The sequence below is a fragment of the Hetaerina americana genome, unplaced genomic scaffold, assembly GCF_022747635.1.
Source record: "Hetaerina americana unplaced genomic scaffold, ioHetAmer1.1.p SCAF_46, whole genome shotgun sequence".
NCBI classification, from domain to species: domain Eukaryota; kingdom Metazoa; phylum Arthropoda; class Insecta; order Odonata; family Calopterygidae; genus Hetaerina; species Hetaerina americana.
The window spans coordinates 1,661,026-1,733,114 of NW_027287052.1; the positions used below are offsets into that span (position 1 = coordinate 1,661,026).

At 41.3% G+C, this 72,089-nt stretch overlaps 1 protein-coding gene and 1 long non-coding RNA gene across 2 annotated transcripts in view; one reads left to right on the forward strand and one right to left on the reverse strand.

Annotated features, from left to right (window-relative positions):
* Positions 1-18,036: 18,036 nt before the first annotated feature.
* On the reverse strand, positions 18,037-37,953 carry LOC139693299 (uncharacterized). The gene is made up of 4 exons (XR_011702034.1): positions 37,847-37,953; positions 37,205-37,346; positions 29,898-30,051; positions 18,037-19,397 (listed from the first exon to the last, which is right to left on the reverse strand). It is a non-coding gene; the product is annotated as an uncharacterized lncRNA (long non-coding RNA).
* A 33,556-nt stretch (positions 37,954-71,509) lies between these two features.
* The window catches only part of LOC139693290 (insulin-like growth factor-binding protein complex acid labile subunit), an 11,399-nt gene continuing 10,819 nt past the window's right edge, over positions 71,510-72,089 (forward strand). The window contains exon 1 of the mRNA XM_071591402.1: positions 71,510-71,590. Coding sequence (XP_071447503.1) covers positions 71,510-71,590 — 81 coding nt within the window. The remainder of the gene's footprint in view (positions 71,591-72,089) is intronic.

The following is a 72,089-nucleotide window of genomic DNA, read 5'->3' on the forward strand; positions in this document are numbered from 1 at the left end:
AAGCTCCGAGTTTAAAAATCGGGCAACTGTAGAAAGCAACAAAAGATGTCTATACTTGACACCAAGGTCTCACTTATTCTTTCCTAGAAGCGGAGGATTATATCAGAAGTCATTGGCGAAAGTGGATATCAATCTCTGCTCAGATCATGAGAATCTCTTGATCTGCCCTAGCAATTCTCTATCCAGGGATCCTGCTGTCCAGCAGAAGTACTGCTTTTAGAAAAAAAAAAAAAAAAAAAAAAGGACCAGGCGGTCTCCCGTACTGTCCAAATTTATAACTGAATTCATAAAATCCGGTATACTCGTACCATGGCACATTAAGTGCAGTTTTAAGTGCTTCACCATCCCGAAGGCAGATGGCGGCTACAGGTTCATTCAGGACCTTAGCCCATGGACACCTTACGTCACCAAACCTAAATTCTCACTCCTTGGACCAGGAAGGGCCCTCAGCCTCATCCCACGAGACTCGTATTTAATTAAATTGGACCTGGTCAGTGCCTTCTACCAAATTTCAGTTCACCCCCGACATTGGAAATTTTATGGCATCCGATACGGGGACGAAACATTTGCCCTTACAAGGCTACCAATGGGCCATCCACTCAGCCCTGCCATCCTGCAGCGCTGGGCGGAAGACGCCATGATTATTGTGCGCACGAAATTTCCCGTTCAAACGATTGTCTATCTGGATGATTGGTTACTTTACTCAAAAACCAAAGTGTGTGGTTATGAAGTGTCCCAATTCTTGAGTGAAACCCTAGGCATCACCATCAACATGCGCAAATCCTTCTTAATACCTACGCAAAGGTTGCAGTACTTAGGTGTGCACATAGATACGTGTGAATTAAGTGTAAAGTTAACATCCAAGGCATGCCGCAGGGTGACCAACCTAATCCCCATCATGGCCCGACTCCGAACACAAGATATCCCTAAGGCAGCGGGATACTTGGCATGGGTGGCATGGATACTCCGCATCCCTCCTTGCCTCATCTCCCAGATTTACCGGAGGGAGGACGCAGCATGGAAGAAACTCCTCGAAATGGACATATTCACGAAAGAAGTGTGCCTGCCCCAGCCGTCCGAAACTATCGAAGTTTACACGGACGCCACGCCGACACAAGGCGGCGTCGTCATCCCACAATGGAACTTATCCCGCTCATTTCCAGTCCCATTGGACTGGCACATAAATGAAACCGAATTATACGCGGCCTTGTTTGGACTAACTGAGACAATCCTCTTACTCAACGACCTAAATTTATCCAACGTCAATGTTAAAATTTATTTGGACAATACCAGTGCCTTGTATACCTTACAAAAGGGAAACGGTGTCATGTTTCGCACACGCCCCTTATTATTTGAAATGTACTTTGGAATAATAAAGAATATACAGTCACAAACCGTGACCTGGTCTTGGGTATCCACGGCCGATAATCTGGCTGACGAGCCCTCACGGGCCGTACCCGCGTTTTAATGTGTCCGTCGGTCATATTGGTCGGCCGGCTATATATTAACGCGCGGGACGGGCGTGGGGGCAGTCGGCTATAGACTTCGGTCAGGGATGCCTGAGGTTATAGGCGAACGGTTTGATCGGATCTACGGCCGGGACCTCAAATTCCTCCTCGGCTTCCTGTGGTATGTACCGGCCAAAGGGCGCAAGATAAGAATCCCTGCTCGCTCGGAGTATGTTATAAAGGTACCCACTAATTCCCAAGGAGAAGGGGTGTTAGCATGGGAAAGATTAGAGGACGGTGTGTATCTGGCTAAAGTACTGACAATTGGGGTGAATGGAGAATGTTTGGCCAGTGTAATTAACACGACCGACGAGGATGTCGAATGTGATATATCTCCGAGGGCCTTGCAGGAAGTTGAGGTAGATCCCCAAATCGCTGCACCAAAACTGGGAGAGGGCATCGCCACGAGAAACGCAATATTAAGAAAAGAATTACGACTAAGCCACCTTAGTCGAGGAGAATCAGAGGAGTTTTTGGAATTTTGTCAAAGTCACAATGATGTTTTTTTCTTGCCGGGTGATAAACTTGCCACTACCACGGCTGTGGCGCATGAATTTCCGACGCCGTCACGAGGAGAAAATAATGCAATCAACACACGCCCTTATCGGATTCCCGAAGCGCACAAGAGGGAAGTGAGTAGCCAAATCCATGACATGCTGAGGGACGGTATAATTACACCTAGTAGAAGTGCTTGGAATGCACCAATCCTGGTAGTTCCCAAGAAAGCGGATGCCTCAGGGAGGCAGAAATGGAGGATTGTGGTGGATTACCGCAAATTGAATGACGTGACTGTTGGTGATGCATTCCCGTTACCCCTAATTACGGAAATACTGGATCAATTGGGTAAGGCAAGGTATTTCAGTACTTTGGATCTGGCTAGCGGCTACCACCAAATCCCTATGGCGAGTAAGGATCAAAGCAAGACCGCCTCCAGCGCTTCTAATGGTCACTTTGAGTTTAAGAGGATGCCGTTCGGGTTAAAGGGTGCCCCTGCCACCTTTCAGCGACTCATGAACACGGTTCTGAGTGGGCTCCAGGGTTCACGATGCCTTGTATATTTGGATGACATCGTGGTTTTTGGGAACGACTTTCGCTCTCATAACGAAAGGTTAAAAGAAGTATTCGGAAGACTGAGGGAATACGGACTAAAGCTGCAGCCAGATAAATGTAAATTTTTGAAGACCGAAGTAAATTACCAGGGGCACGTAATTTCCGAAGATGGCGTAAAACCCGATCCTGGTAAGGTGGAAATGGTTCGCAATTTTCCACGGCCGGAAAATACTAGGCAGTTGAAGAGTTTCCTGGAATTAGCCGGCTACTACAGGCGATTCATCCAGGATTTCAGTCGAATTGCGAAACCCTTACATGAATTATTGAAAAAGGAAATTAAGTTTGAGTGGAAAGATAACCAAGAAGAAGCGTTCCGGAAATTGAAGGAAATTTTAGTGGAGGAACCGATTTTGCAGTACCCAGATTTCTCCCGCCCTTTCGTGTTGACAACGGATGCCAGCAATAAAGCCTTAGGGGCCATTTTGTCTCAAGGCGCGCCGGGAAAAGACCTGCCGATTGCGTACGCCTCCAGAGCATTAAACAAAGCCGAGATGAATTACTCCACCACGGAGAAGGAGTTATTAGCGATAGTGTGGGGAACGCGCTACTTTCGACCCTATTTGTACGGAAGGAAGTTTACTGTAATGACGGATCATAAACCCCTGACTTGGATTTTTAATGTTAAAGATCCAAGTTCCCGAATGATGCGGTGGAGAATTAAGATGGAGGAGTACGATTATGAAATCCTATACAAGAAAGGTACTTTGAACACGAACGCCGATGCATTAAGTCGCATATGGTCGGTGGACGTTTCGGAGGATAGCCAAATGCAGGGTGAGAATCACGGAGAAATAAGCAAGGAGATGAGAAAAGAAATTCTACGAGAGGCACACGATGCCCCAGTGGGAGGCCACCAAGGGATGAATCGGACCTATGCGAGACTAAAATTGTACCACCAGTGGCCGGGCATGAAGAGTGATGTAGAGGAATACATTCGCTCGTGTGAGAGGTGTCAGAAGAATAAACTCACAAAACCAAAAACTAAGATGCCGATGGTAATTACGTCAACGCCTGAGTCCGTATTCGAAAAGTGTAGTTTAGACATAGTGGGGCCCCTTCCGGTGACGTCAGAGGAAAACAAGTATCTCCTGACGTTCCAGGATGATCTATCCAAGTTTACGGAAGCAGTCCCTTTACCAAATCAAGAGGCGTCAACTGTAGCGAAGGCTTTCGTTGAGAAGATAATTTTGAAGTACGGAGCGCCTAAATCGATACTGTGTCGTGGGGGGGTGGAGCGAGAACAGCAACGGGACTCCTTGGGACACTAGCCGTCGACCGCACTCTCAGCCCTCCTCGTGCGCCCGTTGGTCCCGGGTATTTCGGATAAATACAAGGGGGACCCAACGGGGTGGGCTAGTCAGTTCCGTCGCCGGTCCGCGCCATCGCAAGACCGCTCCTACCTTCCCTACGCCGGTCGGCACCCTCGCGAGACCCGCGACTCCCTGCCTGATTCCCTGTGACTACCCTTGGGCTCCGAGCATCTGTGTTGCATTGTTGTAAGTACCAATAAATACGTCCAACCAAAGAGTGGTGGTTCTTCCTCCCTTAATGTCCCCGACGACATTAATTGGTGTCAGGTGTGTTTGAGGAACGAACATTTCAGGGAATTTTGCATTCAATACGGATGGATCGCACCCGAACGGAATTTTAACAGTTAAACTTTCAATTAACTGATTTTTGCTGTAAGAATGCTATCCTTCTTACCAGCACGCTACCATGCCTTTCGGGCACCAGATTCAGACTACCTTAGGTTTATCACCTTATAATAAGTTATAACGTTCGTGTCATTGTGGGTTAAGCAATTGCTGTCATGGCGTCTTACAATCCTTTTCACTCGTGTCCTTCAGACCTCCCTCTTTTCCCAACTTACCCATTGCACCTAAATCCTTTTGTGGAGTTTACGCCGACCGTTAATACCATCACCGACAGTACTTCGACCTCCGGTGCACCCACACAATACGCCACGACAATCGGGAGTCAAGCATATCTTATTCCAAATTTTAGCGGGGACGACGAATCGTCCGTAAGTAATTTCTTGGAATGTTTGAAAATCACAAGTCATCTTAATGCTTGGACGAAGGCCCAAACCTTGTGCGTGGCGCGATTGCGTCTCAGTGGCTCTGCAGCGGAATACGTTACCACTAACCCACATATAGTGGACAACTTTGAAAATTTTTCCTCTTGTCTTAAGCGCAGATTTTCAGTTCGAATTTCTCCCATCTCGCTCGAGCGTATGTTTACAACTTGCGTGCAGCGCCCGCTTGAACCCGTCAGTGAGTTCTCCACCAGACTTCGGAAGATCATTCGCCAATTAAGGGAAACTTTTCCAGACCCAAATTCAGCATTCACAATAGCTATCTAGCAATCTATTCTAATATTTAGCAGAACTTGAACGAGCTCTTTCGCTCACACGGACTACCGTTATGCTAGCGGAGCTGGGTAGGTTGCAACCCACGATCCTCGCCCCGTCCCACCTAAAAAGAATCTTGAAAACTGCTAAAAGCCAATTGGCGCCTGACCATCAATTCGCACTGTACGAAGGCACTTCGGCTATGCCTATATACAGCATTGCACGAGTTCGCATTCTCAGGCATGCTGGTACTACCATGCTATTGGTTGCACTCCCGTTAAGTCGCTGAAATGGAAAATTTAGAGTGTACAAGGCTCACACGCTCCCGGTGGGGATGCCTGACGGCCAACCGGCTATGGTCTTAAAACCAGATTCCATGTACTTGGCGGTAACAGAGAACCACGAGGGGTTTATCCTACTCCCGCCTGATGGTGGCGAAGACTGTGTTACAGGCGATGTGCAAGTGTGCCTTCCCTCCTATCCTACGCAACCTATCTGACTCGGGCAACATAGCGGCATTTTTAAACAGTAGCATCTATAAAAACTCACTGCGAAGTGCACTTATGTAGCACTCCGTTTTTGGAATATGTAAGGGGAGAAATTGCAGGTCAGTGGCTGTTTAGCGTGAGCCGGGAGCTTTTTAAATATTTCTTGCCCTCATAGACGATTTCAAGTGTCCTTAAACCATTAATCAAAATGTCAAGTTAATCCATTACGCTGGAATTCCTGCATTAGCTCTTATAGCTTTTGCCCTTTTCGGTGTAGGCTATATTTGTTGCCACCGGAGAGCGGGGAAGGGGCAGAAATCCTACACAGGAACGCCGGAACACCCACCTATTCAGGTGTATAAGGTCTCCCAATCTGCATCCCCAACATTTGTCCCCCTTTTCCCAATCTGTGAAAGGTCCAGTGAACTGATGTGCTAATGTGTTTAGGCAGTTGTGAACTTGTATGTGGAACATTTTTGTGTGTGTATGCGCGTAAGGACCTTGAACGTGTGTGTGGAACATTTTTGTGTGTGTGTGCGCGTAAGGACATTGAAGAAGGAAAAAGGGGGTTGAATACCCACCTATATCAATGATTGCTCAAGAATGTACATTTCCAATGTAACTTAAATTCTTAAAAGGTTCATATTGTTATTCGGTATTTTTTTTATATGTGTATACTCTGCATACTGATACTCAGTGTTTTCTTCATGTTTATTGTTCATTTATATGAAATTTTCTCGGAGCCTAGTAATTCCACGCCAGGGGCTTAACTGCCGACGGGGTGATGTCGTGGGGGGGTGGAGCGAGAACAGCAACGGGACTCCTTGGGACACTAGCCGTCGACCGCACTCTCAGCCCTCCTCGTGCGCCCGTTGGTCCCGGGTATTTCGGATAAATACAAGGGGGACCCAACGGGGTGGGCTAGTCAGTTCCGTCGCCGGTCCGCGCCATCGCAAGACCGCTCCTACCTTCCCTACGCCGGTCGGCACCCTCGCGAGACCCGCGACTCCCTGCCTGATTCCCTGTGACTACCCTTGGGCTCCGAGCATCTGTGTTGCATTGTTGTAAGTACCAATAAATACGTCCAACCAAAGAGTGGTGGTTCTTCCTCCCTTAATGTCCCCGACGACATTAATTGGTGTCAGGTGTGTTTGAGGAACGAACATTTCAGGGAATTTTGCATTCAATACGGATGGATCGCACCCGAACGGAATTTTAACAGTTAAACTTTCAATTAACTGATTTTTGCTGTAAGAATGCTATCCTTCTTACCAGCACGCTACCATGCCTTTCGGGCACCAGATTCAGACTACCTTAGGTTTATCACCTTATAATAAGTTATAACGTTCGTGTCATTGTGGGTTAAGCAATTGCTGTCATGGCGTCTTACAATCCTTTTCACTCGTGTCCTTCAGACCTCCCTCTTTTCCCAACTTACCCATTGCACCTAAATCCTTTTGTGGAGTTTACGCCGACCGTTAATACCATCACCGACAGTACTTCGACCTCCGGTGCACCCACACAATACGCCACGACAATCGGGAGTCAAGCATATCTTATTCCAAATTTTAGCGGGGACGACGAATCGTCCGTAAGTAATTTCTTGGAATGTTTGAAAATCACAAGTCATCTTAATGCTTGGACGAAGGCCCAAACCTTGTGCGTGGCGCGATTGCGTCTCAGTGGCTCTGCAGCGGAATACGTTACCACTAACCCACATATAGTGGACAACTTTGAAAATTTTTCCTCTTGTCTTAAGCGCAGATTTTCAGTTCGAATTTCTCCCATCTCGCTCGAGCGTATGTTTACAACTTGCGTGCAGCGCCCGCTTGAACCCGTCAGTGAGTTCTCCACCAGACTTCGGAAGATCATTCGCCAATTAAGGGAAACTTTTCCAGACCCAAATTCAGCATTCACAATAGCTATCTAGCAATCTATTCTAATATTTAGCAGAACTTGAACGAGCTCTTTCGCTCACACGGACTACCGTTATGCTAGCGGAGCTGGGTAGGTTGCAACCCACGATCCTCGCCCCGTCCCACCTAAAAAGAATCTTGAAAACTGCTAAAAGCCAATTGGCGCCTGACCATCAATTCGCACTGTACGAAGGCACTTCGGCTATGCCTATATACAGCATTGCACGAGTTCGCATTCTCAGGCATGCTGGTACTACCATGCTATTGGTTGCACTCCCGTTAAGTCGCTGAAATGGAAAATTTAGAGTGTACAAGGCTCACACGCTCCCGGTGGGGATGCCTGACGGCCAACCGGCTATGGTCTTAAAACCAGATTCCATGTACTTGGCGGTAACAGAGAACCACGAGGGGTTTATCCTACTCCCGCCTGATGGTGGCGAAGACTGTGTTACAGGCGATGTGCAAGTGTGCCTTCCCTCCTATCCTACGCAACCTATCTGACTCGGGCAACATAGCGGCATTTTTAAACAGTAGCATCTATAAAAACTCACTGCGAAGTGCACTTATGTAGCACTCCGTTTTTGGAATATGTAAGGGGAGAAATTGCAGGTCAGTGGCTGTTTAGCGTGAGCCGGGAGCTTTTTAAATATTTCTTGCCCTCATAGACGATTTCAAGTGTCCTTAAACCATTAATCAAAATGTCAAGTTAATCCATTACGCTGGAATTCCTGCATTAGCTCTTATAGCTTTTGCCCTTTTCGGTGTAGGCTATATTTGTTGCCACCGGAGAGCGGGGAAGGGGCAGAAATCCTACACAGGAACGCCGGAACACCCACCTATTCAGGTGTATAAGGTCTCCCAATCTGCATCCCCAACATTTGTCCCCCTTTTCCCAATCTGTGAAAGGTCCAGTGAACTGATGTGCTAATGTGTTTAGGCAGTTGTGAACTTGTATGTGGAACATTTTTGTGTGTGTATGCGCGTAAGGACCTTGAACGTGTGTGTGGAACATTTTTGTGTGTGTGTGCGCGTAAGGACATTGAAGAAGGAAAAAGGGGGTTGAATACCCACCTATATCAATGATTGCTCAAGAATGTACATTTCCAATGTAACTTAAATTCTTAAAAGGTTCATATTGTTATTCGGTATTTTTTTTATATGTGTATACTCTGCATACTGATACTCAGTGTTTTCTTCATGTTTATTGTTCATTTATATGAAATTTTCTCGGAGCCTAGTAATTCCACGCCAGGGGCTTAACTGCCGACGGGGTGATGTCGTGGGGGGGTGGAGCGAGAACAGCAACGGGACTCCTTGGGACACTAGCCGTCGACCGCACTCTCAGCCCTCCTCGTGCGCCCGTTGGTCCCGGGTATTTCGGATAAATACAAGGGGGACCCAACGGGGTGGGCTAGTCAGTTCCGTCGCCGGTCCGCGCCATCGCAAGACCGCTCCTACCTTCCCTACGCCGGTCGGCACCCTCGCGAGACCCGCGACTCCCTGCCTGATTCCCTGTGACTACCCTTGGGCTCCGAGCATCTGTGTTGCATTGTTGTAAGTACCAATAAATACGTCCAACCAAAGAGTGGTGGTTCTTCCTCCCTTAATGTCCCCGACGACATTAATTGGTGTCAGGTGTGTTTGAGGAACGAACATTTCAGGGAATTTTGCATTCAATACGGATGGATCGCACCCGAACGGAATTTTAACAGTTAAACTTTCAATTAACTGATTTTTGCTGTAAGAATGCTATCCTTCTTACCAGCACGCTACCATGCCTTTCGGGCACCAGATTCAGACTACCTTAGGTTTATCACCTTATAATAAGTTATAACGTTCGTGTCATTGTGGGTTAAGCAATTGCTGTCATGGCGTCTTACAATCCTTTTCACTCGTGTCCTTCAGACCTCCCTCTTTTCCCAACTTACCCATTGCACCTAAATCCTTTTGTGGAGTTTACGCCGACCGTTAATACCATCACCGACAGTACTTCGACCTCCGGTGCACCCACACAATACGCCACGACAATCGGGAGTCAAGCATATCTTATTCCAAATTTTAGCGGGGACGACGAATCGTCCGTAAGTAATTTCTTGGAATGTTTGAAAATCACAAGTCATCTTAATGCTTGGACGAAGGCCCAAACCTTGTGCGTGGCGCGATTGCGTCTCAGTGGCTCTGCAGCGGAATACGTTACCACTAACCCACATATAGTGGACAACTTTGAAAATTTTTCCTCTTGTCTTAAGCGCAGATTTTCAGTTCGAATTTCTCCCATCTCGCTCGAGCGTATGTTTACAACTTGCGTGCAGCGCCCGCTTGAACCCGTCAGTGAGTTCTCCACCAGACTTCGGAAGATCATTCGCCAATTAAGGGAAACTTTTCCAGACCCAAATTCAGCATTCACAATAGCTATCTAGCAATCTATTCTAATATTTAGCAGAACTTGAACGAGCTCTTTCGCTCACACGGACTACCGTTATGCTAGCGGAGCTGGGTAGGTTGCAACCCACGATCCTCGCCCCGTCCCACCTAAAAAGAATCTTGAAAACTGCTAAAAGCCAATTGGCGCCTGACCATCAATTCGCACTGTACGAAGGCACTTCGGCTATGCCTATATACAGCATTGCACGAGTTCGCATTCTCAGGCATGCTGGTACTACCATGCTATTGGTTGCACTCCCGTTAAGTCGCTGAAATGGAAAATTTAGAGTGTACAAGGCTCACACGCTCCCGGTGGGGATGCCTGACGGCCAACCGGCTATGGTCTTAAAACCAGATTCCATGTACTTGGCGGTAACAGAGAACCACGAGGGGTTTATCCTACTCCCGCCTGATGGTGGCGAAGACTGTGTTACAGGCGATGTGCAAGTGTGCCTTCCCTCCTATCCTACGCAACCTATCTGACTCGGGCAACATAGCGGCATTTTTAAACAGTAGCATCTATAAAAACTCACTGCGAAGTGCACTTATGTAGCACTCCGTTTTTGGAATATGTAAGGGGAGAAATTGCAGGTCAGTGGCTGTTTAGCGTGAGCCGGGAGCTTTTTAAATATTTCTTGCCCTCATAGACGATTTCAAGTGTCCTTAAACCATTAATCAAAATGTCAAGTTAATCCATTACGCTGGAATTCCTGCATTAGCTCTTATAGCTTTTGCCCTTTTCGGTGTAGGCTATATTTGTTGCCACCGGAGAGCGGGGAAGGGGCAGAAATCCTACACAGGAACGCCGGAACACCCACCTATTCAGGTGTATAAGGTCTCCCAATCTGCATCCCCAACATTTGTCCCCCTTTTCCCAATCTGTGAAAGGTCCAGTGAACTGATGTGCTAATGTGTTTAGGCAGTTGTGAACTTGTATGTGGAACATTTTTGTGTGTGTATGCGCGTAAGGACCTTGAACGTGTGTGTGGAACATTTTTGTGTGTGTGTGCGCGTAAGGACATTGAAGAAGGAAAAAGGGGGTTGAATACCCACCTATATCAATGATTGCTCAAGAATGTACATTTCCAATGTAACTTAAATTCTTAAAAGGTTCATATTGTTATTCGGTATTTTTTTTATATGTGTATACTCTGCATACTGATACTCAGTGTTTTCTTCATGTTTATTGTTCATTTATATGAAATTTTCTCGGAGCCTAGTAATTCCACGCCAGGGGCTTAACTGCCGACGGGGTGATGTCGTGGGGGGGTGGAGCGAGAACAGCAACGGGACTCCTTGGGACACTAGCCGTCGACCGCACTCTCAGCCCTCCTCGTGCGCCCGTTGGTCCCGGGTATTTCGGATAAATACAAGGGGGACCCAACGGGGTGGGCTAGTCAGTTCCGTCGCCGGTCCGCGCCATCGCAAGACCGCTCCTACCTTCCCTACGCCGGTCGGCACCCTCGCGAGACCCGCGACTCCCTGCCTGATTCCCTGTGACTACCCTTGGGCTCCGAGCATCTGTGTTGCATTGTTGTAAGTACCAATAAATACGTCCAACCAAAGAGTGGTGGTTCTTCCTCCCTTAATGTCCCCGACGACAACTGACTGACCAAGGGAGCAATTTTCTGAGCGACGTCTTTAGGAATTCCTGCCGACTATTGGGGATTAAAAAGTTAAAAACCACAGCATGTCACCCACAATCCAACGGAGCTTTGGAGAGGAGCCACCGAACGCTAGTGGAGTTTTTGCGACACTTCATCGCAGAGGACCAAGAGAATTGGGATGTTTGGACACCCTATGCTGTTTTTGTCTTCAATACAACACCCCATTCGTCTACCACCTTTACTCCCTACGAGTTATTGTTTGGTAGAAAGGCTAACATACCAGGGCTGTTGCAAAAGGGAAATTCCGATACCCGTTACTGCTACGATGACTTCGTGAAGGACTTGAAATCAAGAATGCAAGAAAGTCACTCCAAGGCGAGGAAAATATTGTTGGAGCATAAGGAGAGGAATAAGACTGCCTACGATAAGACCTCCAACCCACAGTTGTTTGTTGAGGGAGACAAGGTCCTATTGTTTGACGAGACGGTGAGGAGGGGGCGGTCGAAGAAGCTTTCCTCTCAATGGGTAGGCCCTTACTCGGTGGTAAGGGTAGACGGGGTGAACGTGGTCATTAAGAAAGCGAAAGGGAAAGAAGTGAAAGTCCATTCTAACCGGCTGAAATTATTTTTCTGACTCTCCTCAGGTGGAGTGAGGATGTCCGCCCTACCCTTCCTGTTTATGTTTGGTGGCAGGAGCGATGACCGCGGATTATCTCCAGGAGGAATATAAACAAACCCCAGGACTCTTTTACGACCATATGGGAGAGGTGGAACTGTATAATAGTGAGTGGAAGGTGATCACTTATGCTAACCTCGGAGATTTGGAGAAATGCGATGACCGTTGCCAGGTATGCTGAATTGACCAGTCAGTTTTGCCGGTTATATCAGCACACGCATTGGATTCATCTAACCGGATGTTTAACCACGGTGCCGGCATTGGAAGTTAAAGTGCTAAACTTAGATAGACTAAAACGCTTGATCTCACAGTTTGCATAATAACCCTAAGTTCACACTCAAGGACGCCGCCAAGGCACTTGAAACTAATCCAGAAGGCTCCTTCCTCATTAAATTTGATCTCAAAGACGCATTCTGGCAGATCCCAATCCAATCCTTACACAGACACTTATATGGCACATTCGTGAATAACGAATATTTTCAATAGACTGCTACCGATGGGATATTCCATCGCTGCCATTATGCAGCGATGGGCAAGGGCGGTAGCAAATGAGATCTACCTAACATTCCATGTGCAGATGATCGCCTACCTTGACGACTGGGTTTTCGTCTTTAGTCTAGACGGCAGTCGGTCGAGGAACTCAAGTGTGAGGTGTATCCCAGATCTCTCTCGCCGTTAGACAGTAACTCTCCTGTTGTTTTCCACACCTCTCCACTTGGCTCGTATCTTGCCTCTCCATTGAGTCAATGACCCAACTAGTCTTGTCTCTCCCCTGCCTCTTTGTCGAGGCTGCATTACCTACAGAGTTAGATTACCCTTACCTCTTCGACCATACTATTCTCCTTTGCATCTTCATAGTGTCTATGATCAGGTAGGTTTTTCTCGCCCGCGCCTCTGACACCTGTCGGAAACTCCGCTTGATTTCACTCTCGCCTCTTCTTTTAGGCCTTTGACTTGTCCATATCGCCACTTCCTGGAATGACACCTCACAAGACTCGTCTCTCCTAGATTTTTTCGTTGAGTTTCCTGCCCCTTCTAAGTTGAATATCCCTGATCTGATTGTCGATTCTGCTGCCCCCTAAACTTGGCAATACCTACTCTTTGAGACATCTAGTCTGCAACACCAACAGACGGCCTTCTATCATCCCTTCATTCAGTCTCTGACTTCACTAGACTTGTCATTCCCTCGCAACTTTGTTGAATCTGAGCTGGCTAGGTCTTTCCTCTCTTCACCGAGTCTGCCACTCAAAAACATTTATTTTTCCCCACCTCTTTATTGAGTTATCAACACCTTCGTTGAGTCAATAACCTCTTACACCCACGAGTTTTTGTTGAATCAGCATCCCCACTAGACTTGTCTCCCTTCTACGATGAGTGCACAAGACTAGACTTCTCTCCCTCGCCTCTTAATTTAAGAGACAACACCTATAGATCTGTTTGTCCCATGCAATTTCATGGCCTGAAACATCTTTAGACTTGGCTGCTCCTTGCCTCTTTTTTATTTCTCCCACCACACTAGATGTATTTGTATTTCCACATTGAGCTTGCAAGACCCACAGAAGTTGTCTCCACCTTGACTATGTTGAGTCCTCCACACATCGTAAAAATGCCTTAGCCTCGCCTCTTCCTTGAGTCAGATTTTCCACAAGATGGCTTGCCCTCACCCAATAGTTGAACCTGTAACCCCTTAGGACATGTCTAGCCTAGCCTTTTTGTTTACTCCACAACACCTCTAGACTTGGCGGTCACTTCCTTACAATCTGCAGCTGTGCTTGAGATATATCTCCCTTGATTGTTGAGTGCTAAGCTGTTTGACTCATCTCTCGCCCAACTTTTATTGAGTCAAGACACCTCTAGCCACCCCTGCCTCATTGTTGAGTCTGCAACCTCTTTCCCTCAACTGTTCTTTGAGTCTCAATACCTGTCAAACCCTCACATTTTGTCTACTAACCTACTGGACTTGGTCTCCTGTGCCACTTTTTGTGAAACTGCTACTGCCTGTGACACCACTAGATGGCTTCCTGGTGATCCTTCAACGAGTGTACACCTGCCCATCAGTCCCACAGCACTTAAACACCCAACTGTCAATGGATTAAATCCTTTGTTCTCACAACCTGCCATCCATCTTGACAACATAGCTAAAGTAGGGTATTGACCCCTGGTCCATGCTGTGAATACGACATGCCTGGATTCAAGATGACTAGCCTACCCAGATACCCTTCTCCTTATGGCATGGAAAACACCTGGTATGGTCACTTACAGCAACATAGCTTAAGACCACTTTGAAGTTTCCATACATTATATGCAAGTTTTGGTTCTGAAAATATCCCCCTTTTTAAATGCCTCTATTAACAAAAAGAAACCCTGATGCAGAATTCTTCATCCACCTACCTCAGGAGTAATATTGGAACATTTTAGTTGTATCATGTTTAGCCTCTTCTACATCACCAGGACAGTATCAATCAGCTTGACTCCTCAAGAAGAAACTGCTACAATGGCAAAACTACCTCTGTGAGCACAATCAACTCACCAAAACTTGAGCAGTTGAGTCTGAATTATTGGCCCATATGAGAAACAACCCATCAAGTCAAACAGTAAGCCTATTCCAAGGGTTTAGAATGGCAGGCAAAGCTGGACATTGTCCATCGTTAATGATGGCTGCAGTGGAGGTTCAGAATTAGTAGCAAACTGAGTTGAGCCAGGCAAGGCTATAACTACTTTTCTAGTACTGCCCACAAATCAGGAGACAAATATCAGATGTGGCCCTGTCATTTCCAAAGGCAAATGCAGCAAGGGCCACGACTGATTTTTTAGTTGCAGCAAGTAGTATTTCTCTCAGCTAATTATACAATATTGCGTCATTGTAACAAAGGGATGCAACTTTAACCTAGTGAAGTGTTAGTGAAAGCTAGCGCACCAGGTTTTCACTTAAGTCAGGCTTTGGCAGGGAATGCTAGAGCAAGGCACTGTTTAATGCTATGCCTCAAATATTTAAAACTAAAATCCCTTAGATCCTTCCCACTTATTATACTGCCTTTACCCCTTGTTGGTTGGCAATCATATTTACATGATTTTAGGTAAATAATCTTACTTTCCATGATGATATTTATCTGCCGACAGGCTTTCCCCAAATTTGGTTAGCAGCTTTCATAATAGAACTTGAAGACTTCTTGCAATGCCTCCCTGCCAGCAAACATACAGAATTTAGTTCATTTATGAAGCTGTACCTGCAGGAGCATATCCTGCACATCGAACTGCTGCAGCACCAGGAAAAACTCCAGTAAGCCCTACATTAACGAACTGCAAACACTGTGTTTAACAAATGCAAATATTGCCTGACAACAGGATGGATGAAGCTAAGGCAATTACCAACAATAACCCATTACAATATTGCATCCATTTCTAATTATTTGTGAGCATCAAGTCCCTGCTCTACACCAGTGCAAGCTAAATGAAAGCTATGTAAAATGAAACATGACAGATTCATATTTTCTACTATATACAAGTCAACCATGAAGACTGGCCTCTCATAGGAACTGGGAAACATCTTTGGAGACCCCAAGATGAAGAACTTTGATGTCACAGTAAAGTGGCTGAAAAGTTTTAAGTCATCCCAGTTTCATTAATACTGTTTCCTTTGAAGGAGAAATTCCTTCCTACTCCAGCTATGATACATCCCTAGTGAGGAGCCTATTTCTTATATACCAGATCAGCCCTTCTGTGAGAGCACTAAATGCTTCTAACATGCTAAGTATGGAGACTGGATGAATCATTCTAGATCTCCCAGGCCATAAAAATACACCTCCATTAAGATGAACAAAATGTCAAACAAATTCGGTTATGAATTGCAAGCTACGAAGACGTTTAAGATGTGTGAGGTGAGCCAAATTGTTCAAGGCTCTACGGGACAATTGTTAGTCACGCATCCAAATTCTACATGAGAGAATCCAATTGATGCTCCTTCAAGAGCTCAATCAGTTATGCAATTAGCTAGCTCCGTTGCCTATTTAGGAGCTTTTAAATATAGAATAAATTACTTGCCAGAAAATTATTTGGTTTATAATGTTCATGATGATAATGGAGATTATGCTGTTAATGTAAATATTCCTAGAGGAATGGAGTCTCCATATTTAAATACTGGTAATTTTGGAACATCCTCTTTTGATGCTAGGGCTCGCATCAATAAGTTCTTGTTAACTGAATATGTTCCAACGTAATGGCCTTCAGCCTGACGAGAGTGGAAAGACAAAAAGAACAAAAAGTTTCAATCCTCACAATCAGGAATATAAGCCTGGTTAAGGAATTTTGGAGGTGTACCTACCCATAAATAACCGGCAATCTTTTTTCCATTAAGTAAACCTACCAGATACTGCCACTTCACTGTTTTTACATGACTGTAGGGATGAACTAAGTACTGAGCTACCAGCTTTCTCTGGGATTGACAGCATAGCAGCTCCAATGAAGAAAGCTGGGTGCATCCCTTTAAATTGATTTGACCATTCAAAGGATCCTTATATCCAGAGAAAATAACCGGTATTTGTGTAAGGATCTAGCAATAAATGGGCCTTATGGATTAGTTACAAACCCCTATAAGTGCATAGTTGTATTGCCTTTCAAGAGACTGCTTAAGAAAGACAAAGTTACTGCCTCAAGATTATATTTCCTTTTTACTATTTCCATCACCATTTCCCTACTTCGTTCAGATCACTCATCAATATTGCACCTACCAGTTTTGTCCCCTTATTTTGGTGTCTTAAAAAATCTGAACTTTGATTCAATAACTATTAGTCATTTTTGATGCAATTTTCAGTTTTTTGTTGAATCATTAACAAGATGATCAATCATAAACTTGTAGGCCAGCATCATGGAAGGAGATGCAGATGTGTGTGACATTCCCAAGCAAGCATTCAAGAGCAGATATTCTCAAAATCCAGGTCAAACACTGCATATTGTCCTCTTCCAGGGAGAATGGAAAGAAAACAACTTACCAGGGGAGCAATGCTACCCTTCCCCTAGGAAAAAGACCAATTGCCCCTTGAATTCCTTGGACATTCCAACAACCTTCATTATAATGCCGTATTTATGCTTTCAACCTCTTCATGATAGTAACAAATACATCAACCCCCTCCAAAGGTAACTATTTTAAGTCAAAAAGCAGCAGGTGACACATTTGAAGTAAACTGCATTCATTGAAGAGGTAATGAAATTTATCTGGACTATAAACACTTAGGAGTTTAGTCCTCCATGCCCTATCCCATGATTCATCACTCATTAGCATCATTTCATCTTAGACCCTTGTGATGTATACAGATACATCATGGTATTTACTATAAAGGGGCTCAATAAAAGTCTTCAAATAATTGCCAGAAGTAGATGTCCGCATGATATGTCTACAGTTCCATGGATTTCCTATACATCTCTTATTTCCTGGCAGCATAAGAGAACAGGGTGAAACAGATGTTGGAATGAGTCTTCACCACCCTAATTGGTAAAACTAATTTGCAACTACAAAGTCCAAGGCCAGCATGGTGAGCCAGCTTATTATCTGTGAAAAGTAAGACTAGAGATTTTTGCAATTTTGTCCCTGCCAAGGCAGTAGATTCTATCACTGACCTCCACAGGGATGAGGACCTTGTCCATGCTATGGATTTGGTGACAAAACCCACATGATATCAATAGTACTAACTAGAATGATTTTCAGGATCTTTCACTGAATACCATGATTTCCATCAACATTGCACTGAAGATAACTCTTCATACTGTACCAAGAGTAAGAAAATATAAACAAAGAAACTGATATTTCCCCAAAATCACTAGAGTTAAAGTATTCCCATGAACTGTCTAATGAAGCTAACATACAGAATTGGGATTTTAGACAACCTACAAATTATGAGTAATTCATAATTTCCCAATAATTTCACCAAAAAGTCAAGGAAATGGAGCAAAAAACACGGCACGGTAGATAAATATGGCAGACAATTTTCAGATTAAACAACTATAGAACAACTATAAAAGTAACATCCATAAAGGATGATTTCAGGGCTCAGTACATCCAGCTCTCTTCAGAGCATTCAATACCATTTCTCTTTCTACACACATAATAGAGTAAGTATCAGTGGAAAATTATATAATGAAACAAAAATCAAAAAAGACCTTCCCATTTTGGTAGGATATAACATTTGAATTTTTTTAAAAACATTTCTTCATCAACCAAGTTCCTCCCTATGAGAATTCACAATTTCACAGCACAATGCAGCAATATGGAGTGAATAAGCTTAAGAAAATTAGCTTGTACGAGCTATGCATACGATAATTTGTGGTAAATAAAATATGGCAATACTGTTTTCAAGCATTACATTTCAATTGCAGGAGTTGCCGCAGCAGTAATTTTTAACAGAGTCATCCGCTAATATGCATTCGAATGGAAAAATTTCAGTATCAAAGCTCTCGCCCTCAGCCAATCTACAATTGCCTGTGACATTGTATGCATAGTATTTCCTCACAACATCTTGTTCTTTCAAAGCCCCTAAAATTTCAGAGTTACTCAGTAGCTTAACTAGCTAAAGCACTTGTTTGGACATCGAGGGATCCAGATTTGAATCCAGGTCAAGGCAAATGATTTTTACACACTGAAATTATTGTAATGAAAACTAAACAGTTGATATGGTGATACTACCATCGCCCATGGCTATTTTTCAATGGTATTGCAACATACACTAAAACCATAAAGGATGATTTCAGGGCTCAGTACATCCAGCTCTCTTCAGAGCATTCCAATACCATTTCTCCTTCTACACACAAATTTACAAATATATCCCGAGTCCAAAACATAACATGCAGGCTGTTGAACTTTTTGTGTACCTATTCTGAACCCATACCAGGAATATCACTTCATTGTCTGAATTAATCACCAGACCAACCATAATACAGGGGAGAGATACAGCACATTATTCCAATGGATCATGGCTCTGATAAAATGCCCAGTGCTGGATGACTGATGGTAGTGAAGTGGAATGGAATCTACATGATCTTGAGAAGAGTTACTTGTTGGGCCGTCGGGATGCAGACACATCACCTTTAGATGAGATGACAAAAGGGATGGTTTGCAAGTTATGCCTAATTAGATGCTCGGTGGCAGCCTAAAGGGTGTTTTGAGCTTCTTTCGCAGTAGGTTTGAAGACAGGAGGCAATCACCTACTGGAAATAAACCACATTGTCTTTTTGAACTTGATTTAATAATTTCTTCCTTTCCACTCTTCCAAGGCCATGTCACCATCTTCGGCAATCAGGATGACACCATGCAACTCAAACAGGTACACCTATACAAAATATTTAAGAGTTCATGTCAGATACAAAGATAAGTGGACATATTTTTCACTAAACTAAATGTAACATGGAAGTTGCAAAATAGAGGAAACATTAGTTTATTGATAAAACAAGATGTTAACACAAAAATTAAAGTTAAATGAACTCCTCTTATGGATCAACTCAACCATGCTAGGCAACATATGTCGAAAGAATATATTTGTTGCCACAGAATATTGTCAATCATATATATACTCTCAAATTGGTCTACCACAGCATTGTTACTTAACATTTCTTAATCATACACACTATGTATTTGTCAACCCTAATTTTCTTGTAATCATTAAATGCAGCTAATTTAAATCCAGTGAATTCATTAATAAACTTAAATAATTATAATAATGCATTTATTTGTCCAGAGATTTGTTGCATATTCATGTATTCATAAATATAGGAAACGTCAGGTATAAATTGCACAATTTTTGAAGAAATAAAATGTATATACAGGATGCAGCAGTTATCTCCATACAAATTTCAATTTGCATTTCCTGCCACATCATAGTTCAACTGGAGGTCGTAATAGGCGTTCTTGAAAGCTATAGGCATCCAGTAAACAGTCATAACCTCAAAATGGCCGAGATATTACATACAAGTGCGGAGTGCAATCGAAGAACTGCTATTATCGAAAGTGTTTGCCATTGGTTTTGTATTTCGAAATAGGTAGTTCGATTCTTCTTGGTAGTAGTAGTTTTAGGGGTTTGTAGGGTGCGTCGACAGCTATGGTCATTTTGCACCACTGTCATTACGTAAAACTTATGTTCCTTTTAAACTAGGAATAAGTAAACAGATAGATACGAATAAATATATAAATAAATAAAATAAACAAAAAAAAAGGAAAATGCTAAAATCAAAAGCATTAAAATTATGCGCTCCGAAGCTAAAGCTGCCCCATTAAACCGGTTGCCCTTAAAAAAGTTAAGACTCGATTTATAGACCCAGAGTCATCCCCTAAAATATTTTTTAAGTCTCCCCTTATCTTCAACATGTCTCTGGCCCTTTGGTATGTTGTACATTCCGTCAGGATATGTTTTATCGTCAGGGGTTGGAAACACTCATTGCAGCGGGGCTGTTCTTTTACCTCCGCAAAGAGGTACGAATGAGTGAGGGCAGAGTGTCCTATTCTCAGGCGCGTAATCATGACCTCTTCCCTCCGAATGTTCCGGATGGAAGAGGACCATGGTGAAACGACCGGTTTTATTGCCCTGAGTTTATTATTTTGAAGAGACTGCCAAGTCTCCTTCCACTGATGCAGGACCGAGTTCCGCAAGGCGGCCTTCACGTCCTCCATTGGAACCAAGGTGGAGTCGGTCTCGGGTTTTCGAAGGGCATCCTTCGCTGCCTGGTCAGCTTTTTCGTTGCCTCTTATGCCGACGTGACCAGGAGTCCATATAAAGGAGACCCTGTTCCCCTTTCTCTGAAGGGACAACAGGGTATAATGGATCTCCTGGACTATCGGGTGCACAGGTGCAAAGGCCGATAAAGATTTTAGGGCGCTCAACGAGTCGGTGCAGATGAGGAAAGAGCCATTGCTTTCTTTTATTTCTCCTAGGGCCGTCCTTATGGCTGACAGCTCGGCTGTGAAAATGCTGCAAGAAGTGTGCAGTTTTTTCCTCACGACTCCATGGTAGTGGGACACGACCGCATAGGCACATGCAGATTCTGACTTTGACCCGTCGGTGTAGACTGGGACAAAGTCAGAAAGTGAGCTGAGGACGGCACTGAAGAGCTGCTGGTATTCGGAATCGGTCGTTTTGGCTTTGCGGCGTGCACTGGCAATGAGTTTAATATCCGGCATTGGTGTTAACCAAGGCGGATACTTAGCATAGGAGACGGGGCATATTTGAGGAAATGTAAAATTTACCTCATTAATAAAATCATTAAAACGAACGGCAAAGGGCCTAGTTGCCCTTCTCCGCCTGTTAAATAAGTCTAAAAACCGTTGGTTAAAAACTATGTTAAAACAAGGGTGGATTGTCTCTGATAAAATTTTACAGGCATAGTTGCCCATTAAAATCATCCTGCGGGTTTCCAACGGAGGCTCCCCTGCGTCTGCAAGTAAGCTTGGGACTGGGCTTGTTCTAAATGCCCCGGTGGCCAACCGTATCCCAGCATTGTGGACACATGTGAGTGGTCTCAAGTAAGACTCTCGTCCTGAGGAATACACTATGGAACCATAGTCCAGTTTGGATCGCACCAAGCCTCTGTACAATAAAAGCATGGTGGAGCGGTCTGCTCCCCAAGTGGAGTGAGTTAAAAACTTTAAAACGTTGAGGGTTTGGCGACACCTCTCGCGTAACACGCGGATATGCTCCCGCCAGTTCAGCTTTTGGTCCAGGATCATGCCGAGAAAGCGGACGGACTCCACAAATGGAAGAATCCTACCCAACAGGGTTAGGGTCGGGGTAACGTGGTAACCGCGAAGACGGTGAAACTGCACGCATTTCGTTTTCTCCATGGAGAAACGAAATCCGTTCTTTCGCGACCACTCTCCCAGTTTGTTTAGAGTCACCTGGGCTTGCCTGGAAGCGTTTGGCAGTCGTGTCGACCGGCAAAATATGGCTAAGTCGTCCACATAGAGCGATGCCATCACCGGGGCATTGATGCATTCCACCACGTCGTTGATGGCGATGGCAAATAACGTCACGCTCAGTACTGAACCCTGGGGTACCCCGTTCTCCTGTGTAAAAGATCGGGATAAGTGCTTCCCAGTCCTTACTTTAAAAAGGCGGTTAGTTAAAAAATTTCTGATAAATAGGGCCATGTTGCCTCTAAATCCCCACTTGTGGAGCGTGTTGAGGATTCTCCATCGCCACACACTATCATAGGCCTTCTCCAGGTCGAAAAAGACTGCTATGACGTGTTGACGGTGGAGAAAGGCTTCCTGGATGAAGTTCTCAGTGCGCACCAGATGGTCTGTCGTGGACCTGCCACGCCGAAAGCCGCACTGAGCGTCGGAGAGCAGGTGTCGACTCTCCAAGCACCACATGAGACGTCGGTTACCATCCGTTCCATCACCTTGCACAGGCAGCTGGTGAGAGATATGGGACGGTAGTTGTTCGGGTCATTTTTGTCCTTGCCCTGTTTTGGGATTGGTATCACGATGGACTCTCGCCAGGCATTTGGAAAACTGCCCTCGTTCCAAAGTTGGTTGAGGGTATTTAGGACCTCCCCAATCGCAGTTTCCGGAATGTTCCGGAGAAATGCGTTGTGGATTTCGTCCGCCCCTGGCGAGGTGTAATGGGAGTCTTCGATGGCGGATTTAAGCTCCCAGGACGTGAAAGGCTCATTGTAATATTCACTTGTAGGACCTGCACCAAAATTGAGAGGGACTCTCTCGCATCGCCTCTTCAGGTTCGCAAAGTCCGCGGCATAGCCCTCGTCACTGCTATTGGCCGCGAACTGACTGGCAAATATGTTGCTTATTTCGGCAGGTGAATTAACCACCCGGCCAGCAACAAGCAATGGCGAGATGACAAATGAGCCCTTGGACCCGGAGATTTTCTTGACTTTGTCCCATACCTGACCAAGCGGCGTGCGATGGTTGATGGTAGAGACGTATTCTATCCAGGAAGCCCTCTTGGCCTCCTTCACGGCCCTTCGAGCTCGCGCTCTCAGGCGGCGGTACGATGCCAGATTAGTTGCCGTGGGATATTTTCTAAAAATATTTAATGCTTTTTTCCTCGCCCGAATCGCCCGGTCGCATTCCCCGTTCCACCAAGGGACAGGAGCTCGATTAATGTTCCCGGACGTACGAGGGATACTTTTGGTAGCTGCCGCCAACAGCGTTGAACTTAGTTTATCGACGTTGTGCAACGCGTCGAAACTTGCGTCGTGTTTATATGTAAACGTGCGCTTGAAAAGTGGCCAGTCCGCACGGTTAATACGCCACTTTTCCGGAGGTTTTGAAATGGTGGGCGAAGAGTCTTCTTTAACGAGTAGAAGAGGAAAATGGTCACTCCCACAGAGATCGTTGTGGGTGGACATTTTCAGCTTTGGGGCTAGACTTCTCGAGCATAGACAAAGATCTATTGCTGAGAATTCCCCATTGAAGCTGTTAAAGCGGGTTTTTTCGCCGCTATTTAATAAAAACAGGTTAAAATCCTCAATAAAGTTGGATAAAATTCGACCTCTCCTATTGCTTTGGGTTTCTGGCCCTCCCCAGAGAGGATCATGGGCATTAAAATCTCCCATCAAAATGAACGGCTGAGGAAGCTGGTGGACAAGGGCTTCAAGGTTCAGGCGGGTCACCGGTGCACCCTCTGGCAGATACACGTTGCATAACGTCATCCTCTCAGGGGTGTGCACCGTGACAGCGACGGCCTGGAATGGAGAGTTCAGTTGGACTCGCGAGGTGTAAAGGGCCTCACGGGCCGCAACTGCTACTCCCCCTTGGGCTCGTTGGCCACTTAGGTCATCCGTTCTAAAAACAGTGAATCCCTTCAGAATACCCTTATCTTCAGCCTTAAAATGGGTCTCTTGGAGACAAATACAAGAGGGTTTAAAATCTTGGATTAAAATGGCCAGCTCCTCCTTGTGCCGATAAAAGCCATTGCAGTTCCACTGCAGGATGGAACACATTTAAAGTGTTAAATTAAAATAAATAAATAAATATATAAATAAATAAGATGACTAAAAAGGGAGATGACCAACTCTATTGAGGTTATCGCTTGAAGCGATGTTTCCTCTTCCACTCGTTTGCGAAGACCTCAGTATCAGAGATACTCTGGTCCTCTTCAATTACCTCCGGCCTCTTTGGCTTCACTGGAGGCGGCGGGGAAGGTGTATTCTCACGCCCTTTTGGCGTGTTCCCCTTGGTGGTTTTCTGTGGGCTCTTCTTTGAAGGGCCCACAGGAGTAGGTGGCTCCTTGTCCACCTTACTCTTCCCATCCTTCACCCTTTTGGGTTTAGGCACTTGCGTGTTTTCAACTGGGGATTCTTTCGGTATCTCCGTCTGCGTGGCGATGGTACACTTTACACATTGCGTGGTTGCAACGGAAGCAAAGGACCGGGAGAAAGTTGGAGCGATTAGCGCCCTGTATTTTCTCCTCGCTTCCGCATATGGGATTTTTTCAAGGGTTTTTATCTCCATGACTTTCCTCTCTTCTTTCATCTTCGGGCAATCACGAGAGTACACTGGGTGTGTACCCTCGCAATTGACACAAAGAGGTTCCGAAGAGCACTCTTTATCCTCGTGCGCGTCTTTGCCACAGCGCGGGCAGGTGGCCTTACCCTCGCAACGCGACGCGACATGGCCGAACCGTTGGCATTTGAAACAACGCACGGGATTTGGGATGAATGGCCTCACTGGTACCGATTCATAGCCCACAAACACCTTGTCGGGTAGTCTATCACGCGCAAACGTCAAGATCACGGAGGTGCTGTTTACGTTTTCTCCGTTGCGCCTCGTGGTGAGTCGACGACAATCAGTCACTCCCTGAGAGAACATTTCTCTCTTGATTTCTTCGATGTCCACGTATAGGAGGTCGTAGTGACTGATGACTCCCCGACAGGTGTTAAGAGTGCGGTGCACCTCCACCTTAATCGGAATGTCATGGAGCATTCCCATAGCAAGCAGTTTATCGCTTTGTGTATCGTTCAGGGTCTCTATAAGAAGTGTACCATCCCGGAGCTTCTTCACGCTCTTTGGGTCCCCAGGCACAATCTGTGACAAAACTCTGCGAATTAAGAAAGGAGAAACCTTTTTCAAGGTTTCACCTTCCTTTATGCACGACATAATTAAATAGCGCTTACATGCGCCTATGCACTTTTCTCCCCCGCCGGTGTCCGGACGGGATCTTTTTAGTGGTGGAAAGGGTTTTTCCTCCATAATAATTAATTATTCGTCCCTCGGCCTCCCCACCCGCCACGGAGCCACACATTTGGGACGCCACTCCGCCAAACCGGAGCGGTCGCCAGGGCTAACTCGAGGGATATAGCGCTTCAGGAGTGGTTGTCTGTTTCGGGGTGGATCTTCGGTGCAAGGGCCCACCAAAACCCTTACATCTCCGACCTCCCTACGCAGACCCCCACAACCTTGGCACTCGCCACCGGAGCGAAAACGCGACGGAAGCCGATTGACCGGGAGTGGCTAGCTCCCGGCCTCCCGTTTACACGAAATCCGGGGCCGAAGAGGGGTATCACTCCCCGGTCCATACAGGGCATCCGACACCCTGCTGGGAACCAGAAAGCTCACCCTCCAGGATCCCCTTTTCTCCCTTACGGGTCTCCAGGCACGGCAAACACCTGGGCGGATCGCAGGCCAGATGGTATGGCCGCTCACAGACAGTGGATCCACAGCACTGTCCGGACGCATCCCTTGCTGGCTTGGGGTTTGTTTTCGGGGTTTTCTCCCCGCCCTTTTAGTCGCCTCTTACGACAAGCAGGGATACTGCGGGAGTATTCTCTATCCCCCTACCCGCGGGGGGGTCGATTCTTCTTGTACCCCGGATCAACTGTTTATGATATTGTGGCTAAGTATAATGCCTTGGAGAAGTTTGGGTAAGGTTTTGCTAACCCAACGAGAAAACCTCATTTGAGGAAACACTCAGGCGCTGATATCAGAGGAATTTTCCAAATTTTTTTGTGAATTTGCAAATTTTGAAGAATGTCGTGAAACCGTGGATGGCCTCGGGAAGACAATATGTCTTTCAACAGGACGGTGCACCAGCTTATACGAGACATTTAGTCCAAAACTGGCTCTCAGATAACATTGATATGTTCTGGTCAAAGGAGTTCTGGCCCCCATTTTGATTAATGTTAAACACAGAGTTTATACTTTTTTGTAGCAGTGGACTTTGCACCTTTCAATTACTGGACTCTTAAATGAAAAAATGTTTGATTGTGATTTCCCCTAAAAAAAAATATGGGCAGACAGGAAAAAAACAACTAGGTCCCCAGCCTAACAGAATACTGCATACCATATCATATCTAACCTATATCTTGAAATACTTCCTATTAATGATTATCCTTTTGTCTCAATGACCTAACTTCTGACCCATACAAAACTACATTGACGTGTATGCTAGTCTTTCCTTTGGGTCTTTAATCAAAGAACCAGTCATCAGCTCCCATTTTTTTATCAACCGTCCATGACAGCTTGAATGAAAAAGAATTTAAGGCAGGAAAAATGTCATTCCCAAATAATGTTGGTCACATTAGAACCTAGACACTAAATGGCAAGAAGACATCTTTTTTCCCCAATTATCAACCCCACCCATCTGGCACCCCATCAAGGACTTCGAGTCGAGGTCACTTCCATGTAGCCACTTCGGACGAAGGCCGATGGCATCTATCCACCTCCCTCTGACCACCTGCAGCCTTTGGGTACACGTGCATTTCATGTAAATATCAACAATAGCAATTATCTCAAAAATGAACATTGCTAGGGAAAACCAACAGCACTCTTCGAAAGATAAGTAAATTTTAGTTGAAAAGTGTCCTCTCAAAATATTGCGTACATCTTATATTGTGTACTGGTTTGGAGATAAAAAAAACATCCAATTAGACAATAAACAAACACGATTATCTCAATAATGAGAAGTGCTAGAGAAAAACAAATATCGCCATTCGAAAGATAAGTAAATTTTAGTTTAAAACTGTACTCTTAATTTTTTTCGTTCAAATGATAGTACCGGAGATAGAGAACTTCTTAATATTCTTATTCCAAAAATTAATCGTTGGTTAATATTCAACTTACGATTACCATTCAAATTCCTACAGTCATCACATTAAAGCTAAAATGATTTGACCAGATCAGACTAACATTTAACTAGCAGCATATGTCTCGAATATGGCTTGAATGTAAAAATCATACGCTTGAGTGAGGGGTGAGTGAAAATGAAAGTCTACATCAGTGATGAGTGAGGACATTGTGGGGTGAGTTTCTAAGGGCTTATTTACTAAGAAACTGGAAATTATTTCCCCCACCAAGATACCTCTACAGAGCTATAAAAGAAGGAATTTTCAGGTAGTCGTTACCACAGTACTAGACCTCGATCCAGACCTGGACCCAGTTACAAGTTGCAGGATATGAACGGGAAGAATATAAAGGGTAGTTTTATGCAAGGATTAGTCAAGGTGAGTGTTTCTCACAACACAGAATACAAGATTGAGAAGATTTTGATGCGTATAGGGAGTGGTCACGAATACTTTGTCAAGTGGCCACGATACCCACAGTCCTTTAACTCTTGGATTTCGGCTTCATCCGCGCCTAAAATATGAACAAATTTTATGTAACGCTACCCAGCGCTAGCTCAAAGGCATTTTTCCCAAAAAAATACAATATTTCATTATCGAACAAAATTGAGTCATCATATCGATTTAAAAAATAATGAACAGTATGTTGGTCTGGCAGAAATTTCCATTCCAATGATTAATAACCATGAACTTAGAGAATTAATTGAAGGAACTAAAGAGGGGGAAGGAGACATCTTCTGTCTCTCACAGAAAGGACAATAGAATGCAAAATGAAGATGGATTGGTTCTTGGGGAGATAGGTGGACCTCGGGATGAACCTAGTATTACTGAAGTTAAAATTAAATTGAATGATGGGTCATAATTCGTGGTACCAACGGGGACGTATGAGAGCATAGGAAAGTTGTTCTTGAAGCCATACCATGAACTGAATGATGATATAAAAAAAGCAGTGGAAAGGGAAATTTTGAACAATTCTAAAAATCTTCCCTTGACGGAAAACTCATAGGGATTGAGCAAGCGGGGTTTTCCAGGTGTGCAAATTGCTGCTGACAATGTGACTTATACTTTGCTACTGGGTGTATATAACTCGTTCCACAATTTATTTATCAAACCTCTTTCAGGTTTCAAGACGGCAAGTAAAAATCACATTAACTAGGATACATTTAAAATAACAGTTTTACTTGCATAAGGGGATATTAAGAGTAAAAGTGGTGAAAATGCTGATTTTTCACTCCCCAAGAATATAAATGATTATATGAGAGAGGCACATGCTATAAATAAAAGCGGTTTGGTGAAAAGAAGCGTGCCTCCCTCCCTCGCAAAAATTTACCTCTATGTGGACATAATTAATCCTTAGCTTGTGGGCGATTCTCTTGAGTAGATGCTTACGCAATGTAAACACGGAGGTTGGTTGATACCACACATTCACTCCCATATATTACCATACAGTCAAAAAGAATAATATTGAGATTATTGAAATTCCATTGAGGGATAAACTCAGCAAGTCCATTGCCTTTCATAGTGGTGAACTGAGTAGTGTTACATTTTATAAAATGAAGTAATTCTGGTTTATGGTTCATTGAGTTACAAGATGGCTCCGATAACAGATCGTTACCATGCTTATTGTGCAAAACAGGTTGGAAGGGAAATAGGACCCATTTACAGAGCTTCATATCGGATACAAAAGGTCGTGGAATCGGAAGCTTTCTCGCAGGACTGTGGGGGCTGGCAGATCATTCTCATTTGAAAGAAAAATTCAAAATTTACATAGAGACAGCAAATGGGAGATTGACCTCATTTGGCAAACCTTCTAAAAATAGTTTACTCTCAAATAATAAATTTTTTCAGCAAATCTTCAACCCTTGTGAAGCAAACAGTAAATATTTGTGACCACTTGTCGCGTAAACTGGAAGGGTGACATTTCTTAGAAACTTATGAGGCTTCATATGAACAAAATATCACAACCATATCAACGAAGGACATTCTGTGATACACAGGATACAGATAATGCTTAGCAAAAAATAAGTCATTGTTTCTTATTTAGATTCCGTGACTGCAATGAAATTGAAGGATAAAAATGCAACAAAGGTTTCATGAAAATGAGCTAGTGCATATTTTATCTCCCTACAACCATATTTGGGCAATATGGTCATAGGGAGATAAAAGGACTTCACCTTGTATACTGCGTCATATTTGGCAAGGAAAAATTAAATTAGAAGATCAAGGCTAGATTAACAACCAAAGATCTACTTAAATAATACATGAAATTGTTGGGCAATTAGTGAGACTACTTTAATTTAAACATCATTTACACAGACATACTTTGGGAAAAAATGTCCATTAATTTATGGTGCAATTATTGTAAGGTGCATTAAAAAAGTGGATAAGTAGGCCTGCATAACTACTCGTCATCCAGCTTGTAATGCATTAAGTCTAAACTATCACCAAGCTTCTATTGTGGTCAGCCAATTTCATGCTTTAAAAATACAGCGTATGGCTCACTCTACCCACTAGACCATGACGTCAACAGATAGGATGCATTCAGCAAATAAAGACAGGTGCTTAGGTGAAGAAGCATGTGACCATGAATAGGTCTGCCAATCAAACAAGTGAGCAGAGAACTACATCAACCCAATCTTGGGATTGATGACTGGTCATCATAAAAGAAAATCAGTTTGAAACATAACGACTCATTTCAGCTGTTCCAATTCAAAGGCAAAGCTGGGCAAAAATAAGTGTAATAGGGCTCAATGTGTTACCTCTGGAAGATCATTAGTCAAGTGGGTCTTGCAGTTCTGATGCTAAAAATTCCTCATTGATCTCGGACCACTGCCAGGTTGAATCCTTAGATACGCCAACCGTTTTGCTGCATTTCTGGTGAATATCTCCCAAAGGCCATCAGGTCCAAGAACTCTGAAGTGACAGAAAGAAAGAAAGTGCAGGCTTAAGTATTCCTTCTACATACAAGTGCTGGATGCAGATATCCATTGAGAGAAATAATATTTTAATGCCCACTGATCACACATACCATGTAGGTATAGTAGTCAGCAAAAAAAAGAATAGTACAAAATACAGGTACATTTTGACACTATGAACATGCTTAAAAAAAGAGTATATACATTAAAGTGTGTAATGAAAACACAATGAATTTTAACTGCTGGTCATTTGAAACTTCATCCGATGAATTATAACACTTGATCAGGAGTCTCCCGCATTCCAATTTGAAATTGCATACCTTATCACTCATTTTCAATGAGAGTGGTAATTTGTTACAAATTCTTACACCCAATGCCATTGGGCTTTTAAATGAAATTGCTGATTAATGGTAATTTGTGTGGATGCTGCAATGATTTCTAGTTGAATAAGAGCAATTGATCACTATTTGCATGAAAGATAGATGGATATTATATTTGATGAAGACAGACATGGCAAATGTACACAAAAATGGAATGGTAAGAACATTAAATTTTTTTAATGAGGGCCTACATGGTGTCCTATAAGCAGCACCAAGAACACAAGTAACAACTTTTTTATAATTGAGAAAACTTTGTGCAACATGCACACAGATGATCCCCACAACTTTATTCCATAGGATGCCTTGGAGGAAAAATAAGAATAACACAAGAGTTTTAACACCTCTAGGGAACTTGTGTCATGCAGGAAGCAAATAGTGCACATCACAGTATGCAGCTGAGAGCATAGATTATTAACGCGAATATTCCACACACCATTTTGTTGACCATGTACACCTAAGAACTTAGTGTTGGATGCACAAGTAATTCTTTGATTGTTAAGATTCATTAATATCCTCTTGAAATATTGCATGACTAAAAACAAGGACCTTATTTGGACTACTTGAGATCTTTCAAAGAAATAAGATTTTAGCCATTGCAAGGCTGTATCTCTGACACCCACTCTATTAGCTTTACTCAGAAGGAGAGGTAGGAAGGAGAAAAAACTAAAAATTGAATAATATATGGAGTCAGGAAACTATTAGGGAAAGAAGTGTAGTCTATGATGCACCGGGAGGATATGGAAAGTTTAGAAAGAAGTGAAATTGGGGTGACACACAGGAACATGAAAGCACTGTCAGGAAGTATGAAGGGGAAATCCATGCAAAAAATCAAAGAGGTCAGGAAAGTGAAACGGGGGTAGAGTGTTTGACTACTGACCAGAGGGCCAGGCAAGCCTCTCTGGGCACCTGCAGCTGGATCCAAGCTGTGTGATTTTTCGGGTACCAGGTCTTCCTAGGAAACCATAACTGGCACAGTGAAAGGAACTGGCCCCCCTACCCTGATGTCTGAATTTCACACATGCTGTATGCCGTAAAGAGCTTAGTACTGGATGAACTCTACCATCACCTACCAAACCGACCTTCAGGTTGATTACTGTGTTTATGGTTTTATGTCAGGAAAATTATTAATTCAACCACCGAAGATTCAAGAGAAATGGCAGGAATATGTATATGAGTATAACCAGAATATACTGTAAAAGAACTATGGAGTAAAGGCATAAAAACCAGCAAGCTTCGACATAGGAGAAGTTATAACATAGTTGACAATAGCTTAAGCCCAGGCATACTTGATGGCGAGATAGAAAGAACATTAAAATAAAAAGTTGTTAGATTAGATAACATTCCCGCAGAACTACTGAAAGATTTAAGAAAACTTGGGAGAAAGAGTTTTTATGGAATAATTCATAGCATTTATGAGAGAGGAATTAGGCCAAGAGATTTCATCAAATCAGTGCAAGTTCTCACTTCAACAAATGGAAAGGCAGCCATATGTGAGCACAATAAAAAAATGCGTAGTTAGATTTCACACACCCCTCAAGAGGTGCTCAGGATAATCAATAAGAGGATGAAGAGAATGGAAAATGATTACTAAGGGGATGATCAGTTTTGGTTTAGGAAGGGGAGAGGCACACGTGATGCCACTGCAGTAATGAGATCACTAATTGAGAAGAAAATGGAGTATAACCTGGTTTATAGCATGTTTAACCTCTTTGAGTCTGTCACTGAATGAGAGTCTCCATTCGTGTTGACTTTTCAATGTAGCAACTCTGGCATCGTCTTCCATGCAAGAGATTATCCACTCTTGCCCAGAAGACAATGACTGATTCAAGCATCAAAGCATCAGCTGCAATGGCTATTCTCACCCACTGAAAGACCGGAGAGGAATTTCGACGAGCAATATACCGGGAAAGCACTAGATCATCAATGATGTATTTTTTCTTTCATAAATTTCCAGAATATTAATATGTTCACTAGAGTGAATAGGTACAATTAATAAATGCGTCACAGAAAATAGGATTAGCTAATGGACTTACCCATAACCTTCACACATCCATGATGCTCAAGTGAAAGTCAGGATGGGCAGTGTTAGGAAGAGGGATGAGACAGGGGTATCAATTGTCACCCACGCTTTTCTATGTATATGTGGAGGAAACGGTCGAAGAGAAATGGCGAGAACTGGAGATAGGAATGAAAGTTGGTGGGGAATTCATACAATCAGGATTCTAGATGATGATGCTCCAATAAGCCAGTCAGCCAGGAGATTGGAAGCCCTGCTGAGCGCATTGGAAAGTTAGTGCGATGGGTATGGAATGAGAATCAATGTAAACAAAACAAGATATTATGCTGTTTATGGCAAAGAGGAAAGCTAATTTTTCCTAAATATGTAAACTGGAGAAGGTTACCTAACTATAAAGTGTTTTGGGACTAAATGGTCAAAGTAGTATGGACATTAGAAGAGGAATTACATTAGGCAAAGAAGCTTTAACAAGGAGGAGGAAATTGATAACAGGGTTGTTGGGTAATGATGTCAAGAAAAGGTTCATTGAAACTTTTATATGCAGTGGAGACATGGCCAGCGAATCAGGAGGATAGACATAGGTTGGAGGCTTTCGAAATGTGGGAATAGAGAAGGATGGAAAAGGTGAAAAGGAAAGCCAATGGGAAAGAGGTAGACAGGGGTGGGGGAGTAGAGGAGGCAGCTGGGAGAAATCCAATGGAAGCAGGAAAGGTGGGATGCGGAGCCTTTTGATTAGCAATGGTATGTTGATGACTATGATAGAGGGGAGAAGAGTAGGTAAGACAGAAATGGGTAGGCAAAAAAATGGCATGATCGATGTTACAAAAGGAGGAAGAAAGTATTCTGAATTGAAGAGGGTTATTATAGTTTGCGGTGCTGGGTTCCGTCTTGTTAGACAAGGCTATGAAATGTATCGTTGTGCTTACAACTATAGGCAGTTTCTAATCAAAAGCAATAATAATTATTATTCAAACCACATGACCAAGACAAAAGCAGATTATGTCACAATGTAAAACATATATAAATTTCACATAGGAATGTCAAAAAGAAAAGAATCTTGGCAGAAGTTATCATAGCAGGGGTTCAGCTTTCCTGTCAGCTGCCTAACAAGCACAAAACCAAAACTGGCTGGGCTCTGTGTGTGACCATAAAACAAACCTTTCATTTGGCTGCGCCGCCTACAGAAGACCAGAACAAAACTGAATTTTACAATTTCAATAGGTTATCCAAAATTGATAATGACATCTCTGAATATTTGAGACTGATACTTGCTAAAATTTTAATCTAATGAGCATAATTACTTTTCACAATTTTACAGAACAAAATTGGCAATCAATAGGCGATGCATTAAGACACACACTTCATTAAATCTATTCGTACTTGATGGAAGAGCCATACTGATAATATATGATATGCACTGCATGAAAATATAATTCTTGTATCGCACTTCACTTCTGATCTGCATCTTCTCTCCCAATGAATTATGCCTAGACTTGGAAGAGATATAAATAATTGATCTAAATGTTTTCTGTAAGAACTTAATAGAAATGATATAATTGGTAAATTTTTACATTTCATCTCATGTTCTCATTTCATTAAATGACTTTCATTCACCAAATATGGCTCATGTATATCATCACTGATCCAATTATGCCCACGCCTATTTAAGGGCCAACTCAACAGAAAAGTTATAAATAACCCAAGTTTAGAATTCAAAAGTTGACCCCCATAAAATTTATACCTAATATTGACTCCAGTGAGCCATTGTTTTAACATAAAACTGTTACACGTAGCCAAAAAATACAACCATTATACTGTACTGTACAATTGTGTAAATAATTTATTGTACAAGCAGTCTGGTAAACCTTTGTCATATTTCTCATTTACTCACTGCTAAAACAATGGATCATTGTTTGAATGTAAAAATACTAAATGTGTCCAGATAACAAAAAAATTGATTTGTTTAACAAATCGAATATTTCACCACTAAAAAGTCTTTCAAAATTGCAAGTTCTTTAAATGCCCATATTTTTTTTGCGCATATTCATCAAATTATATGCTTAGCCCACCCATTAGTTTCTTCAATCTGGAAAAAGATTGAAGAAACTGTTAATTCAGTCGCATTAAATAATACCGCTTTGGAACCATTGCAAGAATATTTTTCCACCAGATATTTGTGAGTTTACATTTTTCTATTACAAGATTACCACCAGATATTTGTGAGTTTACATTTTCCTATTACAAGATAAAAAGGCATTTTAATTGTATTTGATTTCTTTTAAAATAAATTCTTTACAAAACTTTTTAAATTGCCTTTGTTCTTCTCTACTGTCTTAGACAAATGAATACATTTTATATTAATTCCCAAAAGGCATTTAATGTATTAGAGTATAACATATAAAAAAACCGAGGGCCTGGGTTCGATTCCCAGGCAAGCCTCTCTGGGCACCTGCAGCTCCGCCCCAGGTGTGTTATTTTCCATGTACCATATCTTCCTGGCAAACCGGCACAGGGAAAGGAACTGGCCCCACTACCCTGATATGTGTATGTCACACGCCGTTGGGCTTAGTACTGGGTGAACTCTACCGTCACCTACCAAACCGACCTTCGGGTTGATTACTCTGTAACCAACCAGAAGGTTGGTGAGATATGTAGCCATAAAATTCATTACCCACAAAACTTCGTATTTTATAATTAATGCCTTTTTTATTCTAATAAAATTGAATGCAACTATTTAAATATTGGTTTCTATTCATAAATAGGTACTTCATGTTTACTGTTATCAATTATTGGTAGTTATAACCTTGACAGTACCCAAGCAGACAACTCCAGATTAAGGCATACAGTATTAAGTTAAATTAAATTACGCTCTTCAATTCAGTTTACTATAGTTAGTATCATTGAGCCAATTTAGCGTTCATCATTGTTTTGAAGCCATAAAAGCACCCCTTTTATTTTAATGAATCTTTGATACAAGGGATTTTCTCATCCCAATAAAAAGAATCAAAAGTAGTGCCCATTTATAAAAACCAGAGCTGTGTCAAAGATTTGAACAACTACAGACCAATAGCCGTCCAAAAATACATTTGCTAAAACATTCGAAAATGCCATGTATATCCAAATAGCACCTTATCTCAAAAAAAACTTCCTACTTTCAAATTCTCAGCATGGATTTAGACCTGAAAGGTCTACCACAACTGCCATATGTCAGGCAATCGACAGCATACTTAATTCATTAGATGCTAAACGCAAAACTCTTGGAATGTTTTTTGACTTGTCAAAGGCTTTTGATAATGTAAACCACAATAGACTACCAATTAAACTTAATAGAATAGGAATTAGAGGAATTCCTTTAAACTGGATGAAGTCCTATATTCATAATCGCACTCAGAAAGTAGTGTTATCAGTTGATGGGTCAAAATATTCATCCGAAGCATACCAAGTTAACAAAGGTGTTCCACAAGGCTCAACCCTTGGGCCACTCCTCTTTGTGATATACATCAATGGCCTACCTAACTGCTTACCAAATAATGATGGAATAATACCAGTGTTGTACGCTGACGACACTAATGTAATAATATCAACACAAACATATCCCAGCCTTGTGGAAAAATCTAAGTCTGTCACACTTGCAATAAACAAGTGGTGTACAGACAACCTTCTAGACTTAAATGTAAATTAAAGTAAAATAGTATACTTTACACGCAATAAGAATGTGTCAGATGATCTGCTGGTAAAAATCGATGACCAATCAATTGAGCATGTGACGGAATGCAAATTTCTAGGTATTTCTCTATGCGCAAATATTTCTTGGGATACTCACGTAAAAGCCCTTCAACACAAGCTCAGTTCAACTTGCTACTTATTAAGACGCCTGTATGAAACTACAAGTAAAACTATACTACTCAGTTTATACTATGGGTAAATTTATTCAAATATAACCTACAGTATAATATTATGGGGATCAGCAGCTATTTCTCAAACCATCTTTAAAATGCAAAAGAAAGCTATTAGAATCATCACCAGGAAACCTCACAATGCTCCATCAAGGCCTATTTTCCGTGAATTAAATTTGCTACCACTCCTGTGCATCTACATTGTTTTTAATTCTGAATATAAAAAATAACATTGGCCACTATTCTCTTAAGTATCATCATCATTACACCAGAGGCAGGAATGACTTCCATCATGGGAATATAAGAACTAAAGCATTGAAATCAGGACCCAATGAAATGGGCATCAGAGTATATAACAAACTACCCAAAAGTATCAAGGATACAAAGGGAACTGCTGCATTCAAGCATAAATTAAAAAGATATATACAGCGCAATAAGTTCTACTCGGTTGACGAATATCTCAACAATATTCCCAACCAGTAAGTTCATACTTTTAGTTTCTAGCAATGGTGATGGTCTGATTCATGTTAATGATCAATGATTTTTCTGAATTTGCTATTGCATGTGCATGTTACAGCCAATGTTCATTGGTTTGTACCAAACATTTATGTAACTACGAACATCATTTCTTTTATGTATTTTAATTGAGCCTGTGTCGTTGCTCCTTTTTGACGTGCCTTATATCATGTACATACACCACACACCTGGTATTTTTGTATTGTGATCTCTGGACAAATAAAAAGTAATAATAATAATTTAGATCATCAGGACATATAAATGTACACCAATTCATAAATTAAATGCCCGTAAAATGTTCTCAACATCAAGTAACAAATTTTTAAGCTAGTAGGCACCTACCTCAAAGCAAAGGTACGCCATGGCTATATATTTTTACCACAGCTGAGGTCAAAATATATAGCAATATGGTGCAGTCATCTAGGAGTGATTACTTCGAAGAAGTCGCCAGGCGAATGGCCACGTAGAGCTCCAACATATTTATCTGAAAAATAAACAATTAAAACCAACATTATACTCCATATCATATTGTGATCGTATCCAAGCCCTTGGATAAAATCTATTAGGAAAGCTAAGTATATTATGCTACTATCATCTGAAACTATAACTTACGACACAAAATAGTATTAATTCTACAAGGGTAAAGCATGAACTACCACGGCCAAGCTGTTAGACTGTCAGCTGGTATAACAGAATGCACAATTATTCTTAATCAGCGAGAATTATGTTTCACCATATACATTCTCTACGCTTATTGCACAGCCTTAAATACAAAGGTTAGCAACAAAAAGTATACATTATGAATTATCGATTTTCTAAAAACCAAAGTGTTTGAAATTTTGTTCGAGGTCAAAGAATTATGTTTGGCCACGTCATCGAATCTGATTGCTACATTCGCAGACACTACTCAATGCAAATTTTCAGTGGTAACTTTACGATATTATTTCCTTCGACGCACAATTGCAATAAAAGTATCCTACTTACATGCCACCGCATGCATTTTCAATTCAGGCCTTCGACCTCTTTTTACGCCTTCCAAGAGGAAGATTCTTCAATGGCAGTACAGTACGTGATGTACCTCAACGCTTTAATTGCCACGTACAGATGCTAGGAAGTGGCTGTTCGCAACGATTTCAACATTCCAGCATTCCACTAAACGGCCCCGACCTCAATAAATATCAGTCACCAGTATCCGCAAGTATTAGTAGAGTATAAATATAATGAACCTTATTATAATACTTAGCATAAATTATTAATTTATCGAAAACAGATATTTAATAAACACATACAAAAGCCAAGGCGGCTGTTACAAGTGCCGTTATTTTCACCGCCAAATTTAAACTTGGTTATCTTAAGCCGTGTTTGATTCACTAGCCGCAGTAATTATACTAATAAGTTCATCCAGGACCAATATACAAGGAAGCTTATGCAAACTCAAGATAAATTGGGACATTAATGTCAAATTTGCTTATGAAATATTGGAATGACTCTTTTTCCCCACTTTCGCATAACATTTAAAGATTATTTCTATTTTCAACAACTCCCCACATCACAATTGAGCCCGACATTCGCCGAGCATTCCCGATTATTTTTTACACCACCATATAATTACATTTTCAACAGCCTAAGTGAGGAACGGTCATTGCAAAATACCTCATAGACTGCGCCGAGGTCCGAGTGAAAGGGACGGCGCACAAGTGGCGCAAGCACCACCGAGAAATACCGATGTGAAGTGAACTTTAATCGCAAAACCTTAGAGAATACTGAAAAAGATACCATGTTATGAAAATATCAAAATAATATTCTCCATCACCTTAGATTGCAAATAATAATACTCTATTTTTTTAATCTGTGCATACAGCTTAATTTATTTGCCAGAAAAATTTCTGGCCTTTTGAATGCATGCGCTATTGCCTATGTTAGACTAAAAAACTTTTCTGTTGAAAGAATATTGCTACGTCTTCTCCTATTTAACTCATCACTTCTGCCTGCTTTTATAATTGTATCAAAAGTAACTGTTACTCATGGCTTCACAAATAGGGAAATAAATAAATATACGGAGTACAATTTCACAGTATAGTGTTAAACAATCATTTGATGATGTCATTTATACGTAAAAGCACGTATCATGTTAATAAATTATTAGTGAAATTTTTAATCTTTAATTTCATTCCTTTCCACTCAAAATGGGATTTTCAAAAGGTTTAGAAGTTTACTGGCAAAATATTTTACCAAATATGTTTGTTTGTTTTCAGTACCCAGCAAACCGCCGGTAGGGTGTGTGGCAGGGAGTGATTACTCATCAGACTAATTTACACACCAAACTAATTTGTAATTGATTCTGGTAAACTATTGAAATTTTAAAGTGGTCCCTGAAGCTGAGTCCAGTTACCTTTTTTCATTACTCTTTCCAGCTTTGGACTTGGCTAAGTAATCTGTCAAATGTCTTCCATCAAAATTTAAGTGTGTGATAGCCTTGGAGATGGAATAACCTTGAATTATAAACAAAGCATCTCTTAGAAGATTGCTCAAATCAATTTAAATGAGGAACTTTATAATGATAATTACAACATTTCCATATGCTTACATCTGAAATTATTCAAGCCTTGTGATTCCAATAATCCAATCAGATAGTTTTCAATAGTCTACCAGCTTGAGGCAGGTTTTTCATAGGCCCTGGCACTACATGTTACTGTTCTCACAAGCTCTAACTTACTAACACAAACTATTCTCAAACCTCCTACTTAATATTTTAATGACTCATTCTTTAGCTCATTATGCTTCCTACTTCCCTTAATTCCATCCAAAATGCATTTTCTCACTTCTGTTCTCTACCTCATTTCCCAGGATTCTCCCTTCGATTACCACTTTCAGCATTCCATTGCCTCTCGATATTCTGAGCATCCCCTTGTCCTGCCTTCTTTGAATTCTTTCCAACAGCCGCCTTTCTTCCCCGGTCAAACCTAGGATAAAAAAGTTGGTTTTCCTTTCAATCCATTGAATAATTCTTCATTCCCACATCTAATAAACCTCTTATCTACACCTAGCCCTGTAGCCTTTATGACCAAGTTTCCGAACCATATAAAACTATGCCTCACATTTAAGTTTTCTTTAGTCTTATCTTTTCATCTGTACTGAAAGGTGCCTCTCATACCTCTTTGTAAATGCTTAGTTACCTAAAACAGTTCTTCTTTTGAAGTCACCACCATTTGGCCCACCCTCATTCAAAACAATTATCAAATAGGGGGACTGTTTTTTATGGGCACAAGTACTTTGCGCTACCATATTTGAAGGTCTTTGCAGACATGACCGGAATGCCTTAAATCCCATGTTGCAGTAAACCATTTATTAATACCCCTTATTTTCTGCTATACGTCATTACATCCAACACACCTATTCTCCCCCTTCCCCACCTTTCTTACTCACCAGTGTCCCATCAATATCTATGACTTCTACATTCCTTTCCCCACCACTCTGTCAATGAAGGAGAGACTCATTACTATCATTTTCTTATGATTCTCACCTCATACCATCACACTCATCTGGCGTGCACTCAGTAATGATTGCAACCATATTATAATTACTTAATTTACTATGGTGTAATCCCATAATATACAATTCTATGTGGCTAGAAAAAGTTTTCGCAGATAAAACCATGCAACCAGCCTTTATGCTGCTGAGGTAAGCCTGAGGTAAGTTGGTGTTAAAAGAATGGCTGCTAAGGATTAACACTCGATATTGTTTTAGCAACCTTTGCATCTGCATGGTGACTAGAGATGTCATTTCATATGGATCACGGGGTTGCTTCTTTCTAAGAGGTTCAAGTACTATTTTTAAGTAAGTAATCATTAACTTATTAGTCCCTGCTACGACATACATTTGAAAGCTAAGCTTGCGTTTTGGACTTTAATAAACTAAGTGATATTGTTAGCCATTAGCATGTAATGCTAATGAAAAGATATCTATGGTTTCATTAAAATTAATATCTAATAGCCCTCACCTCCACAATAACAAATATTTCAATCGCCATGGGAATCATAGCATAATTCAAATAACATATAGGTGTTTCAAAACGTGAGAACAAAGAAATATTTAGTGAACATATTCCAGTTTCTACAAAAAATCCATTTTGCTTTGCTTCCTGATTGATGAACTATTTCTCCATTAATAACACTCGTCTTGGTTTGGCTACAGTTTCTCCCAGTTGTGTCCGTGGTAGCAAGGCTAACTTGATAGCACTCCAGATATACACAAAATCCAAGATGGCACTTTTTCATCCGTGGCTTTTACTGTTTGTAATAAACTCTCCAAGCAGCAGAGCAAAGCATGCTCAGAGATATTTGAAAATGATAACAGGATAACAAGCTTCTATGGCAGTCTTCATTCGAGGCAATGGCTTAGTAATATTTAATTCTGAAAGGTCTTACAGTAAGCAGTTTATTGTTGATTTCATGAGCAAATATTCACTTGGGTCCTTTTCTTCTTTTAGGGGTTATCTATGTATGTGAATGTAAAAAACATTCCAGAGAATAAAGGATATTCCTCTAGTGCTGTTCCATCTGCTTGGGTTGGAGGCTCAATCCTGTCATCATTGTCTTCCTTCCAAGATATGTGGATATCACGCCAAGAGTATGAGGAGATTGGACCGTCAATTGTCCACCAGAAATGTGTTCAGGCGACTCCTGATGGGGAATATGGTAGTTAGAGATTAGTAGTCCTGCATAATGTTCAGTTGTACTCTTTTGCTCAATTCAGCATAAAGACCTTTGCAATGATGAAAGGCAAATTTTGTGGAATTTTATCAATATATGTTAAATGTAATTTTGTTTACCAAGGGACACGTGAAGCTTTGAAATTTGATTTTATGGTCTGTCCGTTCTATGGTAATAAGATCGAATATTAATAAGGTCAATTGAAGAAATTTGGATATTTCCTCTGGCCAACTTATTTTATTTATTATTTATTATTTACTTCTAACATTGTGTTTAGTAGTGATAAGAATGAAGGAATAAATGTTGAATTTTAAAGTAAATATCCTTTCCTAAACATTTGACTCACTCAACACTCAAACATCTGTTTCACTGTTATCTTTTGACAGACTTTTCCATACTTGTATGGGTGCTAATAAGAATGCATATGTAGGTATGTCATAGACAACTTCAAATCATGTGCAACTGTTAATGGGCTCACTCAGAGAGGAATAAATAAATTTGTATTACATTGGAATTTTTACCTAATGTTTCCCAATGCTCGACTAAAGTTCTCCTCAATCAAGCATATTTTTCATGTTACAAGGAGCAAATTCATTAATTATTTAGTATGCATCCCTTGTACATATCCTGCTAAATTATTGTTACAACTTTTGCAAAAATACCATGAATGTATTCTCAATCTAATTAAATAATAGCCTTTAAAGGTAATTCCTTTGAATAATGTTTTGGCATTATGTGGGATATTGAAACAGGTTCACCCATCATGGAGCAATCATTTTGTGCATGTTTAATTTTTGCTGCATTTTCCATGCACATTACCTTTCAATCTGTTAATGTTTTGGGTTCAAGTTTCATCCTGGGCATGAATTTGCATATTAATTTTTCAATCTGCTGACTAATTTAAATAGTAAAGAATTGTCAGGATTACAAGAGCACTTGGTTCAAAGAAATCCTTGTGAAAACATATGAATATAGACCATTATTAAAATATCTCACAGCTAAAATTGCTTTCTATGCATGCCTTACAAGGATGGGATGAAGTGCTTCAAAAACCTTTGCACAAAAACTCCTTCACTCATTAATATATGTAAAAATGAACTTTTTAAATACCTAAAGAATTGTTTCTACTTGGATTCAACTATGACCTTAATTAAAGGTTCTATTTTCAACACAATCCTATTAACATGTAACATATCCATGGTAAACATTTTCCAGGGTTTTTCATTCAAAGGTAAGGTTGTAAATACTATTGTTGAATCAAATCAATCATGCCATTTACCGACAGGAATAAATTTGTAATTTGACGATAATAGACAAGCAAAATGGAGAGAAGAACTAATTATTTTCATGTTAACTTCAGGCATTTTATAGTGTAATATATACATTTTACAATTTGATGAACAATTACTTTCATGAGAAAAACATCATGTTAAATATTTACTTTCATGCTCATTCATTTTCTGAATTATTTTCATAGGTAATTTGCATTTATAGAAATTTATTTCCAAAATTAATGTCTGTCATAAATCACTCAAGGCTTAATGTTTTGATATTGCTTTAATTATAAGATGTTTCCTTATCTGTTGATACATGGTTTATAAAAATTGAAATAAAGAAATAACCAGTTATTTGTTAGCCTTAAATGAAATAAAAAATTATTTTAAAAAGTGAAAACTAATGGTAACAACATTGGGTACAAATTTTCAGTTTGATTGCAGCACATTTCTTTAAATTTAGGGTACAGCTGGTGTTGAGTTTTCATAGTTTACTCAGCCAACTGGAGTAAAATTGGATTTGGAGTAAATTTGAATTTTGAAGATTCAAATCAATCAATGGTGCAAATGCAATGTTTTTCAATGAATGATTTCTGCAGGATCACTTAGTAATACCATTATTGGTTGCTTCCCCAATAAATACAAAGATGTTAGTTATGGATTCTGGTGGTAGTGAATTTTCAGCGCAATTTCTATCCCCAGTTGTGAGGTTTTGGAGTACACTACAAAAAATATGTATTTTCTACTTAGCCTTAGATGTTAAACTATGATCTCCTTTGTAAACTTAATTTAGAATAGGATTAGATGTATCAATACCCATTATATCTTAATCCTCCACTCAAAACAAAATCCTAGCACCCAGATTTATTTGTCTATACCTTAAGTGACTTCATTTGTCATACATGGTGTATCTCAAAAAATAAGTGGAAAAAATTGGGGGAAAACTTTATTGCAGATGGAAGTACAATTTACTAAAACTCTTCAAAACAGTATCCTTGGGCATTAACACTCTGATGCCAGCGATTCTGCCACGGTTTTGGTTTGCTTCCTGGAAGGCATCACTGGGAATCTCATTCAGGCACCCCATCACGGCCTCTTGGACATAATCCAGTGGTCAAAAACGGTACTCTAAGGAGTTGTACTTGGCTTGTACTCAAAGGCCCATCTCTTGTCACCAATAACCACCTATTCCAAGTAATTTTGATTACTTTCACAATGGTCCAAGAGGTCCAAGGCAAGATTGTTACACAATCAGTCTGCCGACATTGCATTGGAACCACCTTGGCGCACCTTTCTCATGGCTATATTTTATAAAAGAATGCAATGCACTGTGGTTTTCAATGTTGCACTATTCCGCTAACATTCTGACACTTGGGGGTCAATCAGAATTGAGCACGTGTCTCACTTTTTGCACATTATCATCACAATATGTTGTTGATGGATGTCCTAGGCATTCTTCATCATCAACCTCATTACCCTCCCAGACCATCCTATGCAAGCAGGAAACTATCACCTTTGACATTTATCCATCTCCATAAGCACCCTTAACCATGGTCATTGTCTCCCAAACTGATTTTCTAAGTTTAACACAAAATTTTATCCCAAGTCATTGCTCCATGGAAAGTGTCATCATGAATTTGTGATGCAACTTTGGAACAGGGGTTCAGTCTATCAGCAATCTGCAAGCTGTAATGGCCTATGGAAAACTGATGCGGGTTGTGTTGCTTTCCCAAGACCTCTCACCATTTTTCCCATCACAAATCGTCTCACTCCAGTCATCCTCTTCACCAGGAAAGTCATTTTATTTACTTTTTGGGACAGACCCCGTATACATGCAATAATTATTCTTTTACAATGATTAATTCTATCTAAAAAATTTCATAAACTAAGAAAATAGTCACAGTGTCAGGGGATGCCTAATAATTATTTTTGTCAATGTTTCTTTATTTTGAGGGTAGAGGTATTGAGGGTTTGAGTAACATGTTTGGAGAATAAATTTTAATGTATATGTTACTAATTATGTAAATAAAAAGGAGGACCAAGGCTTGATTCCGGGTGATACCTCAGGGCACCCTATTCTTCATCCAAGCTGATTTTTTTAAGTATGGGATATCTCTGAGAAATCACAAGTAGCACAGGGATAGGAACTGGGCTCCATACGTCCTTGGTTTGTGAATGTTGTATAGGCCTAATTGCAAGCATTAGCCTTTCAGATCAACCTTATGGAACTGTGGTTGCAACAACTTTTATTTTCAAAAGCCTATTACTGATCCATGAAAATTTGTGCAGCATATAGTTTAGGGGGAAAAATTTAATGATAATAATTAGTTTTAAAGTTTTCTTTAATATTCCATAAAACTGGTGGTGGCATGTCATTAGAATGAACATGAGTTTCAGAGCATTAAAAAACCACTGTCTTTCTTAAAGTTTCCACTAACTTATCTTTTCTCATAGCCCTTGATATCAACCCATTCTTTTTGGTAAAAGCTTCTTTATCTCACATTATTTTTATGACCTTACTATTTAGTATGTTTTCATTTAAACACTATCTGAATTGGTGGTTTGTTCAAACCACTAATTTCGGCTTTCTAATTATAATTTCTAACTTATTTTCCAATTCTGGAGAACCTCATTATATACTGCATACCTCATTACATTATTAAGAGTCACTCTAATCCCATTCAAATCGCTTTGGTGTTCATATGTGCTAAGTATTCATTGATGGATAAACTTATTTTTATGTTTTTATGATGACGAGATTCTTAGTATGCCTGATACTGCGACAATTCCCATACAATAATTAACAAATATAGTTTGTCTCAATGCTAAAGAATGTGGAGAAAGAAATGCATGCAATTTATTGCTGCTGATATTCTCTCACAAGTGATTTATCTTGCTGTTTTTGGCTTGATTGCCTATCGGTCTGTCTGTCCTGACTGACCAATTGCATCCCACATCCCTTGTCAATAGTTTCAATACATAATTGCTACATTCTAAAATCAGTTCATAATTTATCACATCCTCATGAAGTACACTTAACTACAATTAAAGTTATTACACCTTGGAATGTTTTTAGTTAAAGTACTTTAGTCGAAGATACTAGTTTTAACAAAGTCCAAGAAACTGTGGGAGATGCTGCAACGGTAAATTTAAACAGAGTTATCTGCTAAGTGTGCATTACAATACAACAATTTCAAAGTTTAAGAGGATGCCTTGATAGTTTGACTGGCTAAAGCACTTGGCCAGACATCAAGGGATCCAGGTTTGAATCCCGGTCAAGGAGAATGATTTTTACACTCTGAAATTGTTGCATTATAATATTAGTTTTAAGTTGAAGGTAATGATTTCAGTGGGGGAGTCTTTTAAATATGCCATAAGAGAATATGTAATGGGGAGTGATTCTTGTCGAATGATGATGCATTTGCAACATACAGTTTGTGTGCACTAAGGATTATGTTAATGGAGTGAAACAAGGTTGAGAGTGGTTGCAGTAAGCCAAAAACCATCATGCAAGTGACATTGTGTGGGCAAGTAAAGAAATAACCTGTAATTACCTGAGAGGTAATATTGTGCCCTCTGCTCCTTGCTTTTGTATCCTGTCATACATTTTTCACTCTAGATATATGTGGTCTGTGGAATAAATGCGCAAACCAGTGCAATCTGGCGGCCATGACGTGGACTTTAACCCGGGTCTTGCAGGTAATATTTGAGATCACTATCCATCCATTTGCCCTGGTATTTGGTGAGCAATAGGCAATGGTATGGTGATGGTGCTAATTGGCTTTGCACACTCACCGCCATTGAACGAGGTATTCAGATGAATGAGACCTTTTGCATTTCAGGCCAAACTTTGTTGAACGTGAATCTGTGAGGTCAGTTTTCGACACTCACTCATGTCAAAGAAAACGACATCGTTCATGTATCAAGAGCTGCCTCATCCCCCTATTGGCTAAATAATCATTTCTGTTCATATTATTCATCAAGAAAATTGGGCTTGTAGGATGCTATTTTGTCATTAACCCTTTTGTTGTTGTGAAGCTGTCTTTTCACCCTGTGTTTAACTTTAAAATTTATAAAAATTATATTTGTCAAAATGAATTAATAAAAATATTTCATTTATTAAACAATGAATGTACTTTAATTTTATTATTTAGATTATTTATTATTTCAGTGATAATAAATGTTCTATTGTTCCGGCTCATCTTGTTGGAAGTTCATGTTCATTAAATGAAGAACACAATGTTTATTTCCACTGTTCTTTATTCGCGTACAACTAGTTTCAATGCTTAGGCGTCATCATCAGGGACATATTAGTCAAGTTGCGGTCCATTTATATGCCATTCATGAGGGAGAGGAGGGGTGGGTGAGAGAGGGGGGAGAACGAGAGGAAAAAAGTGGGGTTGCGATCAGCGTTGATGGGGAGGGGGGAGAGGGGTGTTCGTCAGGAAAGGCGATTGGTGGCTTCACGGTGGGGGGGGGGTGTGTTGGGTCTTTCATTGTGTTCTGGAAGTACCCCTTTCCTTCACAGAAAGACCCAACAAACCCCCACCCCCCACTGTGAACCTACCAATCACCTTTTAGCACCCCTATCCCCCCTCTCTCACCCACCCCTCCTGTCTCTCATGAATGGTATATAAATGGACTGCAACTTGACTAATTTGTCCATGGTGATGACACTTAAGTATTGAAACTAGTTGTACGTGAATAAAGAACAGTGGAATGATAGATTGTGTTCTTCATTTAATGATAATAAATGTTATTGGTGGGTCGCCGGAGTCCAGGGATAGAGTGATGGGCTACTGGCCAGAGGACCCAGGTTCAATTCCCTGATACTCCACTCTGGGGCACCCAAGATACATGATTTTTCAGGTACCAGATCTTCCTGGAAAACCATAACCAGCACAGGTAAAGGAACTGGCCCCACTAACCTGATGTATGAATTTTCACACGCCGTATAGGGCTTAGTAGTTGGTGAACTCTACCATCAACTAACATATTGACTTTCGAGTTGATTGCTGTGGTTATGGTTTTTAATGTTATTGAGACACAATACCCTCCTTTTTTGCCATTTGTGGAGCAGGTTTCTGGAGAGTGAGCCACAGTGAAAGGGTTCAAATGAATTCTCAGGAGAATAGTGTCCTTGTACCAAAATTAGAAGTAATTCTTTCTTCCGCTTATTCTAATATAAATTTAGAATGGAGGCTGGTCAAGCATAATAACTACCATTCCCGATGCATATTGTATATTGATGTGTAAAAGTGACCAGGAGAGGGAAGTGGGACAGACAGAACATGAAATGATATTTTCATTCACTTCTTGCCAGAAGCAACACCAAATGGGTAGAAAACTGGAAATTATAATGACCATGCTTCAAATATTGACTTTGGGATTTTCATCATTTGTATTTAGGCATGGTTCAAGCAAAAAGAAGCTACATTTACTCCAATTTTAAGAAACAAAAAAATGAAGTTGCTTGGAGAGTAATATTTGAGGTTTAACACTGCACATTTTGATAACATTGCACAAATTCATATTTAAAGTGCAACAATTTCAAAGAGTCAAAATAGGTAGCTCCATTAAAAGTTACTGTATGGCATCTCCCGCAGTTTCTTTGACTTTCTTATATTTAGAAATTTGTAAGAAAGCTAAGGGTTGATTACATTTCCATCAGAGAGGAACGATTGTATGAAAGTGGGCACAATGAAGGCTAATAAAGTTATCAATGCGTAAGTTGAAAAGTTTTCAGCCTTAATTAGATTAAAATAATGGCTTGATTATCCATGTAGAATCTACTGGTAAGATGCAGAATGTCTACATTTGCAATAATTCGTCTTCTTTCATAATCTGACATAGAAATTCACCATGGTTAGATCACATAACAATAACCACCCCAGACAGGGCAGTATGGCCAAATCCCGACCTAGTTATTCAAAAATTAACTTTAACTGATGACACAAAAAGGAATCAATTAGCAGGGGCCTTTTTTAGAGTTGTTGTATTTGAAGACCTTGTTCACATTTTCTTGTTGACCACAGGTTTACTTAATTGCATCCCTATTAAAATCGTGTCCAAGGAAGAACCGCCCACTCTTCCCCAGAGTCTAGGGACTCATTCAAACTGCAAAACATATTCGTTTAATTGATTCTGTTGAGAACTCTTTGCAGAGCACAATATAGATGAACTTAAAAGAAATGATCAAGACCTGAAATGAAAAGAACATACAATTAAGCCAGATGATCACTGCAATAACAAATCATACAAATGACATGATCTCTATCTTAGAATGTGACATTTAGTGATGAATAAAATATAACTTCCTCCATTATATGAACCATACTCCAAGACAAGTGACTATAAACAAATAATCATTATTTATGTAGAAACTGCTTTAATTTTTTGATATTCTATCCATTGAATTCATTGATAACCGATTTCAAAAGATAATATCAACGATATCCACGACTGCAGAAATCATTAAGTTGATATTAACAAAGAATAAGAGTCTAGTGCAGTAAAACAAGTTTGGCTAAGTGTATTGGTCGAGGTATCGATGGCTAACTCCGTCATTGTCCCCAGCATTGGAGCACAGCCTCGCCCGGGACCCAGGGGATACCCTTAAACGACAATAAATTAATTGGCGGAGAAACTGACTGCTGATGTATTCCAAACAAAAAGATACATTTTCGATCCTTGTTTGGAGTCTCGGGGATGAAATTGATCATGTATAATAGATTCCTTCTTAAATATTTACATCATCTTTGAACCCAGGGGGAAATATACCATGGGACAACCATGACATTAGCTACCAACACAATCAAATCCGTACCATCTCATAATCGTCATCAGTATTTCAATCCTAAGATTGGTTTACTGCTGCTCTCCATTCTTCTTGATTTAATGTTAATTCCCTCACCTTGTGAAAGGTTCCCTGTTTTACTTCCGTCTTAATTTGCTGAAAAATAAACAACTTGGAGTTTACACAAAGAAAATTTTCATTTACAACCTAGGTTTCGTTATGGTATAACATCTTAAAGTAAAAATACAGGTCAAACACAGTATATATATCTCTGGGTGGAGGGGAAGAAGTGGGAGGAAGGAAAGGAAAGGTTGAGGCAGGAAAAGGGGGGGGAGGGGAGAAAGTTTATGGTTGGAGGCCGAGGATTGGTAATATTGATAAATTAGCAGGCTGGGAGGATGGATTAATACAATATTGAAAAAGGTTTGTATGGCATCGGTTAATTGGCAGAGGAGTGGGGGTATGGGTATTGTGAACAGGGAGAACAGCACTGGGTAATTAATCAGGTGATTGAGTAGCAGGCTGGGAGGGGTTACTACATTGTTGAACAGGTTTGCTTGGCGTTAGGTTAGTTGGCAGAGGGGTGAGGGGAAATACAATAATGGGGAACGTTAAGGTTAAATAAAATAGTTCGTCAAAACATCTTCTCCTTAATTCGTGTGCTGAAGTATTTCTAATTGCTCCAGTGCATCAAGGCGTTGACCATTCTTCTCAAAGTGCAGGATTTTGGGGATGAAATCGCTGCTGTGGTCACAATCTCTCAGGTGTTTGGCAAAGTGTGAAGTAGAGATGTTGTTTCTAAAGCATGCTCGGTGCTCCTTTACTCTCCTTCCTGTGTGGCCTATCTACTTGTATATCCGATTGCAGTCTTTTCAGAAGTTTATACACCCCACTCTTGTGTAGGGGTTCAACTTAGTCCTTCGCATGGCATAAAAGATTGTTTCATTTGGTTTTATTTCAGGAGGCCGGTTTCACCTTTTATTTTGGGAGGATTCTTTGCACTATAAATGAAAACTGGCCAAGGACTGGGAATCTCTGCTACTATGGCCAGTTTTCTGTAGATGTTGGAGAAACTTGGCTATATACATGACTAACTAGGCCAAACGGGATAGTTTCTTGATGTAAAATTCATCAATTAACTCTTCTCTATATCCATTGTTCACTGCAATTTGTTTTATGATGCTTAGTTCTTGAAGAGTGTTCTCTTTACACATGGGCATACTCTATGTAATATGGTGTGGAAGGCCAATAAATTTTGAAAGAAGTAGTGCCTAGAATCATGTAAAGCCATTCGTCGTGTTAAGCCGGAGTCGTGTAAAGCCATTTTGGTGGAAGGGGATCCGGGGCCAGCAACAGCTCCCATGCCAATTACCAGATCTCAGGCGGACCCTAGATCAGACGATCCTAGATCCGAAGACCTCTTCGTTACCCAGGAAGTCTCTCGGAAATCGAGGTTCCGATCGTGTTTTGTTTCGAGCGGCGGTTGACCGCCTAGTTCATCAAGAAGCGTGCAGTTTGACTCTCGACTTCTTCCGCCGGGAAGGCCGCACTTTTGTTTTGTTTACTGGATCAAGACTGACCTTGACTCCTGGTGTAGAGCTTAGGCTCCTTTTTATTTGCTACCGCCGGGTGCGTGTAACGGGGAGGGAGTGCACACTAGTGTTTTTTTTTCTGTCTTTCTTTCTTGGAGTGCTTTCAGTGCGCTCTTCTTCTTTTTTTTGGCGCTGGCGTGCTCCATTTGATTTCTTTCAAAATGGTCGTACGTCGCATAAACACGCTCGCCTTGCAAGTTGATGAGAAGGCGAAGCCCCCTACTCTGTTGGAGGTCCACCTCTTTACACTAGAGTCGCTGGGCCTCACACCCGAAGAGATTGTGGCGATCCAATTTGGATATAACCGCCATTTGGTATTCCTGAAGTTGGCAACTGAAGCTACTATGATGAGGATTCTAGATAATATCCCACGAAAACTACCGTTACCGTTACCGAGGACATAGTCTGGGGTGCGAACATCTTTCAGGCTATCGGCAATTTCGCCGAAAGTCATTCTGGCACCACCACCCTAGTCCGAAACGGCATTCCGTTCTTTCATGTTCGCCGCCACCCCTCGGGCCGAATAACGTCCGTTATCTTGAATGGTATCCATATCACAAACCTTTACGCTTCCTCCGGTGAGCGCGCGAGGGCAGAGCGCGAAACATATTTCAATGAACTTCTCCTCCCCTACCTGTATTCCTTCTCGGGGAAGGCCATATTGGGCGGAGATTTTAACACTATCTACCGCCGAGAGGATAGCGCCTCGAACAGGGTTAATGTGACATACTATCAAAGCCGGGCGCTCTCACTGATGCTCGACTCCATTGGAGCGATTGACGCAGTGCGTTCTTATTGCGCCGGTCCCACCCCCTTCACGCGATCAGGGCCTAACTCTCGGACGCAGATTGACTACCTCTTCGTCTCGACATCCCTAAAGAATGATGTCCAGACAGTGGACACCCTCCCGGTGTCCTTCTCTGATCACTGCGCAGTGATCATGAGAGTTACGTGCCCGGACACAACCCCGGGCGCGCACGTCCACCGCTGCGGCTCCGTGTGGCGCATGGACCTCAGCGTGTTGGAGGACACGACTCGTCGTGATTCTATCCGCACCCGGGTGTGTGCACTGATCGCGGCACTCCGTCCCGGTGCAAACCTCGCTCTATGGTGGGACGAGGTTTTCAAACCCCGCATTGTCACCCACATCAAAAGGCAAACTTTCGAGTGGCGTAGGGAAAAGAACTACACCATCTCCTTCTACCGCCGAGCGCTGGAAGAGCTCCTGCGTAAGGATGTGGCGCCGGAGGGTTTCCACGCCCAAGTGTCGTCCCTAAAAAAAATTATCCTGGGCCACGAGCTCCAAAAATACGCTCCCCAATAGTGGCAAAAAGAACTGGACACGGATAAAGGGGGCCCCCTAACGCTATCTGAGCTTCGGCGCTGGATGAAATCTAACTCTGGCTCCGATATACAGTGTTCGTCCGGAAAATAAGTTTACTGAGCTCAGGAAAAAAAATTTATTACACTTTTACATATCTTAAGCTAATATTCCTCAAAATAGGACCCTTGTGAGTCGATACACTTGTTCCAGCGGCGTTCCCATTCCTGGAACGCTCCCGCGAAGGCATCATCGGGAACCTCTCGAAGACACGTCCTCACGGCCTCTTTGACGGCGTCCAGTCCGGGCTGTAGGGCGGGTGCGGCAGCGTTGCCACGCCGTGCTTGGCCAAGAAGTCCGACACGACAAGCGCGGTGTGAGACGGCACATTGTCGTGATGCAGCCGCCAGATGTTTTTGATCGCTGGCCGGACGCGGGCGACTCGTTTTCGAAGCCTGTCGAGCACTTGGACGTAAAATGCAGCATTTACAGTTTGTCGTTCAGGTACAAATTCGTAGTGGACGACTCCTCTTTTGCCAAAAAAACAATGAGCATCGCCTTGATCCGAGATTTGTTCATGCGAGCTTTCTTTTAACGGGGTGATGATGGGGTGTGCCACTCCGCACTTTGTCTCTTCGACTCCGGGTCGTACTCAAAGATCCACGTCTCGTCACCCGAAACAACGTTCTCTAAAAAAAGTGGATCATTTTTGCAGTGATCCGCAAGTTGTGTCGCGATTTCCAAACGATTGAGTCTTTGATCATCACTGAGCACTTTCGGCACCAACTTTGCACAAATTTTTCGCATCTGTAATTGCTCCCTAATTATCTCGTGCACTATTGTTTTTGGCACATTACACTGCTCTGCTATCATCCGAACACTTAGACGACGATCAGAGTTCAGTACATCGCGAACTTTTCGCACATTTTCGTCGGTGAGTGTCGTTGATGGGCGTCCAGACCGTGGTTCGTCGTCGACCTCTTCTCTGCCCTCCACGAACATCTTGTGCCACCGAAAGATCATGTTTCTGGACATGGCTGACTCCCCGTAAGCCTGGTTTATCATACCGACAGTTTCGGTAGACGATTTCCCAAGCTTTACCGCAAATTTGATGGAATAACGCTGCTCCAAAAACTTCGGCATCGCGTTCCGTGACGTGGGTCGAGCGTGGAGGTTCGCGTTAACAGAGCCTCACTACACCACAGCTCAGAGGCGACTGCCTTTTTCAGAGTCGCTTGCCAACATACCCCCCTCCAATCGCAGCCAGTCAGAGCGGTGCTGGGCGCGCCTGGAGCGGTGGGAAAAAATCAGTACACTTATTTTCCGGACGAACCCTGTAGACAGAATCCCTGTCAGAGAATCTGCCGCCGGTGACACCGACCTCCTTAAGGAAGCGGGCCGGCACTTTCAAAACACCTTTAACAGGTATCCTCCATGGAATGAGGGAGACGCACCCCCTCTCCCCCCTCTCCCTACGCTTCCCACAGATCAAAAAGACGATTTTTGTCGAGACATAAGTTCAGACGAACTGGACTGCGTCTCCTCCATGTTCCCGAAGGGCAAAGCACCCGGCTTGGACGGCCTACCCTTTGAATTTTATTTAGCGTACTGGGATGTTTTAAAACCTATTTTAACCCACCTTTTTAACTGTATTTTAGCTAGCGGCTCTCTGACTGCAAGTCAGAGGACCGCCGTGATAACGCTTATACCAAAGAAGACGCGGCCAAAGTCGTTCAACGACTTCAGGCCAATCGCCCTTTTAAACGCAGACTATAAAATATTGGCGCACGTCCTACGATGTAGAATGACGGCTGCTGCCGACATCGTCCTCTCTCCATCCCAGTACGCCGTGTCGAAAACGCGAAACATTTTCGATGCAGCACTTTTAATTCGCGACATCATTTTTTCCGCCCCCTTGTATGGCGATCGTTTTTTATCACTGGTGGCTATCGATCTTGAGAAAGCATTTGACCTGGTCCGGATCGAATGGATTCTCACCGTGCTCAAGAAGATGGCCTTCCCCGAGTACTTCATTCGTGCCGTCTCAACGATGTACAACGGAATATACTCTATAATTAGGATAAACAATGCCACCTCGCCGCCCATCCCCGTCAGTAACTCCGTTCGGCAGGGCTGCCCACTGTCAATGCTGCTGTTCGCCCTTGCCTTAGACCCCATACTCAGACGACTACAGAGCAGTGGAATCGGGGTACGTCGTCACGGCGCCGTCTGCCTGGGCGTCGCATACGCTGACGACATAACGCTCTTCGTAGACGACCCGTCCCACATGGCCCTAGCCCACGACATATTAACGTCATATGAGCAGGGTGGTATATTCCTCAATAACTGGAAATCCGGGTTCTTGCTGCTGAAGGGCGACCGGCCCTCGACCTCCATCGGTTGGTCAGAAGCGCCCTCGCTCAAAATCTTGGGGTTCTAGATGGATAGGGAGTTGGCTCCCACGATTGAGCGAAACTGGGGAATTATTGACCATTATGTAAAATGGAGTGTTGGAAAGCTTTCACTCCCTTCCCTCCCGATCGTGACCCGCGTCCGCCTCCTCAACCAGATTGTCTTCCCAAGGATATGGTATGTGGCCCATCTATGGCCCTTACCCACTAAATACAACTCATACTTTATTAGAGTGTCCAACCAAATGATCTGGAATGGCTACGTAAAGAAAGTGTCCCGAAACCAGCTCTATGGCCCGTTTGAGCAGGGTGGTCTCAATTTAACCGATACAGCTCTAACGGCGAAGGTGGTCTACGCGAAGCTTAGCCTGCGCATCCTCGGCGGTGACGACGCGTGGCGCAAGGCACTCCTCAAGGACGCGTGGCAGGAACTCGCGCGCGACGTATGCCACCGGAGGGCATTTGATGAAACGAAAAAAGTCGCTTCTCTCCTGCGAGATGGAGAAGCAATTCGGGTGAAGACCCTGTATGTCAGAGCGCTTACCGAGCAGCAACAAAATCCATCAAAAAGAGCGATTTCTTGGAAAAACTGGGCGACCAGAAGGGCGAACGATGAGGCACGTAGTGGAATGTTTAACCTAATCGCGAACACAGTCTTGACGAGGGAAGTGAGGCACCACCTTCGGCTAGCCGATTCGCCCCTTTGTCCATCATGCGGTCGAATAGACAACGTCGCGCATCTCATCCTTGGATGCAACGATAAAATCAGAGAATGGGAAGCTCTAAAAAAGATCTATAAAACCTGGGACGTGTTCGGTGGTGGTGCCATTACCGACATGAATCTGATCACCTTGAACTTTCGACTCTTTCCGAGCTTCAAATCCTTCATAAGGACCACCCTAATCGTGGAATTCACACAGATGAGAACCGCGAATAAACATTCCGCTAAAGGCATGCAAGCATTGGTGGAACGGATGTGGCTGCCCCCGGTACCGGACACACTTCGTCCGTGGTTAAAAAGTTGTTTTTCTGAATAACTGTGCTTCAAAGCTATCAATAATTCCAACCAAATCTAATGTTCCGTTGCTAATCCAAATATTTCCTTCTATATTTTGTGAACCCTGCCTTTATTATTTCCTTCCACAGTATTGTTCATGGTCACAATCGTTCTATGCAATGTATATGAATTTATGTCTATGTAAGTGTGTAACCATAATAAGAAAAAAAATATTCTGTAACCATAATCTGTAAGCTGACAATGTGTACAATGTAAACACTAGCAGTGTAACATACTACACCGAATAAAACTAAATTGAACCATAGGTCAAGTGGTTAAGAGCATCCGCCCGGCAAGTGGAAAGATCCGAGGTTCGAGTCCCGGTCAAGGAAATATTTTTACTCTTGTGATCCGTTCGATTCCGCCTTCCCCACCTCTATTGTGTTCGCCCTTTATGTGTGTTCCTATCCCTTTTCCTTATATCTGTTTCTGTATATATGAGTATTTATTCGCCGTTTGGCGGGATTTCGTGTTTGAATGTATATATATAATTTAAATTTTCCTTTTTCCATTTCAATAATGTTTCCATTTTATTTACAAATTCTCATATTTAAATGAATTCCCTAGAGATTGACAACAATGCCGTTGTTTATTTTGACAACGGTCCAGTTGTGCTTAATCATTGATCATTAGAGCCTTACAGACCTTTCTGAGCGAGAGTTTATTCTTCTTTGGAGAAAATTTCTAATTTTACGATGGGTACGTTATGTTTTGACAATTAGGGGAATAAACAGTCTTGCCCGCGAACTGTTGAAACATATTTCTTGGGAAAATCTTCCCAATAAGTTCCGGGCTCCATAATCATTGATCCGAAGCAAATAACACGGATGTGGGATGAGAGCCCAATAAAATGTCATAGGATCAGGGCAAATTTTCATTGAATGAGGAAATCGGTAAAATAAATTCATTATTTACCATAAGTGTCATCTGTGCACACCAATCCATTGGTACACTGATTTCCCTTTGACTAATTTCGGGATTCTTCCTCTGCAGATAAGAGGATAATACTAAACGTGTTCGGGAAATACGGCATCACCCTTGGGGAGAGAATAATTGGTAAGTTCAAGATTGCATTGATTTTAATCGATACAATGTTTTTCTTCGTTTCTTAAACGTAAAAACTAGATATAAACCCTCATTCTCTCGTTATATGGTACCGATTAGATACGTGAAATGAAATTACTGGAATCATGGTTCAGTAATTTATTCGAAATAAATTTTGAATAAAAATAAGCGCAATACATATTTGAATAAACAACAGCCTTTCGAACCAATCGTGCAATATAAAGAGGTTTTGTGATTGAATAATACAAAATAGGATGTTAAGGTAAAATATGGGTATAATAATTGTTTATTCATGCTAAAATGAAATTGACCTCTCGGTATGCACTTGTGTTTTACTTACGTGACTTTCTCTCTCTATCATTTTTAGACATGGCGAAACCCATAACAAGATATTAATTACTAAACTGAGAGGAGGAAAAGGATCTTGGCAGATACCTTTATGGATATAATACAGTTTTATATTCCTGTATTGACTAATTATTATGCACAAGGTAAGATTACTGGATATCTTCAATTAAATTTCAACTTACTCATGCTACAACAGATTAAATTATGATCGAACACCATGAATGAACAGAATATAACATACTGTATGATTTCTAACTAGTCAATTTTTAAAATAGAAGTTAGGAATGAATACTAATATTCTCTCTTTGCCTCACGTGGCGAGAACATTGCCTACATCGTGATGCACTCATGTAATTGTAGAAATGATAATCTTGCTGTAATTATGCCTCATTTGCTACTGCATTTACAAAGACAGTAAATACGTCGATGGAGACCATGAAGAAAAGATTTTAGGAGAAACTGTGCCAAATAAGTTCCGGGCTCCGTAGCCATGGATCCGAAGCAAAAAACATGGATGTGAGATCAACGCCCAATGAAATGACTTGGGGTCAATGCAAATATTCATTCAATGAGGAATCGGTAAAATAAATTCATTATTTACCATAACTGTCATCTGCGCAAACCAATGGTACACAGATTTCCCTTTGACTAATTTTGGGATTCTTCTTCTGCAGATATGAGAAAAATACTGGCCGTCTTCGTGAAATACGGTTTCACTCTTGCGGAGAGATTGATTGGTAAGTTCAGCATTGCATTTCTTTTAATCGATTTGACGTTTTTATCTGATTATAAAGCGAGAAAACTTAAAAGAAACCCTGATGCTCTTGTTATATGATGCCGATAAGTTAATGGGTAAACTCGGCATGACGGTTAAGTACGTAATATATTCGGAATCAACGAAGACGCGTGCCACTGATAATTGAGTCCAATCTGGGTGGGATGCCAGTACGTTAGCCCCCGCACCATCTCGATCCCCCTATTTCAAGAGAGACTGAAAATATGCTGTTGCTGCGGAGAGGGGAAAGGGGTATGGGCGGGCAGGGGAGGTGTGGAGGGGATGCTGGGAGGGAAATTAAAGGTGGTTAAGGGTGGGAATTTTGAAAGAACGGAAAGCTAAAATGTAGGCGGATTCACAAGTTCTCACCTCTATATTGGTGGCTGAATCAGGTAGGGATTCTAGGATGCTAAGAGCAAAACACTGGTCGAATGAAAGGTTTTATATAGAAACCCTCCGAACCTCATAACGGTTCATTTACCGCGCGTCATGCTTAAAATCTGAGACACGTAAGAAGAATGTTCGAAATGGGAATACCTCCGAACAAGGAAAGGCTTCGTCAATGTCCCCCTTCCTTCCTTCATTGTTAAGTAGTCGCTCTGCAAGATTGAGACTATGTTTCCTCATCACGTCTGAAGAGGAAGCGAACCATTACTCTATCTCTACATCTACATAATACCCCGAAATCTGGCGCTACGGCGTGTGGCGAGGGGTGTTAGGTTAACACCCGTAAAAGAGAACAAAGCGACATGCAAAATCGATAGTCCATTCAAACCTATACCCACATTGGCATATACATTTATGTAAAAATCCTTTCATTCTGCACGTTAAAGGGAAAAATATATCCTCTAGACTTTGTCCCTGATTAAACTAGTGAGCAAATATTGAATCTTTTAATAATACTTTTAGTTTTAATAAATACTCGTCCTAAATTGGGAACGCGTAGTTATTACGTCTTCCTTTTACTGCATAGGTCATAAATGCACATGCATTTGGAGAAGTTCAAAGTTATCTCTTCACAATTACGAAGAATGGCGACATTTACCTAGGGTTAGTCATCCGTCAATGTACATTAAAATGTGGGAAATTCAAATTGCAACAGTTTGTCACTTGACTCGTCGTTTTATTCCTGGGTCTCTTGGAGTGAAAGGGCGCAAGATTCGGGGTCGCGGTCTGTGTCCCTCTCGCAGCAACGACCTTGGAATTGGAAGAGAAGAGGAAAGAAGAGAAATTATTTTATTCATGCTTCCGCTAATTCATTCAACCATCAATTCACATAGGCAATGAAACACGCTAATTTGCACAAACCATTTGGTCCGATACTTGAAATCATATCCTATCAACTGATGAAAATACTAAAATGACATAATTACTCCTGCTTTATTTCCGTGTCATAATTAGTTATTATGAAATTATAATATTTCCTTATCTGAAGGAAACAACAAAAATCAAGCAGGACCATGTACATGTACTGATAATTATTACTTATTCTTTTAATCGCGGTAGCAAATTGAATGCACATAAGCTGAAAATTCGTTGAAAGAAATTAAATATTAAAATTTGAATGTGACGTTTTTGTAGAAATGTATACCTAATGAGGTTTTTCTTCATTGAACATTATTATTATTATATCGGCCTAAGGTATGCTTCCGTTTCCATTGTATGAATTCCAAACTTCTCTGAACTTACAGCATGTCGCAAAACCTCCAATTAACGCTTAACCCCTTATTTTGAGCCGTGAAAAATTCGCTTCTTACCAAAGTATCCACCATTCTTCTCTTGACATCCTTACTCAGTATGACCGTCCGTATTCACCTGCTTCTTGCGAAAGACTCCTTGCCTAACCCAAGATTTCCCTGCTAATTCATAACTAACCTGCCCATCTTGGCGGAAAACACGTTCAAGGAAAGCAAGCAGTCCCACTCGGTTAAGTTTTTGCCATCAATTTTTAAATTTAAAAAGACTAAGGCAATTGGACGGTGGGGGCGGGAGGGGGTGCAGTGAATGGAAGGCTAAGACGATCGGAGAGTATGGGGGAACTAAGGAGGGAGCCATCCGAATTCCAGATGAAAACTGCACCGGTGGACACAGACCTGGAAAATACAAATCAATCCTGACAAAAGCACCCATATTCATTTTTCTCACAGACGAAAACGTACACCCCACGTTCCTCTTTTCTTCCACCAACACATTATACCGAGGGCTTCTTCGCACCGATTTCTTGGTGTCATTCTAGACAACCAGCTCGCTTTCCAGCCGCACCTCGAATTTTGCCGTCAGAAGGTACTGGTAGCAAGGAGCCGCCTCGTGCCTTTCCTCCGTGATTTTTCCTCTGGGTCGCGCCGACAGGATGCCACTTTACAGGTCGATCATTCGCCCGCAGTTTCTGTACGCTTGCCTCGTGTTTGCCATACGGAAAACGATCTAGCGTCACCTTGAAACCATCCAAAACGAGGCTGTTCGGTCATTACTCCAAGTGAGTCGTTTCACTAGGATGGCCGACGTGCGAGCGGCGCATTAACTCCCGTCCGCCGCAGAGTTTATTCGCTCGCTAGTCGCGTCTTTCAAATTCCGCCTCGCACCGTCCTGAAATCATCCGCTGCTACAAACCATCTGGGACTATGATGACGGAGAAAAACACACTTATAAACTGCCTTAAGATATTACTCGCTTATGAGTATTTTCTATGTTTTTTAATTTTAAATTTCCTTCATAGCAATAAGCCGCTTCAAGGCCGGACGTATCTTTTCCTCTGTCCTCAAGTTATTTTGGTATAATGCTATCCGCTTCACGGTCTTGCTGTCACCCGCTTCCCCTTTTCCAAGTGTAATTTCCCGCTGTGGGAAATGGGTGCACCTCGCCTCCGTTTCCTTTTTGAACGGCTCTAAGCTCAGAGTGCGCCGGTGGGCAGTTAGTGCTGGTACTGACGTTCTTTTTTGTAAAAATCCGTTCCCTGTCGGATTTTCTTTCTTGTTAGGTTAAGAATTCATATTTTATTCCAAGTTTTAAGTTTCTTCTTCTCGCAAACTACACTTCCACCTCAGCCATGTTTCTTTCTTCAATGCCATGCGTTTCTTATGTACAAAGACCGGTAAAGGTGGGATTTCACTCACTTAAAGGTGGGTTTATACTTGCTCGTTTAGGCAGTCAATGAACATTTCGGGACCGAGGAGAGGAGGAGCCGTGTCCTGGGGCATGTGTTGCGAAGGAGATTGGGGAGCGAAAGAAAAGACTGGAATATGAAGGAAAGGAGGATGCACACCCTGAAGATTTCTTCAGGGAGTTTTAGCAGGTAGAGGAAGGGGAGCGCCCAGAGCACCAGGCTGAGCTCCGATGCATGAATTTCCTTCCGAGCGTTAATCCCTCTGATGAAGGTAAGCCCTCGTTTCGCTTATCCTCTCCACTTCCTAAAAAATATGCAACAGGGCAAATGTGAAAGTCCGGATTACCTGGAACTCAGAGCAACTTAAAAAGAGGTCATGTCCAAAGACAATACACGAGGCATTTTACCACATAATTCATGAACATATTCATTCAAAACTTGTATTCTGGTAAATTTTTAAGGCAAAATCAAAAAAATAAATGGATTATTAATGCTATTGCAGGCAATATTTCCATTTAAATCATTTGTCCCATCATTAAGTCATCCCTACTGCATTGATTATCAAAATTAGAGGACATATACTGGTACTTATACGTTGATAATGCTTAACAGGCATATCTTCATATGTCGTAATAATAAATAAGCCTATCAAATTCTCACTCTTGTAAATTAGTTCAGATTAAATGGAGAATATAAAAGCTGAACACAGCAGCATGAAAACATTAAGATTATTCCACTGAAGACGCTTGGACCTAACTTTAAACCAATAACTGAAACCTTTGCTATACTTCAATGCTCTTAGTCTAACTTGATGGGCAATCTAGATTTAAAACATACGGCTCAAGAATTTAAATTCTAAGGAATTCGGCAGTAATTGAAGATTAAATAGAGAGCTACCGATATAATGTTTGCTAATGGAGCCACAATATTACTCAGTTACTTACGTATTAATATTACCTAAGTAATTAAATTAAAATTTACGAAATAACAAGGATTTACCTGAACATTTGCAGAGTACAATTTAAGAGATATTTAACAATGTTATATACTTTTTCGACATATAAACGACGTTGACACGACAACAAACATGTATTCCGATGAATTGAATTTTTCATTCTTCTGCAAGAGAGGTTTGGCCAAGATGAACGCGCTTTAAGTAGGAACACATTGGCATAAATTTAAAAAAAACATCCAATTTAGAAATAGACGTGGCTCTTCATAAAATACCTCCTAAAGATGTATTAAACCTATCAATTCGTCAGGAGTAAGCTGGATTCGTTCGGGTACAGTCGCGACTTCTTGAACTCTACTGATTACGAATTGCGCCCGCTGTCTCCGATAACGAGGAAGTCGCGTTCCCGATGTCATCATCTTTACTTCCGCTAAAGGCACGAATCAACTAATTCTTTTAATCGGAGAGAAAGAGAAGGAAAGGAAATTAAATACCGAGTTCTCTTGCTCAAGAGGGCAACAGTCTGAACTCTCGTTCTACGTCTCCGCTGTCCTTAAAAGATCACCTTAGACTCTTAGTGAGTGGACGTCCTTGTACCACAGCCTCTTGAACCGACGAGGTACGAGGGTAATCCCAGAAGTACCCGACCCAACAAAGAAAAAACAATAATTTGGAAAAAAATGTCCTTTCAGCTCCCTGTACAATTTTCCCAGCGATATTCAATAGGTTCTATACCCCTTTTTTTTAATAAGAACTGTCTTGCTCCTCAAAATAGCCATTAACTGTAGACATCACTTCTTGACGGTTGGAAAATCATTGACCAACGAACAATTTTTTCAAGTTTGCAAGCAGAAAACAATCCGAGCGGGTTAAATCTGGCAAATAGGGTGCATGAGGTTCAAATATTAATTCATAAATTTAGGTCATTTCAAAAACGGATTTGTGAGCTGGTGCATTTTATTGGTGAAACAACACTTTCTCCTTAGCCAAATGCGGCCTCTTTTACCTGATTTGTTCGCTCAAACGTTGCAATAAGTTCGAATAATACTCCCCGTTGATATTTTTTCCTTTTTCAAGATAGCCAATGAAATATATCCCACGCATATCCTCAAAAAACCGACGCCATGACCTTGCCTGCAGATGAAACGGTCTTCGCCTTCTTTGGAGTCGGTTATCCCTTTTGAACCCATAGTTTAGATTGATCTTTCGTCTCCGGTGTGAAGCAATGGACCCATGTTTCATCCTTGGTTATGACACAGCGTAAAAATTCTTCAATTGAAACATCTTCACGACGCTAGTTTTGCTCGAGTGTGAGCAAACGCGGCACCCATCTTGCGAGCTGCTTTCTCATGTCCGAATTTTCAGCTAATGTGAGATGTACCGCACTTTTTTAAATGCCTTCTATATCTGCTAACTCGCGTACTTTCATTCCACGATCATCCAGTATCACTAATTGGATTTTCTTCACCATTTATGGAGTTGTCACCCCATTAGGTCTAGCAATGCGATGCTCGTCTTGACAGCTCGTACGGCCGTGCTTAAACTCTGCTACGCAGCATTTTACTGTTGCAATTGAAAAAGCAGACTCACCCAGAGTAGAATCCAGTTCAGCTTTTATATTGGTTGGGTTGAGGCCTTTCAAATAAAAGTATTGTATCACATAACGATGGCCAATTTTCTCCATTTTCACAAATTCACTGAAAACGTTCACTATTGATGGCTGCCAAACAACTAATCAACGTAGCGTCTTCAAACTTGAAATATATGATTTACAGATTGTCTACTTTCTAGTACAGTGATGTTTTCCAAACAACTACCGCCATCTCTCAATCAGGTCGGGTACTTCTGTGACCATTCTCGTAAGTCCATCATAGCGTCTTCTCATCATTCGGAGATCTATGGGACCGCCACACGATATATTTGATCCAATTTCTAATCATTTTCTTTCTCTCGAGACCTTTTTTCACTTAACGAAGGGTCATTCATTGAAGGCACTCATAATTGGACGATAAATAACCTATTCAGAAGCGCAGGGGAGGATGGGAAGGGGGGGGAGGAAAGAATTAAGTATATCGTGGTGACGGTTGAGCCTGGGAATTAAAAAAATCATAATGGTAATTTGTACGCGGATTCGCGAGTTCTAACTTTTACTCTAAATGGTGGCTGAATCGCGCAAGGTCTCAAAAATAGTCAAATAGTCAGGGAGAAACACTTGTCAAAGTGAAGGTTGTGCTAAACAGCATGAGATTGGCAGGGTTAGAGAGGAGAGCGAGGCAGAATTACAGGGAAAACCCTTATTTATTTACTTATTTAGCAGCAGTCCGAAAATAGGACAGTTTTGGGCTTTACGTCGGATTGTTTACAATGATAAGAATGGTCACATTTTACAATCACCCAAACCCTAGGTGGAGGAAAACCCACCCAGGTGGTAATCGAACCCGCGACCCTCGGAATGGCAGACGAGGACGTTACCCCGCCGCCACCGGGGTTAGCGAAATGGCTATAATATAAGGTAGATGAGGAATTCTCGAGACAGACACAGAGACGTGTGTCCAGAGAATAGAAAAGTCTTATATTCGGTGAATCCAGAAGAGAGGTTGGAAGAATTGTTGTAAAAGGAAGGTATCGTCAAGGTGGTCCATTGAGAGAGATTGTTGTATTAGAAGCGTGTCATCCTCGTTCTAGCCATCGGTTCGTAAATGAAAACAATTTTGGAACGAAAATGCATTATTTGTGATGGCGAAAGTTGCTGGATTGAAATATTTGGTAAAAGGACATTGGGTTGAGTGAAATATTTGGTAAAAGGGTTGAGTGACGTAGGGAGACATATTGTCGGAGAGAGGATAAGGCTTCGTCATGTTGAAATGATGAGTATAGGGAGGTGACGTCGATGGTGGCCATAAGTACGTTGGAGGTGGGGCAATAGAGAGATAATTTAAATGGTGAAGGTAGTGGTACGAGGTGTGTTTTGTGAAGGAGGGCAATGAGAGTACAAGAGGTTGTAGTTGGTGGTCAAGAAATGCGGAGATTATTTAAGTTGAAGAATTTTAAACTGGAGACTCTGGGGCAAGAGGAGATGTAAAACTGGGATGTTCTAGGGTTTGGGGATAAGAGTTGGGATAGGTCTTGGTAGGTGAGGCCTTCTTCTGGTCCAAATTGGAGGAGGAAAGACTAAATATCTGTTTGGAAAGTTGTTGGTGGGGTGCTGGTTAATGTGATATAGGTAGGTGTATCGTTGAGGTGACCAAAGTATTTGGAAAAGTAATCTTTGGTGTGTTACATTATTTTGAGGAATCTTTATCTGTGGTTGTGACTTTGATGTTTTGGTTGGACTGTAGGTTTTTTAGGGCAAAGGTTTTGTTGTTTGAGAGGTTTGATTTGAGAGATTTTATAAAGGGTTTATTGGAGATGTTGATTTATTAAAATTTCAAGAGAATGGTTACATGGAAAGGGTTTTGGTTTATGGGTTGAGCTTGGCATAATTTGTCAATTGCAGAAATTGCGTTTATGTGATCGGAAGAGTTACTTTTCGAATTTCAGAATGCACGTCATCAATGGTTTAGGCACAAATCGTAGGTATTAGTTAATGCAGGTTGAGTTCCAACAGTATTGCAATTATTTTATTTTAGTAATTTATTGAACAGATTTGCACAAACAGTTAAAATTCTTCAAAGTACTGTCCTTTGGCCTCTATACATTTTTTCCAGCGACTCTGCCATGACCGGTACGCGCCCTGGAAGGAGTCTTCGGGAACCTCTCGCATGGTCTTCGTCACGGCTGATTGCATCTCTTCTATGGACGAAAAACGGGTTCCTTTCAGGGCTACCTTAATCCAAAGGAACAAAAATAAGTCTGATAGGACAACGATAGGACTGTAGGAGGGGTTGGGCAGCGTTGGCACCTGATGTTTGGCCAGGAACTCGCAGACTCGTTGTCGTGAGATAGTTGCCAGGTAGCGAATATGTCTTTTCTCGTCATGATGATCCTTTTTCGGAGTCTTTCCAGCATATACACGTAGCATGCAACGTTTACTGTCTGTACTTGAGGAAAAAACTCCTAATAGTCACTTTTGATTCGCTAATTCTCTCGTATTTCGGCACGGGGGACTAGTCGGTGTGCCACTCAGAGTTTTGGCGTTTGTTTCTGGGTTGTATTAAAAAACCCAGGTTTCAGTACCAGTGATGACGTTGTTAAAATAATGAGGTTCATATTCAATCCGTTGCAAAATTTAACTTGAAATTTCCGCTCGGTTGGTCTTCCTTAACAAGCTCGGCGTGGAGATGTATACAATAACTGACGTCGAACCGATTCCACAGCTTCGAGAGCCGGTGAGCTGAGGCCGGATTCGCGGCAAAGCTTAGCGTCCCCCCATCTACTCCAAGTGGTTTGATTTCTTTGTAACCAATAGGAGCGGAAGGGGGAAATTAAATTGCATTACTTTTGAAACGCATCCTGCATATTGATAAAATTAACTTGTGCCATAAGAGAGAAGGATAGGATTTTACTCAGTACGGAATTTTCAAATTTATAGAGGCTGGTATTGGAAAGGTTTATCATGTGGTGAGAATTGTCGATGATGGGATGAAATTTGGGGGACGCCTAGGTGGTAGCTGGTGGTTGGGAGAATCCAGAAGGCCTCTAGAAGGAGAGGGGAGGTTTTAAACGGTAAGGAGGTTGGGCTTGTACTGAAACAGTGGAATTGGTTTAGGAGTAGAGGTGGCGGGAATGGATGACAATGTGGCAGTTTGAGAACCACTCGGAAGGAGAAAATATAGAGATTCGACAACTATTTAAGGAGAGTGTACAATTCGTCAGGAGTAAGGTAGATTCATTTGGGTACACGTATGTTCATTTAAACATTTCCTTTTTTTATTAATACACTCGAGTTTCTGAGCTCATCCAAAGAAAACATAAAATATTGCGGGAAACGACTCCACGTGAAGCACTCGGAAAATTATCCTCTGACTCTTATCAGTAGGAAGTTGTGGTCACAATTTCAATTTCTCTACTTCTGCCAAGGGCACAAGTATAATTCCTTAATTCTTTTAGTTAATAATTCCTTAATCAGGAAGGAAGAGAAGGGAAGGATATTGATAAGGAAGGACTCGATGTGTATATATGAATATATATATATATATATATATATATATATATATATATGTGTGTGTGTGTGTGTGTATTGGTATACTTTGCAGAGATAGAGTGAGTGTCTGCTTGTGGTTGTCATCAAACTGACCACACCAAAATACCTCTCTCTGAAGAGTGCAAGTCTGACCACTTGTCCTCAGTGCCTTCCTTAGTCACATGACACTTGGTATGTGGACGTCCTTCGACTACAACTTCTCCAATGCAAAAGGTAATTCCATCCCACCGTCTTATATTCAGTAGAAGGACTATTCAATTGCTGACCAAAGTATTATCCATTTTTAAATATTTCTGTTTCTCCAAAGGCCCATTATTCCTTGAAAAAGTGCCACCCATTGCAGGAACTTTTGATCTAAGGATAAACCACCCATCTAGAATCTATTTCAAAGGAATTGGACAATTGAAAACTAAATTTTTGATCTATTTTATCAAGTATTTTATACCGATGTAGGAAAAAACTTCAACAATATTTGCCCTTGGTGAACAATGATTAATATTTGCCATTATAATTCAGATGACAAAGATAACTTATATTTTAACTTTGTTTTTCCATGTCATCCTTCTAGTTTATGCTTCTTTTCTGCAATGTATTTAACAGCTTTTTCTGAATTCACTCCATCCAGTGACATTTTGAAATCTGGAAAACAAAAAAATTTGTCCCAGTCATATTTTTGTTCTTCTCTATTAGTGAAATTGTTACTGCAATGGCATAATGCATACCATTTTGATCAAAAACACTTCCAACAGAGGTAAACTATTCCAATTGCACTGGTTTTTTCCTCCTTTTATAATGTTTAGCTTAGCCTTTTTCTTTCTGGGAAGCCACATATTGTTTGTCTTAAATATATAGATTCACATCTCATTCATATCTCACTTAACCTTGAAATCAATTGACAATGCTTACAAACTCTCGGCTGACAGACAAACTAGAACATTATCATTAGAACACCTTATTGACGTAATATGAATTCCCTGCTGACTTTCATTCCTATGTTCAGTCCTTCCCATGGCTCTTTATTCATTTCTTCCAAATAAACGATGAACAGCACCAGTGATAATGGACACTCCATGTCTTATGCCTCATCCTAACACATCCCATCCTGTCTCTTGATCCCCCACTCGCACCTGATAGCAACCAGATTAGTCTCCTACCCCTTGGAAACACATATTTTCTGCAATAAATTCATTAAATGTTCACAATTCACCATATTTCCACCTTTTTATTAATCTAAAAAAAAGCATAAACATCCTGATTGTATTCTATGATTCTCTTTATTAGTGATCTCAGCGCTGTAATGGCATCCAGGGTGCCTTTCCCATTCCTAAAACCAAACTGATCATCCCCAAAATAGGATTAATTTGCTCTGTTCCCTTTCATCCTTTTGTTAATGATCCTGAGAAACACTTAAGCTGCTTTCAAAATCAATCTTATAGTTCTGTACACCTCATATATATTAGCTTTTGCCCTTTGGGATATGAGGTAGCACTGATCTCACAAAGTCTTCTTTTAGTGATCCTATATCATACATGCTATGAATTAGTTCATACAGATTCTTCCTTTATTTTTCTTGATCTTTAAGTAACTCCACTATGGGAATTTTGTCCACATCAAGGGTCTTATTTGATTTCTAATCTTTCAAAAGTCCATTTTATCCTCATGTCGAGTATGCCTGGACCTCAGCTGTCTTCATCTACGTCAAATTCTCTTTCACAGCCTAACCTTGGTGTTGTAAGTTCTCAAACATCCAATTCCATCATGTATTCTCTCAAACTTTCTTCCTTCTCTTCTGGTTCAAGTAATATTTTCTTGAGTTAATTAATTTTTTAAATGGTTTTCTAATGTAATAGAAGGGTTTCAATGAAAATGACTACAGGTAAATGCTCAGTTTTATTTCAGTTCAGTTTCATTCAGAAAGAATAAACACAACTCCCCCCCATTACATTTATCCTCCTTGTAATCTGCAGTCCTAATTACCTTTCTCTGCCGAATACTTATGTATTCCCTTTCTCCTGTCTTCATCACTGGATGATGTTTAAACAGATAACGAAACAAGAATTAGAATGATTTCATCACAATGGAGAGAGAGCCCCTAGCCGAATATATATGGCCCTATATGCAAGAGTGTCTCAATAGATGAAGAATAGGTGTGGGAGGAGCAGGGTGCAAGAGAGAGGTTTAAAGAGGCTTCTTTTCATCCCCCTTGGCATATTAGTGCTTAGAGGGGGGATAGGAGATATATGGAGACAATTAGGGATAAATTGAGAACAATTTGCTACTCCACATGGGACGTATAATTGAACAGTGTCTTCTCTTCGATACATACCCTTCTTAATTCTCTTTCCATTTGATTATTTGTTTTTCTCATTTCATATGTTGCACATGATTGTGTATTATTAAAGTAATCATATTTGTATCATATATTTATTTTGCATATGATTATGTTATTATATGATTATATATATATATATATATATATATATATATATATATATATATATATATATATATATATAATCATTATTATTATTATTAGGTAATCTACCGGTTAAGGTAGGTTTTTGGATGGACGTAATTACTAATTAAATGATTTGTGACCCCTAGCCAAACACAACATCCTACTCTACATCAGGTCCCTCTTCAGCTCTGAGTACTTTCTTTCTCCCTTCATCCCATCCAACATCCCTATCCTGTTCCTTCCCTTTCCTTGTTAGCCAACATTCTCCCCTATATTACAGCCTTCAACATTCCACTGCAGATCAATATGCCCCTCATACATATTTCCTGCCTACATAGGATTACTCCCAACAAATCCCTTTCTTTGACCACTTTACCAAATACTTCCTCATTTGTTTTCTTCTTGGTCAATTTCACCTTCTCCATTCTTCTCCATATCCATATTTCAAAAGCCTCCAGTCTACATCTATCCTCCTGCTTCAATGACCACATTTCCGTGCTGTACATACCTACGCTCCAAATTAAAGTTTTTATGAGTCTTTTCTTAACTTCCTTATTCAACGTCCCCGTCATTAACTCCCTCCTCCTCGTGAAAGCCTCTTTAACTAGCGCAATTCTTCTCCTTACATCCTAACTACTTTGACCGTGTTGGTCCAAAACACTTCCGAGATATGTAAACTGTTCTACCTGCTCTAGTTTTTGCCCTACTATTTTAATGATAAGCTTAGCCTTTTTCTTTCTAGAAAATTGCATAACCTTTGTTTTATTAATATTGATTCTCATCCCATACCTGTCGCACTGAATTTCCAATTCACTAAGCAATGCTTGCAGCCCCTTGGCTGACTGACAAACTAAAGCTTGGTCATCAGTGAACCTAGGTGATTTTACGAATTCCCTACCCACTTTCATTCCTACCTCCAGTTCTTCCCATGCCTCTCTGATCATTTCCTCTGCATACAGGTTGAACAGCAACAGTGACAATGGGCAAACCTGCCTTACACCCCTTCCTAACACTGCCCAACCGGACTCCCCGTTCCCCACTCACACCTGAGCAGTCTGAGACATGTACAGGTTGTGGATTAGCCTCCTTTCCTATTTTCTGCAATATACTCATTAGTTTTTCCCAATTAACTCTATCAAACGCTTTTTCGAAATCTATGAAACAGGCAAATACCTCCTGGTTGTGTCCTATATTCCTCTCGATTAATAATCCCATTACTGCAATGGCATCCCGCGTACCTCTTCCCCTCCTAAACCCAAACTGATCATCCCCTAAGTAATCATTTGCCCTACTCTCTATCCTTTTGTTTATTATCCTGAGAACAACTTTAGCTGCATGGGATCCCAAAGTTATTGTTCTGTAGCCCTCACATGATGTAGCCTTTGCCTTTTTCGGAATTGGAACTAAAACTGATCTCACAGAGTCTACCGGCCAGATTCCTTCCTCATAGACACTACGAATCAACCTATACAGCGTCTTCCTCCGACATTTTCCTTAACATTTCAGTAGTTACGCAGGAATGCTATCCACCCCCACAGCCTTATTTAGTTTCATCTCCCTTAATGTGGTTTCTATCTCATTGTCGAGTATGCCTGGACCTCCTATCCTAGCTATCTTCCTCAACATCATGTTCCTTTTCTATGTCTTACTTTGTTGGTCAAAGTTCTTTACTATACAGTTCTTCTATATACTCCTTCCATCTCTCTTGGATCTTTCCTGCGTCAACTATTATCTTACCCACCTTATCTCTAGCTCTTAGCATAGATCTTCCCTTCATACTTCCCAATAAAGATTTAACTTTGCTGTTCAGTGCACCAATTTCACCCTTCCTCTGCAAACTTCCCATATCCTCACACTCGGTCTTCCACCATCCTTCTTTTGCTTTTTTTTGCCCACCTCAATTCATTGTTTAACTCTTTGCATTTCGCTTTGCCTAACACTGTGTTTACATTATTCCATTTTCTCCTCTCATCCATCTTTGTAATCATCTAATTCGTGATGCATGGTTTCCTAGTCCTTTTCCCATTAACGGTTCCAATAGTGTCTTTTGAGGCTCTCGATAACCCTTTCTTGATACATTCCATTTTTTCTTCCATAGTATTCAGCTCTTTACCATGCTCCATGATTTCTTCTACCTCCTGTTGGTACTCTTTCCTTTTCAATCGATTTAATGCTTCTACATTCCATTTTCTAACCCACTGCCCTTGCCTTATCTTTTTT